This window comes from Syzygium oleosum, unplaced genomic scaffold, assembly GCF_021117445.2.
Source record: "Syzygium oleosum isolate NSW1041296 unplaced genomic scaffold, Sole_v2.1 Sole_v2.10, whole genome shotgun sequence".
Classification (NCBI taxonomy): domain Eukaryota; kingdom Viridiplantae; phylum Streptophyta; class Magnoliopsida; order Myrtales; family Myrtaceae; genus Syzygium; species Syzygium oleosum.
Genome location: NW_026607494.1, coordinates 11804775 through 11872457, shown reverse-complemented (window position 1 = coordinate 11872457; position 67683 = coordinate 11804775). Strand labels below are relative to the sequence as shown.

Here is a 67683-nt window from a genome sequence, read left to right as displayed (position 1 = left end):
TCGATAACAACTGCCGCAAAACCTAGAAATTATTAGAGGGTTGCTGACACTATAATCAACGATACATTCCGTTTTTCACAAAGTGCAAAAGGTGCAAAGCGACCGTCCTTCGACATTCAACAGACATTCTAGATAGCGGGATTTGCTTCAAAACACGGCATCGCACGTCCTCCAAAACATGGCGGGGCATACGCCGTAAGAAAACAACAGCCGGCGCGAAATTATCGCTAGTTATGTACGATATAAGAGGAATATCATGATTACAAGGGGGCAAATTATGATGAATTAAAGTCATGCTTCGTTAGGTAAAACCCTAGAAAAAGAGAGAGCTCCTTTTGGTCCATGTAATGGACTACAGAGAACTCAAAGTGGGAATATTCTTTGCTAAATTTACGGTGCACGAGTAAAAAAGCAGAGGAAAAAATGGACTGCAAAGGCAGTTGAAGTCCTGTTCCAGCAACTTTGGTCATTTTCCATGATCCCCACCAACGACATCCTCCTTCTCTCTTTTCTTGGAGGGTTTGGTCATCAGTGAATTGTGACCCGAACCTACTTTTTGGCAGAAAAGCTAGGATCGAAGTGGAATGTTTACGTGCTAACCTCGAAGCAATCGTGCTTTACGTGGGAGGCTGTCTCTTTATGTACTTTTCTGCAAGAAGGCCAATCCAAATTTGGGTTTGGGACATGATGATAGACTCAGACATGTCCTTTGATTCTCATGTACGAACTCCTCCGTGTGGCACTGGTGCTTGGCAGCGTCCGGTTAGCCTCTCTTACATGGCCCGTCGCACGTTTTGGCAATTATGAATCGCGTGCATAATGACATATAAACCGGACACGTTTTATCTTTCCATATTCAACAAAAGCCGCGGCGATCCCCACGTGAGGATGAAATACACTTTCCATGCGCGTAATGAATCGTGAAACCCTAGTTTTACTTCTACAGAAATTGACTGGTCTTTTGAAGTTGACGGGTTAGGGCTATGTGCATTCTTGTTAGGGCTATCAAAATGTGTCACACACCCGTATTTTAACCCCCTATTTATAGGATTAGGTCATAAATGGATCACTTCAAACTTAAGATATCTGCCATTATGGATTTTACAGAAAAATAAAAACCAACTGAATGTGGATATTGATGTGTTTTAAATAAACTCATTTTGAACCCATAAAAGCAATTAGACGAATTTAATTTTTTTTTTAAATCCTCTCTTCTTCGACAAAGGGAGAAAGGGCAAAGATTGCCATCGACGATGTCGCTCCGCCGTTGATGATGTCGCCCACAATCGACGGTCTTATCGGCATCATCGCTAGCAGTAGCAATGGTCTCGCCAACAACAGTCATTGATTTCTCTCTATGGTGCTTGTCGATCTCTCTCTCTCATCCAGATCGACGAAGATTGGAATGATTTGGTAAAAACAACAGCTTCACCATCAGTTTTGCAACCAAAAACACTTAACAACCTTTCAATGCCGATCCTCAAAAATCAAAACCGATCGAAGCTTCCCCACGACCAAGAATTCATCGATTAAAAACTTACGAACGAAGATATAGAGTGATCAACCAATAGAATCCTAGTGAAGCCGCTAAAGTAGTGTAGCTTGCCATCTGACTTGCAAAGTGCAATCCTACCATCGTAATTGTAGAGAAACTTCAGAGCGCACGACATCTTGCTCGAATCTACAAGGTCTCTCACCGTCTTGTTCTCCATCACGAGCTAAAACAACAATCCCCGTGTTCTAGACGGGCCGAAGGTTTTGTCTGGGGAACAAAGTAGCATTCCTGCATATGAAGAGGGTGGTGATCAGGGTGCCGCGGTGATTTAGGGTGTTGCCGACGACAGAGGAAGGGGCGGAGGTAATGCTCATTTCGTACCCGATGGAGGAAAGGGCGGGTTGCATCTCTGTTTTTTATTAATTTTTATCATCATAAATTTTCCAAATGCTTGATTTTTTTTTTTGTCAGGCTAAATGCTTGATTGATATAGTTAAAAAATGTGCATTATATGGGTGCATTTGGGTTTGATCTGGATTGAGTTGGGTATGCACCATATGAATTGCTAAGAAGATATACAGGTAAATTTGAGATGAACCCATTATGACCCACCCAAGCCCATCCCAACCCACCCCATACATTTTCCACCTCTAATTCTTGTTTCGTTTCTTCCATCTTCTAAAACTAATCAGCAAAAAAGTAATAACGAAAAGCCTAATTTGGGCTAGCCCGGCCTGGTTTGCCAAGTGACCCTCTATTGAGAGTCCAAGCTAGCTCAACTAGCTTGTGGAGCCCGGTCCTCTAATTAACCGTGGATCTTCTATATCGTTTTACTTATACAACATTTTGTTGGCCTAATTTAAAAATTCAGATTCGTATCTTAGTGCTGAAGATATATAATCTCTCGAAAAGCTTGGTTTGATTAGGTGGACTAAGTCACGAAATTCTTATGGTTCTTGCGATAATCTAACATGACCTTTTGAGTCTCGATCTTCCGTTACACGCTGTAATTAGCTTGTTGAGAACAAAGCAGAATTTCATGGTCTGAGTTGGAAAAAACAAAAAGGAAGGCAAAAAACAAAAAGCAATTGAAATATGCATGCGTAATTGCATATGATTTTATAATGAGGAACCCTTTTGGCTTTGAGCATAGACCACACTTGGAAGGAAATAAGGAGCACTAACCTGTGCCCTTTGATAATCGATGACGAATTCGATGAGGATAAATTGAGTACATAGAGAGCCTGGAACCCAATTGTTAGCGGGAAATAGACCCGTCAAACGGGTGGGTCGGATCGAAAGTGGTTTGACCCAAATCGGCCCATTTAACCCGTTTTAACCTATTTCGATACAATACAAAATATTATGACCCATACCTAACCCGATTCTTACCCAACTCACATTCGACCCAACCTATATTGTTAAAATACTTCCATATTTAACACAATCTAGGAAAACTCATATCCAAACTGAGATGAGGGCACGGACTGAGCGAATGCGAAATCGGGTGAAGGCTAGGGAAAGTGAAAGAAGAGTCATAAAGGTAGGTCGGGTCTAAGTCAATTGAGAAACCATTTAACACTCATATTATTTTGGATTTTACCATTCTAAACCCATTTACGACCCATTTACTAATATAACTAACTTACTTAACAACTCAGCCAATCAAATATGAGCTAAAAAATAGATTCATGACCCATTTTGACATGTCTAGCGGGAAAGAAAAGAATTAGGAGGACACCAACATAGTATGAACAAAGATATGACACAAAATAATGTTTTAATTTAATCAACAAGCAATTCTACCTACACTGTCCGATCAAAGACAGGTTAATTACCGCCTTTTGCTTCGATAGCAACTAGATTGAGAAATCACGAGATCTTATAAGTGCCGGTTCAACAGTAGTAGTTATCAACGTTCCACCCTCTGTTCACTAATTGATGTTAAATATGAGGGAAAATGACATAAACAATCACAGAACTTTGGCTTAATATGCTATGTGGTCCATAAACTTTTAATTTGTTCAAAGTGGTCTCTATTCTTTAACCCAATGTGCAACGTAGTCCCTAAACTTTTAATTTACATGAACTTTTAGTACATGTTCAATTTAGTCCTTGAACTATATGAAAATATTCAATGTAGTCATTTCATTAATTCAACTTCAGGGATTGTATTGAGTATTTTCATATAGTTCATGAACTATATTGAATATGGACCAAAAATTCAAAGACCACATTAAATAAATAAACAGTTCGAGGACCATATTGAACATCAGACTAAAGTTCATGGGGACTATATTGAACAAATTAAAACTTCAAGGACCACATTGAACGTTGGACCAAAGTTTATGAATTATTTGTGTCATTATCCCTACACGGACATCATCCTTTGCAAAGCAAATAGGACCTAGATCACTAAAAGTAATTTTGTCCTACATCATTTGGCTTTTTGCTTATTTTATATTGTACCTTTTACAAAATTCTAGCCATGGTCGGTTTGTCATTATTATTATTATTATTATTATTATTATTATTTTGCATCAATTGTCTTAAGCACTGATTAGCTGCTCCATCGAAGCAATCCGCATGCCACGTCGGATTTCCAATTACGAACGACACGCGAAAAGGGAGAGTTCTGGTAGAGGAACGACCGTCGTTTCATTTTGCAAAGGTATCTACGTAATTTGTCGTTTCCATGGTCCTCAATAGATCTGTCGAATCGGCGAATCGGATCATGTTTGGGCCGGGTTGGAAATGGTTCGATCCAAATAGATTCGTTTCCATACAATGTAGATCTAGGCTGCAAATGATAACTATTCTGTTTCTATTTTTTGTTCCAGAAATAAGTTTGGAACAGAAATCTGTTTGATAACGCAATTTCATTTTTCAATTTCTGGAACAAATTTAGATTTTAGAAATAGATTTGGAACAGGAATGAAAAGTAAAAATTTTCTACCTTTTTTATTTCTGGAACAAAAATGAGAAATTCTTCTCATCGCTCGCTCTCACTACTAGTCGATCGCCCACCCACTACCCATCGCCGCCCACTTGTCAGCCGCCGCCTCCCGCCGTTCTCTGTCTCTCGCCGCCGACCGCCCTCCTCCCGCCGTCGCTCGCTGTTCACTGGCCACCGTTTCCCGCCACCTGCCTCCTGCTACCCTCATGCCCCTGCCAGCCCCCTTCCGTCGCCGGTCGTCGCCCACCTCTTGCCGTTGTCCGACACCGGCTGCCTCCAGCCGCTGTCCTTCGCACTGGCCACGTTGCCGTCCGCCGCCGCTCACCGCTCGCTACCGTTGTCCACCCCTCTCCCGCCGCTGACTGTCACCCGGCTCCTGCCGCTGCCCGACGCCAGCCGCCTCCAGCCATCATCCTCCGCATTGGCCGCGTCGCCGTCCGCCGCCTCCTCCCCCCACCGTCCTGCACTCGCTGTTCACTACCACTGTACGCTGCCGCCATCCGTCCACCGTCCACTCGCCAGTCACCTGAGAAGGAGAAATTTTGTGTAGTTATCAAACAAATTTTTGTTTCATGAACAGAAATTTTGTGTCATTATCAAATGTGTTTTTTTGCTCAGAAATAGAAAAAGCTAGAAATTGATTTTTGAAATAGAATGGTTGTTATTCGCAGCCCTAGTGATCAACTGATCCACACTCAACTCAAATCCGACCTGACCCATATTGCTAAAATATTAAACAATTTAGAAAAACTTATATCCAAACTGATGTGAGAGTGCGGAGCGATTAAGCGCGATATCAGGTGAGGGCAAAAAAAAATGAAGAGAAAGGTTTGTTTTAAGTAAATTGTAAACCTATTTATGACCTATGTTTAAACCTATTTACTCAATATAACTAATCAATATAACAACTCGACCCATCATATATGGGTTAAAAAATGGGTCTCCGATTCATTTTGACAGGTCTAGTCATCAATAATTTAATATTCATTCGCCCATTTGAAGAATACATTGAAAATTGCAAAATAATAATAATATAGTAGTAGTAGCAGCAGCAGCAACAGTAGTAGTATTAAAAAAACAGTACTCTTATTGGTTACACATACTATATGTCTGATATAATGTGGGTGATAGATGGATGTCGCGATCGACCTCCGATTTTATTTTCAAAAAATAAGGGTCTCGCCTGGTACGCGCTAAATCTAAGTTCGGGACTTAACTCGAGCTTTCCCAAGCCCATACCATATCGCGACTTAGAGTGTAGGTTTTTAACCTGCAAGTGGTTTTTATCTAGGAGTCGCCACTAATCAATTTGGGGTGGGTAGATTAGACACCCAACCAAGACAATAGGAGAATTGCTTACTTTTGCGAACCAGATATTAAATGAGTTCAGAGACTTGGTTACACTAGTTGAATAACTAATGCCCCTTCGGTACCTTTTTACCCTGTTCATTTCAGAAAATATTTGTCAGGCAATTTAGATTGATTTTAGGACATTTCTCCTAACATGTGAGGTGATTAAGTGAGTGCACAATCATTACTGATTAGCAGTCAAGATAGATATGCAGTCTAGGGTTCTAACCCTAACTAAGGTGACAATATTCAAAACATGATAATTGATGCAATTATAATCTATTTAAAAACACAACATGCATATTAATATAACAACAACAGTGAATATAACATGCAAAATCCTACTACATAGTCTTACAGGCCTATCCAATTTAAGCATGATTGATAATCAGATAATTCACATAATTTAGAAAATATTCAGGAAAAACTAATTTCCAAACTTTATTTTCTTTTTTTTAGAAATAATAATAATAATAATCACGATTACAAAAAAATTTAAAATTTTGATTTTTTATTAATTTTTTAATTAAAAATAAATAATATATTAATATAATAAATCAAACCGGGTCGGGTCGGCGGACCCGGGTCAGGGTCAACCAGGGTCGTTGATGCGGGTCCTGGACCGGATCGGACTCTTCGCTCGACCCGGATCCGACTTGAATTTGCCCTTCACAGACCCGGCTGCCCCCCCTGTTTTGCCCTACCCCGTGTGGGCTTCACCGGAGGCAGCCGAGACGCCGCTCGTCTCGGCCTGGCAATGCCATGCCCCGGTGTCGCCCCAGCCAGCCCAGACCGAGGCCCAACTTCACCTGAGTCGCCGTTCGATCACCCGGTCGCCGGCTGGCGACCAAAACTAAATCTGCTTCATTGAGGCATTTCAACAAACACCTAGGGTGCGCAACCGAAACAAGGAAATTTTGACCTCTTTCGAGACTCCGGCAGGCTCCAACAACCACGGCTCACTCTCGACGACAACTATGGATCGGGAGGAGGATCGGTATGGGCCGGGATTCGTGCCAAACGGTCGGCACGAGTCCCGGCCAATCGACGCACAAAAAAAAGGACAAAACAGGGCCGTGGGAACTCACCGGTTGGGGACTCTGGCTCGGTGGACCGTCAACGGCGCAGGCTCGGTGGACCGTCGACGGCGCAGGCTCAGCGGGAAAGCTCCTATGGCTTCTTCCTTTCACCTGTAAGCCAAAGTTCCAATCTTTTTCGCTCAATCTCTCTATTTCTCTCTATATTCCTCTACTCTCTTTTTTTTTGTTCTCATTGTAGCCGAGGCTCTCCGAGCCTTCCTCTCTTCTTCTCTCGTCTTTTATGGCTAGGGACAACCTGTCTCTACTCATTAATCGCCATTAACTCACCTGCACCGGCCTACTCTGCGTCTTTGACATTTGTGGCCATTTTAGGTCGGTATAAGGGAGATGTTCTGCTCCTCTGTATCTTGCTTCCATGGCAGCGACGGAGAAGAAGAGGAAAGAGGGAGAGGGGCCAAGCTGTGCCCGGGCGTGGGGGAGAGACGGCCGGGTCGTGCATGGGCGAAAGGAGAGGCTGGCCGTCGGACGCGCGAAAGAGGGAGAGAAGGGGAGAAGGCCCCGGCGCGGGCGAGGGGAACGAGAAGAGGGGGTCGGGTCGGGTCGGCCCTGGCCCAGCCCGATCTGAATTTTATTATTATATTTATTACTTTTTAATAATAATTTTTTAATAATTTTTTTTGAAAGTTAATTAAGAAAATATGCTCTAATATGCCCTATTAATGCAAATGTGCCTAATGTCTTTATGTAATGCAATTAGATAAAAATAATATATTTTTTGTTTTAGGAATTGATTAAGAAATTAACTCTTAAATTTTGTATAATTAATTTTGGGCAAAAAATTAGAAAATAGGCGTCAACAATGGAGGAAGGAGATCAGACAAGGCAATGTTCCCTTCCACGGTGACACGACTACGAGCGTTGCATGTGATGATTCTTCATTCGTACATAAAATTCATGTTACCACAAAAGAATAAGATAATACAGACATACATTCATACACACATCTATATAATGGAGCGACGAATGGGCCCCACCAGTGAGAAGTTTGACCCTTTGACATCGTACGTTTGAATTCGTGTTGTCATCGCACTTTAGTACCAAAAGAGGTTTTCGGATCCAAAGGAACACAGAAGAAATATATTAATGATGTTCACCTCCTATTGTTTCCATTTGACTATTGTTACAATCCACAAATCAAAGTATCACAGGAACAAGCACACCCGGTTCAATCTGATGTCTAAAATCTGCTTAGTTGGTTTAATATAAAAATAAAAATAAAGGCCAATTTCCTCTGCTGGGTCCACCAGCTTAAAGAACTCTTAAAATTCCCAATTTAAGCAGTTGCAATTGGGCCCAAATTGGGGGTTGACTCCATGGCTTTCATGGCCTCGAATCTTGGCTCTTTGGCTTGGAACTTGAGAGCAGCATACAGTTTCATGTAGTCCTCGAACACAAACTTCGGGTAAGTCGCTTCACCGGCCTCCTCTACTTCTCTCCCCACGAGCGCCGGCGCCGGATAGATCACGGCGTCGCTGCCCGGGTTGTAGAACGAAGCTATGGACATCCTGTTCCCATCTGTCTGGGCCACAACCCTGTGCAGCACACTCTTGTACTTCCCATTGGTTATCACCTGCATTCGAAGTGTTGTTCGCATCTCAAATGCCGAATGCGATATTCTTGTATTAAAAGGGTGACGGTTTTGTTGTACCATGTAAGCAGTGTAACAGTTTTTGTTTTGTCGGGGTTGCAAGTGTGAGTGTATGTATGTACCTCGAGTTGGTCGCCGAGGTTGATGACGATGGAGTGGCGCATCGGGGGGACGTCGACCCACTGGCCGTCCTTGAGGAGCTGCAGGCCGCTAACCTTGTCGTCTTGGAAGAGCAGGATGATGCCGCCAGCGTCGGTGTGGGCCCGGAGCCCCTTGATCAGGTCGGGCTTCGGGCACGGCGGGTAGTTGCTGACCTTGGTGCCGAAGTTCGGCCCGTTGGACCCATAGAAGGCGTTCTTCAAGTAACCTTTCTCGAGGCCCAGGTTCTCACATAGAAGGTCCAGGATCTCCTCTGCCAGCTTCTCCAGTTTCACTGCAAACTCCTTCATGACATTCCTGCATATCAAACGGTAGAAGGTCATCATCGATGGATGCGGAGCGGAATGTAGCTTCTTCGTTTTTGCCATTCAAGTTAGTAATTCTCATCGGTACCTGTAGTCATCATCGAGATCTGGGATTTGGGAGATGTTGGAGACGGGGAGGTGCTTCAAGTGGAAGGTGCTTTCCCAGTCCAAGTCATGGACCTCCGTCTGGACATACTCGAGCCCCTTGCTCGCCACCAGCTCTCTGAACCTCTGCTCCATGCACTTCTTGTAATGTCCCTTCGTCATTCGCTCGATCGTGTCCATCAGCTCGGGTGATATCCCGTGATTCACTAGCTTCATTTGGTAACATTTTCCAAGGCAAAGCAATCCAAAATGTTAGACCCACTTTTTTCATACATAAGTAGGTTAGAGAGAGAGAGAGAGAGTCGTACCTCAAAGAAGCCCCAGTTCTCACAGGCATCTTTGATCTTGTCCATGGTGATTGCTCTCTTCTCACCGTTCAGGTTCTCCATGTTGATCACTGGGAAGCTCTCCATTATCTCTCTCTAGAAATTGTAGTAAAACTTTGCTTCTCTTTTGGTTGCTCTCTCTCTCTCTCTCTCCAAATGAAGATAAGGCACTTGCTTGCTTGCCTTGGTGTTTGGGGTGTGGGCTATTTATAGTAGTTTTTCCAAGTAGACAAGAGAGGATTTCCTTGACCACTTTCTATTTTCACATTGTTTGTATAGTGTATTGAATGGGTCATATAATTGAAAGAGGATTGAAGAAGATAAAAAATTACTAAAATTATGACCATCCGGTGGGTCCAAAAATCCTCCATGGTGGCTATTGGCTAAGGTCGGTGTGCCTTGTCCAGCCATCTCTCTTTGCTCCTTGGAGTTGGACCCACTTTGGTGGCTAAGATCCCTCTTCCTTTTCGCCTTTATTTTTTCATTCCCCTTTTGACAAAAGTTAAGAGTGACCTTCCATGAACATGCACTAACTTAGCCCCTGCATGCCATCCTCTTGGGCATTGCCGACGCGTCAAAAAAGATAGGTAAAACAAATTTTTCACAAGGGCGTGCGGTAATTAGAGCATATATAAGTCGTGGGTCTTGCGACAAGAACATGGGTTGATTTATTATCTTGGACAAGATGGTGTAAGTTGTATTGTTTCTTGAAAATGTGACTAGTTCAACAAGCCATGAGACTTAGGTAATATCATCTAAATACACAAATAAATTTGCATATTTTACCACCATAGTTAACAATTTAGTTCTATATTTTTCAATGTTGCCAATTTAGTCATATTTTTACATGAAATTTCAATATGGTCCTTCTGTAAATCGCCGACGTGTGGTTCAATCATTGCCAGCTATCTTACTTGGTATACTGCCACGTCGGTGATTTCCAACGAAAATTAGCGGGAAGGACTACGATGGAATATGGCACAAAGGCTTATAACTAAATCGGCAAAATTAGAAAGTTTATGATTAAATTGACATCAGTATAATCGGTTTATGACCGATTAGACAATTTCCCCGTTGACATTTCGCATATTTTAATCGTGGGTTATCAAGACAGATCCATCTGAATCCCAAAATAATCAACATGCTAATCCCATGGCCCGTGTGCTCTAAGCAAAGTTTTTCCATGGCATTAGCTAAATAAATGGTATTAGGTTCTTATTTAGAAGCGAGGGACTCGTGCACATTTTATAATTTGACATCGCAATTTGTATGATAAATGTTCGCTGCTATTCATTAGTTCAATGGCTAGATGGTCCACATATGATCTCACTTATCCGCATCGTCTCGCCAAAAAAAAAATTAATTAAATCCGATCCTTATGATAAGAGATAATATTATATAAGTTCAGGAACAACATAGAACAGGTTCATATAATCCAAAGACTAAATTGAATATATGTCAAAAGTTCAGGAATCGCATTAAGCAGATTACAAGTTCATGGATGACATTGAGCAAATTAAAAATTCATGGACCACATTGCATATTGAACGAAAGTTCAAATACCATTTGTCTAATTTTCCCATTAAAATACACTGATTTGACTCTTGTGGGTAATTCTCTAGATTTTAATTGTGAATTTCAAAAGTGCTTTTCTTGCCAACTTTTATGAAAAGTTATTGGGGACCATACCACAGCATGAACTCATCATGGCCGACTGTGAATATGTTCACATCGAGATATATATATAGTTTTTACAACCAATCTAATGTGCATATTATATTTTTTTATCTGTAGCTTTTTGGGGTCAAAAGCTAGAAGTTGAAATCAAGAAGCTAATATGTTTGATCGTGTCAGCATGACAACGTTTCGTAGCAATCTCTTAGATGCACCTATCCTATCTTCAAAAGTGTAAAAAACTTGTAGGCAACGTCGATAACAACTACCGCAAAAGCTAGAAATTTTTTTAGGGTTGCTGACACTATACTCAACGATACATTCCGTTCTTCACAAAGTGCAAAAGGTGCGAATCGACCGTCCTTCGACATTCAACAGACATTCTAGACAATGGTATTCGCTTCAAAACACGGCATCGCACGTCCTCCAAAACATGGCGGAGCACACACCGTAAGAAAAATAATACCGGTAGCGAAATTATCGCTAGTTATGTACGATGCAAGAGGAATCCCTGATTACAAGGGGGCAAATTCTGATGAATTAAAGTCGTGCTACGTTAGGTAAAACCCTAGAAAAAGAAAGAGCTGCTTTTGGTCCACGTAATGGACTACAAAGAACTCAAAGTGGGAATATTCTTTGCTAAATTTACGGTGCGCGAGTAAAAAAGCAGTGATAAAAATGGACTGCAAAGGCAGTTCAAGTCATGTTCCAGCAACTTTGGTCATTTTCCATAATCCCCACCAACGACATCCTCCTTCTCTCTTTCCTTGGGAGGGTTTGGTCATCTCTGAATTGTGACCCGAACCTACTTCCTTTAGCAGAAAAGCTAGATTCGAAGTGGAATGTTTACGTGCTAACCTCGAAGCAATCGTGCTTTACGTGGGAGGCTGTCTCTTTATGTACTTTTCTGCAAGAAGGCCACTCCAAACTTGGGTTTGGGACATGATGCTAGACACAGACATCTCCTTTGATCCTCATGTACGAACTCCTCCGTGTGGCACTGGTGCTTTGCAGTGTCTGACTAGCCTCTCTTACACGTCCCGTCGCGCGTTTTTGCAATCATGAATCACGTGATAACGACATATAAACCGGACACGTTTCATCTTTCCATATCCAACCAAAGCCGCGGCTATCCCTGCGTAAGGATGAAATACACTTTCCATGCACGTAATGAATCGTGAAACCAAAAAATTCCCAAACATTCAAGATGATGTTTACGACCGGAAAGTTTTGAAAAGAATTAGAGAGAGAGCATGGCGGCAATGGAATGGTGAGAGTGAGAGAGAGAGAGAGAGTGATGGTGGGATTGCATTGGAAAGTAGGGCTCGATAAGGATGAAATGCACTTTGTTTTTCTTTCTTCTGTTCTTTTCTTGGAAGTGTGTAGATGCACACATAGGTGTATACGGCACATGTAATGCCATGTTCACATGTTAGAGCACTGGATGAACGTGTGTGTCCCATTTTTGTCCTCCGAAAATTGAAATTGACACCAACTCGTGGATGTGTGCTCGTTCAACTGTTGTTGATGGTGCTTTGTTGTTTCTACACACACTTAAAATAAGGGTTTTGATATCGGTCTTATCAATATGTGATGATTTTCGTTCAAATTGGAATGCTCACCAATTTAAAGCATAAAAGGGTGTGTTTTTTATTCAAATTTGATTTACTGAATATGATCGGCCGACAAAAAACCATTTACAATAAAAAAAAACGTGCACACTTAAAGTTGGGAAAGTGAATTCCCTAACCTAAAGAGAGGAAAACATTTTTCTTGAGTATGGTCCGGTCGCTATAAACCCACTCAAACACCTTGCTCCGCAAACCGACTTTCTAAACTGGTCTCTGTAGCAGTTAATGATACGTTATCCATGACGTGGATTGACTTCGGCCCCTAAACTTAGAACTAACCTGTTAAGTCTATCTAAGTTATGATGTATTTGTAGACTATATATCCGTATGCCAAACTTTCCTACAAGCCCAAAAAACCAGAGAAATTTGGCATTACAGCACCTACGACGAAATTTCCAGGGTTTCCCTAATAAAATCGAATAGGTCTTATACAAGATCCAGCTTGTGCATCTCATGCATGCCACTAAGGATTTAGGACGAGGGCCTAGGTAACTAAATAATTATGACGCAAGCAACACCTTGTTTCTGCAGCATCGACTGTTCTTAATTTATACCAAGATTTCCATGGGTAATATCTGAATCTTCTTCTCTTTTCACGAGGCGGCATGCGATTCTATCATTAACTGCTTAATCACGCCTCTAATTAGACCATTCTCGTTTACGACGACCCCATGACGCGAGCATGCATGGGGACAAAATTGAAGGAGGCTCTACATTAAATTGCTGGGAAATTTCTCTTTGGCGAGCAAGCGGTCGAATCTATTTGTGGGGTTGAAGCAAAGCACGCCTTTCGTTGTCGCGGACCTCAATTTGCTAAGAACCGCACGCTCTTGATAGCTCCACGAGATTAACAATACCAAAATAACAATGTATTCCTGATGCGTGGATTAACGAAAGACGATCGAAATCGGTCAATTGATTCGGAAAATCGACGGCTAAATTGACGTACGTGTGCAGAAGAAGATCGCTACGACTCGCATTGGCTACATCCGCGTGAAAAAATGATTAGCGATTAGGACTCTAATCGCACGATTTTAATAGTGCTCCATACAGAACTTTGACCGTGAGAAAGTTCTTGGTCTTGCAACTTTGGGGAGTGTTTGTTTTTCCAATGGAGGGTCGTTTACGTTCGTGGGTGGGGCTGCGAAGCAGCAAATTCTCGTGATTTCGAAGACGAACGTGATTTTCTTCTCTTTTTCCCCTTGTGGTTTGTTACCAGAATTCTTGAAACGTCAATTCGGGGAAAATCGTTCCCGAAAAGCACGTTTGCTAATTCAGCGATAAACATTTTAATTGTTCCAATTTTTTTTTGGTAAGATAATTGTGCCGGTTAAGTCTTAAATATTATCGCGTTTCTTGCAATTGAATCACTCCAGGTCGATTTCGATCGGGAATCGCGACATGTGACACCGACCGTCCTATGTGGCCGAAAATCGCTAAGGTGGCACATTGTCTTATGTGGCACGCGTGCCACGGCTAATATCCACATCGACGACTTCCGACTAAAAATTAATCGGGATGAGCTTAATTGATAAAACGTGAAAAGATTTAAAACTCAACCGAGGGACTTGGATTTTTTTTTGGACGTTTTCCACAGGAAAATTGTCAAATCAGTCATAAACCTATTGTACGGCGGCCAATTCATCTAAACCTTTAATTTTGCCAATTCGGTCCTAAACCTTTCTAATTTTTGCCAATTCAGTCCTTTCGACCAATTTTGGCCGACGGCGTGACGTGGCCGCCGGCCAACGCCGACGTGGCAATTTTTATTATTTTTTTTCAATTTTTAATCTTTTTTTCTGATTTCTTCCTTTGGCCGGTCAGAACTGGCCGTGCCGGCCAGAGGAGGGGCCGGCGAGTCGACCTCGCCGGCTAGCCGAGCGAGCCGACCTCGCCGTCGCTTTGGTTCGCGACAGCGAGTCGGCCTCGCCCGCTTCGCCGCCTCGCCTCGCCAATGGCGAGCCGACCTCGCCAATGCACGGGTCACGACGGCGAGGTCGAGCCTCGCCCGGATCCGCGAGGCTCCACCTCGCCGTCGCGAACCGGGCGATAGCGAGGCTAGGCCCGGCGGCGGCGAGCCGACCTCACCGACGCGCTGAGTCACGACGGCGAGGTCGAGCCTCGCCCGGATCCGGCGAGGCTCGACATCGCCGTCGCGGGCCGAGCGACGGCGAGGTCGGCCTCGCCGATGCTGGTCACGACGGCGAGGTCGAGCCTCGCCCGATTGCGCGAGGCTCGACCTCACCGTCGCGAACCGAGGCGACGGCGAGGTCGGCCTCGCCGCGGCGCCCAGGCCTCGCCTCGCCGTCGCGACCCGGGCGTCGAGAGGTCGGCCTCGCCGGCTATTTGGGCGGGCGAGGTCGGCCTCGCCATCTTGAGCGAGGCCGGCCTCGTTAATATCTCATCGCGTAGAGAAACTCCCCTCGGCGCCGCCGGAAAAAAAATAAAAAAAAAAAAAAAAGATTAAAAATTTAAAAAAAAAAAAAAAATTCGTCGGCGTTCGATTAAAAATTAATCAGAATGAATTTAATTGATAAAACGTCGAGAGGCTACGGGTCACCAATGATGGGGCCCGGAAAGAGAAAGCAAAGCAAAGGTATGGACGACCAATGGGATTTCAGTCAAACCCGAGCTTTAGTCTTTTAGGAAGAACAGAACGGCGAGGGCGGGCCCCACTGAAGTCTAGTCATCGTGCGGATTTGAAAGGTTCCCAACAAGACGATTTAGGGTTCAAATGGTGGGGCCCGAGATGGCATGGGCAAGCGTGGGAGCATCTTCGAAGGAAAGTACGTACGTTGAAGTATTTCATTTAAGATGCGAGTTCGATTTTTTCTTTTACCTCTTCGTCCGTGCAAATTAGGTGGAGCCAAAGATGAGCGGGTGCAAGATCGAGCGAGACCGTCGCGTGATTTCAGTTAAAGATGACGCGTCATGTGCGCGAACTGTCGGGTGCACGAGATGTTCTGGTGTGATCCGACCTCGATCGATAGAAACTTCCATTTCATAAACAGCGACGGCATGTTTTCTCGAAACTAACTGCAAATGTCGCTCGTTTTCTTCTCCTTTGGAAATCTCCCGAGATTGAAATTCGAGTGAAATTCTAGTGAGTGGAGATGTATATTACCCGATACATCCAATTGCGACAGAGCTTTTGTTTTTCGCCGCAACTTATTTTCGGGACTTTTAACCGGATCGATCTAAGCCACCCAATTCGACTGCCTAATAGCGAAACCAAGTCTCTATCAAACAAGCTTTCAAGCACTGGGACCTTGGTTGTTCTTCCTATCCTTTCCAATCACAAAACATGAACCGGCAACTTCTAGGAAAGAACATGTTATGTGACGTTCTTGGAAAAGAGCATTGACAAAGCAGATGGAGAGACTGGGGAGGCCAGTGGGTAGACCAGAAAGAGCCAATCAAGATTGGAAATTTTTTTCGGGTCGAAAATCAAGAGTGGAAATTCAACGGTGGAAATTTCTCGAGGGCGAGAGCGAATTGACATGACACGTTGATTTATACCAAAAGGAAAGTATTAAAAAAAGAGAGAGAGAGAGACTTTTGATCGATAGTAATAATAATAAGTTTCGGGTACAATGAGTATGAGCCCGTCGATCACGGTTCCTAGCGGACCAGCCCCAGCCCCGTGATACCGATTGTCCGTACGACTGCGTGCCCGACTTGTCTTTGAATTGACCCGTGTATTGGTCGAATCAAGGAATTGGATTTTGCATTCACATCCAGCTTAATTGGAGATGGGGATGGATGGATGGATGGAATGAATTTGGAACACGTTCATCTTGTTCTGTCCCTCTTTGTTTTCCATTTTGTTTTGGTCTTGTGGGAAATTGACAGCATGATTTTGACGGTCCGCGATGCTGTTCAGGTCCCTTCTAAGCTAGCTAACTAGCAAGCACGTTTTAGAGGTTGTGTTAGAAGCAAGTCCGTGGAAATGAGCACCAAAGTTTGATGGGCAGGGTCGGCGTCTCGGCTTAATCTCGGAAATGGAGAGCGACGACCTTAGGAAGCGTCCGGTCCTCGGGTCGGTTAGAGGGCAACGCTGAGGATTCAACGAGGGGGAAGGAAACTGACACGACTTGACACGTTTCGACTCATCTTGAATGGATTGTTTATTCTCACGACATCGATATATTTTGGCGACGATGTGGAACTTACACGAATTAGCCAATGGGACGACGATGTTACAACACGAGTCGACAGCTCTAAGGGGATTATTATCCCTTTTTTAACAGTAAAATTTGTTCAGAGGACATATGATGATAGAAAGAGGGATCGGTGGGATTATGCAGGCATCCTTGGAACATCATGTGGGCTTGGTAATTGGCCCAATACGCTTCCAGGGCCCATAAAATTTCTTCTTTTGGTCTCACTTTGGGCCAGTCAATAATGGACCATGGGTCGTCACTCGATCGGTCTCGTTCGTGTCCGCAAGTCTAATTCACATGGAAGCCAATACCAGAGACTTGGTTGGTTCCTAGATCATGACATAAGTGGACCTGATCAATGATCGAGTTTGGACGGGTAGAGTCGGGCTAAAATTTCTTTGGTAGGCTCGTTCATGATATCGAACTCTTAGGTTAAAATCGACCAGACTCGGATTGGCCCTGATGGACCGTCCGGAAAGGGATTTTCCTCGCCTGGACATCGCTCGTTTTCCAAGCCGACGGGGGGCTTGGGCTTGGCCTTTGCCTGCCGCCCAATTATCATTTCTAATCATGAGATTGATGCAAATGCATCATTAATATTGTTAAGTCCCACCGAGTTTTAGCATGAAACCTACCAAATTTAACGATCTATACTCTAATATGTTAATCGAGATGTACACATTCAAAAATTGGGTAGACCCTGATGGACCGTCTGGAGAAGGATTTTCCTTGCCTGATATCGCTCGTTTTTGTATTTCCAGCAGACCGACGGGGGGCTTGGGCTGGCCTTCGCCTACCACCCAATTATCATCTCTAGTCACAAGGTTATTGTTATAGTTACCCTAATACGAATGCATCATTAATATGTCAAGTCCCACCGAGTTTTAACATGAAATCCACCAAATTTAACGACCTATACTCTGACATCTTAAACAAGATGCATACATTCAAAAATTGGGTCCTTCACTAATTTCATGAAGCTTTTTCTAACTAAGAGGTTGTGGTAGCAATTAAACCGATGTCTTGCTCAAGCCAATTGCCTAGTTATTTCAAGACGCTCGCCATCTTTATAATCGACAAAAGCCTTCATTGGCTAGAACAATGTTTTAAGGTGCTAGGTACTATAAAACCAACTAATGGAGAGATCAATTTCAAATGCTATGACATGCGACATGTCGTAAATAATCTGACACACGTACCATCATGTCAATTGCTAACGTGACACACGGCGGCCATTCGACAGTTTTTTCCTCTCGAGCTTGGGGTGGAAAAAAATATTCCTTCCACCACCAAAAAATTCACGGTCCTTTCTTCAACCAAGAGGGCTCCCACATATGTGCACGACCGCAATGTTTTGGCAAAGCAAGAAATAGTCGAAACCTTTGGAAGAAGAATTCTTCTCAAAATAGGTCAAGAATCTCGAGGATCGAACGGTTGCAAACGGGGCAGCACCCGCGATCGACCCACAGCTCCCGCGAGCACACCCTACAGAAGGCGTGGCCGCAGGGGATAAACGCCGCGCCCTTATTCCTGTCCATGCACACGCAGCACACCCAATCGCTCCCCCGGCCGCCGCTGCCGCCGCCGACGCTCCCCTTCTTCCTCGCCGCCGTCCCCTCGTCCCCCCTCCTCCGCCGCCGCCCCTGCTTCAGGTCCACGCCGTCCGTCTCCTCGATCAGCCTCATCAGCGTCTTCACGCCCGGCCCCGCCGCGGGCACCCCCCGCCCCAGGTTGCGCTCCGCCTCGAGCGCCGCCGCCAGGTTCATGGCCGCGAGCGGCGGCGGCGGCGCGCGCGGTCGGCGTCGCGCGCCGGGACGTCGCTCGCGTGCATGGCGGCACGATCGCGCTCGCGCTCGCGGGGTACTCGTCCGTCATTGGCGGGGACGACGGTTCAGCGATGACGGCGAGGATGGTGGGGGCCGACGGGGTCCACGTGGGAGCGCCGCAGCAGCCCATGCGCTTGAATCCCAGCCGCTGCTTCAGTGTCTTCCACATCCTGCTCCCATTCCCACCGTCCATCTCTCTCTCTCTCTCTCTCTCTCTCTCTCTCTCTCTCTCTCTCTCTCTCTCTACTGAGAAGGCAACGCTCTGGTTTTCTGTACGCAGGCCCTGCAAAGTTTGGAGCGACATTGTTAACGAACATATACAAGCGGGGGGCAAATCGCATGGCGTAATCAAGCGTAAAACCCATGCTGATACGTCGCATCAGCGCGCGTCTCTGCAGTTTTTCGTTCGCGAAGGAATCGTCTTTTCCCTTTCGTTTCGTTTGTCGGCTTGCAAACTGGGAAGAGAGAAAAGGACGAGCGAACGATGGGTGTTCCTTCTCCTTAAATGAAATGGAACAGACGTGCAAATCAGAATGCGTGCTCGTGCCTGCCGTCCGAGCACGAACGGGTTGGAACTTGGGATGGAGAACGTTTCGGGAAGATGAAAACGAAAGGACCCAAAAATGACAAGGAAGAAGTCCAGTCCCAACTGAGGACAAGGAAAGTTAGACGCGAGTGCGAGGACAGTAGGACTTACTCTCGACTAGAGATCGACCGCAGCGCCTTGTGTTTGCATGGGGATATCGAGCACTTGGGAGGTGAAATGCCGAGCTTTTGGAAGTTTTTCCTGCGAGATTATGGAAGCTATGTTGCCGAGGCAGTGAGAAGAGATTGACCAATTGCACCAGACACAGAGAAAAAGGAACGACGGAGATCGAGAACGACGCGTGTTTAATCATTTGTAGTGACCGCAACACCCTCTTTTTTCTAACTCCCGACTCATCATCGTCGGGGCAGGAGATAGATGTTAAGATGTCATTTCAAACTTTTCTTCTCAATTCGAGGGAGAAATTGCGGCAATAATCGCCAGTAGAATCTACAAGATTTACGCACGAGACCTGTCTAGTCCAATTTGAACGCTCCGGACATGCGTCGAATCGATGCGATCAAATTTTCCCTTTACCCCGAGCTACTGTCGCGCTATGAAGTATGGCTTGTTGGTTCAATGATGCATCCTGCGTGGGTGGGATCGCCTGGAAACAAAAAGGTCAAAGCATGATTCGGGCAAATGCCATGAAATCCGGCCCTCTGATTGCCCGTAATTAGCTGGGACCCTAGTGTTGAACTTCTTGACAATATGTTGTATCTGGATTTTCATTCAGGCTATTTTTGGACTCATTTGGGAGATGACGGGGAGATTGTCAATAAGGCTGTTAATATTCTATTCCTTTGTTTTTCTGTTTTTCTGTTTCAGGAAACAGATTTGGAATAGAAATCCATTTAGTAACGCAATTTCATTTTTCTATTTCTGAAATAAAATTTGATTTCAGAAACAGGTTTGGCACAGAAATAAGAAGTAAAAATTTTATACTTTTCTATTTCTGGAATAAAAATGAGAAATAAAAATTCTTCTCATCGCTCGCCCTCACTACTAGCTGGTCGCCCACCCGCCGCCCACATGCCGTCCACCGCCGTCATTCGTCTCCCACCACCGGTTGCCGTGGGCGACCGCCGCCCGCCACCGCCGCCACCACCAGCCTACCGCCACCGGCCGTTGCTCACCTCCTGCCGCTACCCGATGCCAACCGCCTCTTGCCGCCGTCCTCCGCACTAGCCGCACCGCCGTCCACCGCTTGCCATCCGTCACCATTCACAGCCACCACCCGTCATCCACTCGCTAACTGCCCGGTAAGGAGAAATTTTGTGCCGTTATCAAATAAATTTTTGTTTCGGGAACAAAAAATTTGTATCAATATTATCAAACGCGTATTTTTGCTCATAAACTCATTCATGGAATAGAAATAGAAAAATCTATTTCTGACCAGAAATTGATTTCTAAAACAAAATGATTGTCATTCACTCCTTAAAGAGCTGAGCACACTTTTCCCTCTTCGGTTTTCTTTTTCTAGTGTTTCCTTCTTTCAAGAAAGATATCATATCATAGAAAAATTGTTGTAGTTCGGAGTAGCCCACTTGTTTCTCGAGAATCGGCGGAGAAATTTTGTGTTATATATGGTAATCTTTCTGATATCCGAATTGGATCCGGAATTTCCTATTTGTCAAAAGAAAAAGTGTTTCCTTCTTTCAAGAAAGATATCATATCATAGAAAAATTGTTGTAGTTCGGAGTTTATGTAGTTGTATAATTTAAACTACGACAATGGCGAGGGGCAACACATTAGTAGATAAGCACTTTTGGCCAAAAGAGAAGCACATAAGCACTTCAGCTTCTATAGACAGGCTGATAACAGAATTGTGATTGAATGATGCCAATTCACCCGATCCGACAGCCCTTAAAGCGGAGAAAACAGGGAAATTAAGGAAGCCAAGACCTGGATGGCCATGTAGCAAAGGTGAGCATGATCAATGGTATAGAATCCATCTGGTAGAAAAATACACAGAAACGTGTACTCTTTACCATCAAACTCTCATTAACTAGATTCGAAAAGAATAGTATAATGTACAAACATCAAGTATGTCAATTTGCAAAAACTTGGATAGGTAGAATGGTTACCCAACCAGATGGCAAAAGACATTGGCTCTTTGCAAACGAATACTTACTTTCCAATTCTCAATGGACATGCTAATCATGCTAATGTCCATGCTGTATTGAAATACTTGTGCAGCTACAAGTTGTCCACTCGCTTATTCTTAGTCACGGTCAGTGTGCACTGTCTCCCAAGTTAAATATGCAGGGGATCCTTCGTCAGGCACAGATGGAGACCCATTTTCATTGCCAACTAGAAACAATACTCGATCTAAAAGGAATCATGTGTATACAGGTTAATGGAGGGTCCTCTGTTTGCAGGCACCTCAAATCAAGATCTCGCTTTGACACAATCTACATGAAGAGAAAACGATGTCACTGCTGTCTTCATACCACATGAAGCTAATAACATAAATGGACTTGCACAGAAATGGAGGAATCGGTTCCCATCAGATGAACATGGAATTGTAAATTTCTTTTTTTTTTTGCCTGACGAAAAAGAATACTTTGACCAAGCATGAGTGCAATCACAACTGAAATTCTGACACAATCATTCTGGATGAGAAGAGAACACTTACCAATGTGTCAGGAGCAAGAAAAATCATTCTCAGCATGCTGTTCTGTTTCCCTGCACGTAATGAAGCGGACAGATGGAATTTCAGCAACCGAACCAAAATTTTAGACTGCAACCCAGCAACTCTTGTGAAAGTGGGTTATCATTTGATTTCAAAATAGAGTTATCAATGTTATTATGTGTTGTATAATCATAGATTAGTAGCAAGTACCTTATTTCTTTGGAACTGTCAAAGAGAATGCCAAGGCAAAGAAGGATGAACTGGCAATATATTCCTGAGAAGTTTTACGAAGAAGTGAGCCAATGACTTCATTAGGCAAAATCAACCATGATATAAAATAAATTGCTTCTGCCCAAGAAGGGGTCACCTCATAACTGGTTTAGACCTCAATCTCACAAAAACAAGGTAAAATGTCAAGAAACACTATTATTTTAGCCCAGCTTCCACGGATTCCCCCTAGACTTTATCAGGACAATCGTAATTTACCAAGGTTGACATTGCAAGCATGTACAACAGGTCCGCAACCATGAAAGCATCACTACAATATTATGCTCCACTGATTGTATTTCACTAGTGCTCCCTCCGTTTGCATAAAATGAAGTTAGAGTTATTAATTATCTTCTTGACTTCTTGAAATTAGAAAGATATCAAAGAATTTTGTATACAGTCTAAGACGAAAACAGTCCACTAAATTTCAAGATATTTGGGCGCAAATTAACTTTATAAACATCACATGGAATGGATGGACACTTAGACATACACTGGAGTCACTTATAGCCTTCTTGCAACATCAAATGGCGATAACTACGACCGCGGAAAAATCGCTGCCACAGGTACTTGAGTGAGCTCTGGAAGCTCAACTGCATCCGCTCCTGCACAAGCCTGTGACTCAAAATGAGCACGCAGAACTCACAATTGTTTCAACTTCCTTAGTAGTGTTATGCAAGAAAATAAATCGCATACCATCTCACAAGACACCTCTGAATACCTCGTGACACAGGGCGAATGAAAGAAGGATCCCTTTGTGTATAGAGCAAGCCAACCTACACCAAGATCAAAAAAAGAGTGAAAAAGAAAAGGCCTTTTACCTTCCATAATACTTGACAGGAGGTTAAAAATATGGTACAAAACCAAAGAAAGTGTTTGGAGATATCTTTGATACTGAAGCAAGTGAACAAACAAGAAAATATTCCGAAAGAAGCATAACTCGTTATCCAGAGTGGTATGAAATTTGGGGAAGTCAGAAATAAAATGTTTTGTCAATCATTCTAAGAAAATGGCTGTGCGCTCGAAGATGGATATCTTTGGTAAAGAAAGCACAATACAAGTACCTCGATTAATGCTACAGCAGATGGATCGTCAAAGATCTCCAGGCTACAATCAGCGAAGTAATTGACCTGTACAGCCAACAAAATGCAATTTTCATTTACAAAATGAAAAAATCGCCAGGCAAACAAGAGACAAAACGAGAAAAAAAAAGATACTGTTCTAAGTGCAGAACAGAAGAGTACCCCAAATTCTGCATTGATAAGGGATTGAACAAAGTCCAATAGCTGAAGCTTTGCCCACTCCAAGCTCAGTGTAGGGTTGTCATCAGATGGAGGATGCCTCCAAGGAGCACCAAAACGGAGTTTATCTTTTGGAATTTGTCCACATCGCACATCAGTAGCAAACTTTTGAAGTATCTTTACAGCCTTATCCATGGCAGGATTCACCGTGGTAATCTAACAAGAAATATAGGATAAAGTGCTGGGACATGCAGTATACCAGAAAATAGGCAGCTTGAGCCGGTAGAGGATATACCACTCATATACCTAATTATACCTCTAGTTTACATAACTTGAAATACACTCAAAAAGTAAAGACAACCGTATAAACTACAAAGCAAAACTGTTCGATACAATTTGCCATCATTTGGTGGTAAAATGCATAGACCCTAGAATGCACATGATAACCACACCAAATCACATATATGAAGATGCTCGATAAGTTCTTCAAAAGCAGGGGAAGGTACTTGTGCTGAACAAAATTGAGAGACAATTTAATGCAGCACCACAGTCTGTTGAGAATGAGAAGACTTGAGACGTTTGTGAATATCGACTGGTAAATAGTCCCTAGTGAAGAACTTAACATTCTGACCAAAAAAAGAAAAAAAGAACTTAACATATATTGCAACAACAAAAACAAAAACTTGAATCTATATCTCATTGCTAGCTGCAAACATGAAATGCAGCTATTTATCTTAAAAACCATAGCATGGATGATCAGCAACAAGTGGCCTTTCTAGAGGAATCAGCTGATCATTTAGCAATAACCAAAACATACACCCCCACCATGGAGCTGATTAATTCAGATTGATTGCGTTTGTTTTTGCCAGTGGTAAATCAGACTGATACTCAGGTGAGCAAAAGACAAATAATAGTGTTTGCGCACATATAAATACTTATGTACACACGCAACACACATACTTTCTCCCGTACAAATAATATGGATGCAGCAACTTAACACAAGCACTAAACCTACGTAGTCAGCCGGCCAATTTTACCATCTTCACCATTTGCAATACTATTGCTTTATGCAAGTAAATATAAGTGTGTGAAAGGACAATGGAGGCCCCACTGGGACCGGAAAATTTTTGAAAAATCTGTTAAGAGGCCTGACATTTAACAAACAATTGACTAACAGCTACTATGTCTTTAGTAAGAACAATAAGGGAACTTCAATTTTCTGCAATGATCAATGGTGCTAAGTAGCTAACAAATTTCAACCAGGGGAAAATGCAAATATTTGATGAAAGGAGAAGTAAACACGTAGCTGATTTGGAAGTTACCTGCAAGTATGCTAAATATGCATCCACAATGTCTTCAAATGTGCAATTCTTGTCACTTATAACCCTGTGTTATTGTAGAAGGTACAAACCATTATGCGATGGCAATATAGAAAAAGATGGCACTGTTCAATGCACAACCAAGAAACTACATTTCATGATGGGCTTCTTCCACCATATCTTTTCTATACAGAAACATGTGCTGCCGCTAGATAGCTTTATATAAGGTGTTTATAAATTTACAGATCATGCAATAATTCTGACTAGTGTAGTTATACAGCTCTTCTGCCGGATCATGATCATTCAGCAATGTGGCCAGTTTAGAGTAAGGTGACTGGTGATTTCTGACCTCTGATCTATGCACACTGACAGAGAAGTCATCTAATGGAAAGTACAAGAACTTGTTGAGCAGGGTAACCAGCACATGCATTTCAAAGCACCTGGTAATTAATCTCAAGCTGACCACTAGATTATAAACAACTGAAGAGACTGTATTGTCTCAAAACTCCTCCTTTCTCAATATTAGTTTACATGTTCCAGTTCTCAAAGGTTTTAACGCCTCACTTTATCGTTAGGAAAAAACCCGATGTATTCCTAGAATCCACCGGTGCATTCTTTCATCAAAAACACAGTCAAGGGTTGCCAAATACAATTAGCCACGACAGCTTCTGGATATATATTCGGCACAAAATAGATTTTCACATGTCAATGGAACTGAAAGTGAATGAATTACTCGGAAATCCCTCTTATAGATGATAATCATACAATTCCTCGCACTCCTGACAGGTGAACTGATTCTTGATTTTTTTTATTTAGCAAAGACAGAGAACCAGGAAGTAAAGCTTCATTGAAGAGAAATGAGGTAGGAGCAAACAGTTAGTACAAAAGTAAATATCAATGCTTCAGCCCATGGAAGAGTACGATTTGACAACCTTCATAGAAGCAGGTAGATCTAACCCAAAAATTTCACTGCTGGATGCAGCAAGGTTGATAGCCTCTAGAATTACTGGTAAGAACCCCTAAGAGGGATTTCAAACATATGCTTTTTTCACATGGAGAACCAAGAAAAGTAGCACACAAACGGCACATTGCTTAAGTTTGAGGATGAGTAAAAAGAAAAGTGAGGCAGACATGTCAAAGAACAAACTCCAACAACTAAGAGAAAGTGCAGGGAAACTTGAACTAGATCTGCTTACAGCATAAAATAACGGATACAGCTATTAGAAAGACTGTCTCATGTACTATTCTAAAGTAAACAACAGCAGGAGCATCAAAGATTTATACTTGAGCTCTTCTAGGAAAAAAACATACCTATTATAGAAATTGCTTTGTTTGAGTGTGTAGAGCTCGAAGAGATGGCGAGGATTTGACCCGAGCACCTCAGAAATCACCAACCACTACATTTATCACAAAAAAAAAAACTGTTAAATAGTAGACCATGTCATAAGAAATTATGATGATGATATCCAACTTGTGCATGTTAGAACAAAGCGTAGTGATGTGAATTATTTAGTGACCAACTACTGTCCAAATCTGCCATTTTCATTTTGATCTCTAGAGAGTCATTATCCATCACTGTAAAACTTATCTATGAACCACATTTACCCATATAGTAATCAGATCTTCTCACCTCTGAATTGCTGAAGAAATTTGCCACCATATGCATTTTAGCTTCTTGTGGAGTCCAGCCAAAGGTCTATAAAACATAGAAACAAAACAAAGTTGAAACACTCGTAATGAAGAGATTTTTGATGTACCAACTACCCTATATGGAAAAGTGCTAGCTCTCAAACCACTTTGTGCAGTGTTATCAACTAGTGGTAAGTCTAATTCTTGATAAGATTTCTGGAAAAAGGATTAATATATATATAACACTTTCAGAGAAATTAGATTGAGTAAACTAAGCTCTAGGTCGAATATCTTCATTGTTGAAAAGATTTTAAGAACTACTTTTCCATTTTTTTTGGGGTTGTGTGAAGTGAACTTTCATGGAGCACTACTACTGTTTCATGCTTCGGCTTGCACATCTTTCATTTGAAGTTGAATCATTGCGTCAGTCACATTACTGGAGATTGCGAAAAGAATCCCTTGATAAAATCTCATATCAAGTCATTCACTTCTAGTCACAGAGAGAGAGAGAGAGAGAGAGTAATGTTTAACATCGAGTACCTCACGGGAGATGAATATGTCCGGAAACCCAAAATCCATGAAAGCTCTGTACGAGTAGTAGCTGAGGCATCACATTACGAGTCAGAATAAAGATAGATAAACAGATCGAAAAGTCAATTAAACTTGAAATAAAGTCAAAAGGAATAGAATCAAAAGGATCTTATGACAAGGATGATCAGCACCCGTCTTAATTGATGTAGAGTTCAATGAATTAACATGCCCCGTGTCATGCACTTCAGAGTATCAGAACAGCATACAAGGAGTTTCCAAAAGCCAAAATGCAAGTGCAGGATCCACTGACAGGTACAGGAATCTAAAGAATGTAGACTCGAATTACCAAAACTTTTCTGTTTCTTTTCGATTGACTGTGTTGCATATCAGGAAGTACATTTTAGAAAATCCTAAGCACTAGCAGGCAGGACTACACAAGGTCAAATCTGCCAGGGTAGCAATATTAAGTAGCTAATTGCCATGTATCCATGTGTCCTATGCAATTCGTAACTTCTATGGTTACTTGTTGTGAAGAACTTCTAATTGTTTTGCTAGCAATCACAGTATAGGTACTCAACCATGTAAATGAGGATGCTCAACCAGGAGAAAAATCAAACTGAAAATTTTAACATCAAGTGATAGGAAACTTATTATGAACTTCATTTTGACTAACATTGTAGACACTCTATTTCCAAAAAATAAATTGAAAAATACGTAAGTTAAATATGATATCATTATCAACATAGGAAGACAAAAATATGAACAACAGTCACAGAGGAACCGATTACCTATCAGAAGTGACAAGTATAACTGGCAGGCATCTCTCATTTGCACCTAAAGCAATTATTCTCCATATCAGACTGTCATGGTACATTGATGCGTTAACTGATGAATCATCAGTCAAGATAGCATGTCTTAGCACATCTATGTTGTTTATCACCAACTTGGGCTGCCAAATTTAGTGCAAGCACATTGTTAGAGCACAGCACCAATAAAAAGTTGGAATTACATGCATAGTCAAACTAAGTAGACCATGTTAATGTTATCAAACCATAACTCCACATAAACAACTATCGTAGAGGATGTGAAGGTAAGAAATAAATAAACTCCACATTCTGCACACATACCTGAAAATGATCTAGTTCAGCAGCTTGTGACAACAGTTCCAACAGCAAACACGGCCAATCAGTACAGGAATGCGCTAGAGACCTTGAAAACCCTCCAGTCCGATTCAGATGTGCAATTGCCTTACTCCTCCACCCATGCTGAAGCTTAATCACCTCCTTGGCTAACTTCAATGCAACAATGGCCTCTCGCAAATAAGAAGCCTCCTCAACCGACAAACTCCTTCCTTTCTCCTTCAATTCCAAAATACCATCAATCTCTTTGGCATTGCATTGAGTAGATAGCGCAAAAACCGCCCGACTCCACAATGCTGAACCAGCAACCTTATCCGAAACTGCAGTCTTCGAGGCATGATTGATCTCGAGAATCCGTCGAAGCGCTGTGTTTAGGCCATGCCACTTTTTCATAGTCGAGAATATCTGCTGGGAAGTAACGGTACCAAGCTTGACACCCTTTTCCACCATGGATTCGAGGCATTGTTCGAGCTGATTCCGGAGAGTCGCCAAATCGGGTGGATCACAATTCGACCAAGAACACCACGGGAATGAGCTATTGTGCTGCGGATGGTGACCCTTGATCGATTGAGCCAGGTCCACATATCCAGTGACATGAACACCTTTATTCCACTCACCGAGGAGTCCTGGCAAAAGAGAGAAACCATGAAGCATTAACCAAACACAAATCAATCCCAGTTGTCGTCATCACATTCCGATCACAGCGTAAGCCGAAGAAAGACACGACAACCAAATTGCAAAACATCGCACTCTCCGTGTCGAAATAAACCGACATTCGCCCGCCAAATGTTCGACGAAACTCCACAGAGATAAAGACACGACAACCAAATTACAAACATCGCACTCCCCATGTCGAAATGAACCGACTTTCGCCCGCCAACTGTTCGACGAAAGTCCACAGAGAGAGAGACGGAGAGCGGGAGGAGGGTAACACGTTACTTTCGAGGATGAGGGTGGTCTTGCCGACGCCTCTAGGGCCGTGGAGGATGAGAGGCTGAGGGACGCGGTGGTGCTGAGCGTGGTTGTTGAGGACCGTCTCCATCAGAGGCCTGGGAATTATCCTCCATGCCTTGTGCACCATTTCCTTCCTTCCTCCCTCCCTTCCTTCCTTCTTCTTCTTCTTCTTCTTCTTGAATCGGCGAGATCAAACCAACGCCGCACCGTCTTCTTCTCGGTTTCTTAAACCCCGACTGTTGTACGGTTCAGGTGGCGCTGAGGGTTTTTGGTTTTGGTGGCTGCGCAGATCCTGGAGCCGATGCTCGTTGGAGTTAGCCGCAGCTGCTTTCCCCGTTTCTTCCCTCCATATTTTTTTTACTGAACAGGCTTATATTGACGTGATAATTGAACGTTAGGGTCAATCATCAGTTCATGGACGCATTTGATTCGGTTAAAATTGGAAGTTAATTTTTTGGTTAACCTCGAGATAAAAAGAAAGTGAGAAGGCATCGCGACACGCATTACCGCGTTGGATATAGAATATGAGAGCCCATATACAACAGCATGAGATGCCGAGTATGAAAACTCGAGAATAATCTGTATTGCCGGACCCTAGATGAGATTGCCGATATATATCGACTGGATTGTTGATTAAACGGTCCAAGACTTGATTTGCAAACCCGGGATCATAGATTCGGTCTATCCTTGATCATGGGAAGCCTTTACTAGTCTGCAAAAAAAAAAATGGCACGAGTTTGAAAATTGACGAATGTAACTCATCTATTGTTCCATTGGGACGTAATTACGGATAACACTTGATATTTCGTGTCAACTTTAGATCTTTTTCTTAAGAGTGCAAACTATCTTATTCGAGCTTTAGATTTCTTTTTTGTCGTGTTGAATGGTAAGAGATTTCCTTATCATCACATTTGCTCTTTGCAATCTATTTAAGTACCGATACTTATCAGATAGACCATCACTAACTCGTCACTAATGTTATACACTATGAAATTAGCTTTGTATCATCAAACTATTGTAATGACAATGCGTTTCGAACTCAAGTCAAGGAATGAAAATAAAAATAAAAATTAATTTTATCCACGTTTAATGCAACTCGAATGCACGATCTACTAGAAAAGGTAGGGACAAAATAAGTTGAAGTGGCGAGATAAAAATTTATAGGAAAAATGACACAGATAGTTTTTGAATTTTCGTCAGATGTACGATGTCGTTACTAAACTTTTAATTTATTTAATGTGGTCCCTAAACTTTAATCAAATGTGCAATATCATTTCTGAATTTTTAATTTGTTTAATGTGGTCTTTGAACTTTTGATATATCTTTAATTCACTCCATGGACTATATGAAATGTCCAATGTTCATCCTTGAACATGAATTAATTGAAGAGTAACATTGGATATTTTCATATAGATTAGGGATTAGATTGAACATTTACCAAAAGTTTAGAGACCACATTGTACAAATTAAAAATTAAAATTTCATGGACGGCATTGCAAATTGGGTTAAAGCTTAGAAACCATATTGAACAAATTAAAGTTTAGGAACGACACTGTACATTGAGCCAGAGCTCATTAAACATTTGCATAATTATCCCAACCTTATATGCTAAAATTTTCTCAGGAGAAAGCACGCACGGGGATTAGCTAAATTGTCCTAGGTCAATGGCCATCCCCCTCTTACTTCCGCCATCGATTAAAACTTTCATTTATTTTCTTATTTACTAAATAAGACAGCTCTCTTGTTGCACTTCCTTACTTTCGACTTTAGGAAAATAAAAGTAGTTTTTACGGAACAAAAGGGCGACAAAAATATTGTGCTCGTCCATTCTAAATTCGATAAAAAAAAAATTACAATTTGATGGATTACTCTTACACTAATTTTAAACCCTACTAAAGAACAAACCTCAATATTTTTGGCTCCGGATTAAGATCCAAGCCACGAGAAATTTCCTAGGCAACATGTTTCTCAAAAAGGTGGAGCGGAAAAAGGCGTCGTTTTTTGTAAAATCTTTTTCTTGGCAAAAGCCGAAAAAGCCGAAAGAATAAAATTATTCCGTAGGCCTGAAAACCCGCCTCGACGTTCGTAGGATGGAAAATGAGGAAAAGCAAAAGCAACACGCGGGCCCCGCTCGCCGGACTCCCCCTCCAATTTCTACCACGGATCGAACGGCGCGGCGGATCAAACAGCGTGGTGCCGCCGCAGCGAACGGCCCTGATCCGACGTTAAGATTCGGGTCGTTTTCCGGTCCACCGCAAAGAGAGCTTCGGCAAAGCTCAGTTTCATCATTGCCGTTGAAGCCGCGCGGTTAAACAAATCCGAGGGCCCCAGTCGAGTAGCCATTGTTGACCTGGGACGATCCAATCATGAATTCACCAATAGGTGAAGTTATTCAATATGAAGCAATTATCAGTGAAAAAGAGAAATCACGTCCCCCTGTTTGGGGTCCGTCTAGTCTATCGTCGTTTTTATATTAAATAATTCTCCCTCTAAAATCTTAAAAAAGAAATACGAATTTTTTTTCTCAACCTGCCACTATTTATATGTGTTTTAAGTTTATTCCGAATATTTTGCCATTCAACAAAAGTGCAATTTCCAACCACTACAACTCCAAACATATGATCAACATTCATATGCCTATCGCGCTTAAAACAACGGCCCGCTTAAAGTGCTCACACCAACTCGACAATCAGCCTGTCAAAATGGGTCGTGAACCCATTTATTAATTCATATTTGATGGGCTTGATTGTTATGCGAGTTAGCTATATTTGATAAACGAGCCACAAATAGATTTATAATGATGAAGCTCAAAACAATATTAGTGTTAAGTGGATTCATAACTTATTTAAACCCAATTCATCTCTATGACTTTCTCACCCTTATTTGATTTTGCGTTTGCTTTTTTTATGCTCTCACCTCAATTTGGGTATAAATTTACCTAGATTTGGTTAAATACGTTAGTTTTTAAGCAATACGGGTCGGTTAAGAGTCAACTAGCCTTGCAATGCATAAGAATGGGTCAATTCAGGCTGGCGCATTTTCATCTCGACCTACCCCTTCGACGGGCCTACTCGCCGTTACTCAGCCCGCTGCGGTCGGTATTCCCAGTGTCTAAGGCCCAAATCGGGCCCACGAACCGCCCCCCAAGAAATCAGGGCGGCGCGCCACGTGGCCTAGCCCAAGCGGGCGAGATCACATCGCTCGCTCGTCGATCATTCGCGCACTCGACAGTTCCCCACTCCCTTCATGCGCTGACTGGCGACTGCTCCCCTCCCGTCTCCCCTCTCTCTCTCTCTCCTGAAACTTCTCTCTCACTCCTCCGCAGCTCCTCCCGACTTCAACCCTCCCCCTCGATCGCTTCGCTTTCCTTCGCTCCATCCTCGCGTCTGCGCGACTCCCGCTTCCTTCCTCGCTAAGCCTCCCTCCCCTCGTTAATGCATCTCCCTTCTCCATCTCGCCCCATCCCTTCCCGGTCCTAGCCCGGAGCCCCGATGGAAACGCATCCCTCCGCCGCCGCCGCCGCCTCCCCCTCCCCGCAATCCCTCCTCGACCTGATAAGCCCACTCCTCTCCCTCCTCCTCCTGTCGTCCCTCAACCCCCGGTCCTTCGCCGGGCGGTGGCAGGCCCTCCGCTCCAAGCTCACCTCCGTCCACTCCTCCCTCTCCTCGCTCTCCTCCTCCCCGCACTGGTCCGACAACCCCCTCCTCCTCACCCTCCTCCCCAGCCTCCTCGCCACCCTCCAGCGCCTCAAGTCCCTCCACGACCACTGCTCCGACCCTTCCTTCAATGGCGGCAAGCTCCACACGCAGAGCGATCTCGACATGGCCTCCACCTCCCTCTCCAGCCACCTCCACGACCTCGACCTGCTCCTCAGATCCGGCGTCCTCCACCAGTCCAACGCCATCGTCCTGTCCCAGCCCGGCCCGGGATCCGGCAAGGACGACGTCCGGTTCTTCGTCAAGGATCTCTTCACGCGCCTGCAAATCGGGGGGATCGAGTTCAAGAAGAAGGCTCTCGAGTCGCTGCTTCAGCTCCTCGCTGAAGACGAGAAGTCCGCGAGCCTCGTCGCCAAGGAAGGTAACGTCGCTTATTTGGTCCATCTGCTCGATCTGAATAACAACAATAGCTCCGTCCGCGAGCAAGCGCTCGCGGCCGTCTCGATTTTGGCCTCCGCGAACGACGAATCGAGGAAGAGCGTGTTCGAAGGAGGCGGACTGGGGCCGTTGCTAAGGATCATCGAGACAGGCTCTTCGGCGTTCAAAGAGAAGGCCGCCATTGCCGTGGAGGCCATAACCGCCGATTTGGAGAACGCGTGGGCCATTTCTGCGTACAGCGGCGTCTCTGTGCTCGTCGAGGCCTGCAGATCAAGTTCTCCGGCCGCTCAGTCGCACGCAGCGGGGGCGATTCGGAACGTCGCTTGCGTGGAGGACATAAAAGTGGCTTTGGCCGAGGAAGGCGCCGTTCCGGTGCTTGTGCAGTTACTGAGCTCGAGTTCGACGTCGGCAATAGAGAAATCAGCCGGCTCGATTGCGATTTTGGCGGAATCCGGCGAGTACTTTCGCACTCTGATATTACAGGAAAGAGGATTGCAGAAATTAATGCGTTTGATTCAGGAGTTATCGAGTCCGGATGCGTTGGAAAGCGTCTTGCGTGCGATTAGCTCGCTGTTAGCTTCGGATGCCGTGGCACGCATCTTGTCGTCTTCGACTGCATTCATTGTTCAAATCGGCGAGCTAATCAAGCACGGAAACATCAGATTACAGCAGATTTCGGCGTCGTTGTTGTCTAATTTGTCCCCAAGCGATGGCAACAAGCGAGCGATCTCGAGCTGCATGAGCTCACTGTTGAAGCTGATGGAGTCGCCGAAGCCGGTCGGGTTGCAGGACTCGGCGGCGCAGGCGCTGGTGGCGCTGCTGACCGTCCGGTCGAACCGGAAGGAGCTGGTGAGGGACGAGAAGTGCGTGACGAGGCTGGTCCAGATGCTGGATCCGGAGAACGAGCTGGTGCCGAAGAGGCTCCCGGTGGCCGTGGCGGCGGCGATCGTCGGGCCGGCCAGCCAGGGATGCCGGAAGAGGCTCGTGGCCGCCGGGGCTTACCAGCACATGCAGCGGCTGGCGGAGATGGAGGTCGCCGGAGCGAGGAGGGCGTCGCAGAGGCTCGCCGGAAACAGACTGAAGACGATCTTCAGCCGGACGTGGAGGGAATAAGCGGATTTGCCCCAACTAACCCACCCGGCCAAACGAAAGGTGAGTCGTCTTCGCCGAGGGTAAAGCGGGAAATTCGTTGTTACAGTTTCGTTCAGGGAATAATTCTCCGCAGGCGTTAGGCCAATCACGGGGCGCCATGTGGCCGCCCGCGCTCTGTGAATCTTGTATGGGATTCCGAGCTTGGCGCGTGAAATCGAAAGGGCTCTCCTTTTCTTAGCGCCTTCGTTTTTAGAAGTCCTGTGACGGTTCTGCCCCTAGGGTTAAGAGAAAGTCGGGCCTCCTTGACCCTTTGAGTGGGCGCGTATCATTTCCGCGGGGTCATGTCGTTTCTCATCAAAACGGCTCTGGTGGGGCTTGAAATGAACACGAAAAAACCTGCGAGGGTTTTTTCTTTTTAATCATCTCGTTTGCGCAAGCCTTCTCGAGAACACATTGATGGGTCAAAACATCAAACATTCCGGAGACAATGTCGACTTTTTTTGAGCCATTTTAGCAGCATAAAAAGTGCATGCTTTCAGCCTCTGCACCATATTTTACCATTCATTAGTGCTATGTTTGCCAAGATTGGGACACCAAAGAATGTGTCCACTTGATTGGCATTAAAAACGTTTACAACTTCTTTTTCATTACTAGTGATAGTTATGGTAGAAAAATAAAATGGTCGAGTGGTTCTGGTCTTAGTGTGCGGGTAGAACACCAGTTTTGAACTTTTCTTTGCGTGTACATAAATATATATAGATATGAAAGCACACATGGTCCTCATCCCGCAAATAATCCCGAAATTTGCGGGATTAGCATGTAGTCAGCAGTCGTTCTTTGGTTAGGTTTCTTCAATTTCACACTCGTGGGTTGGTGTTACATGCCGCATTCCGCCGAATCTGTGGGGTGGTTGCGCATATTTTGACCAAATGCCACCATGTGAGAGGGAGACTAACTCAGATTCTGGACGCATTTCGCTTTTTTATTTCCCTTTTTTGCGAGTTAGACACATATTCACTTTTATAAAATGACTTGTGATTCACGCCCTCTTTCTTCTGACCCCTCCGCTGTGATGATTGTCGTTGAACAGGGACTGATGCGCCTTCCTCGGATTTGTCTAACCGTCAAAGAGGGAAAAACTACCAGCCAACACACACTCACATGCTCCGAGCTGTCCGAATTCTTTTTTTCTTTCCCTTTTGCCCCCCTCTTTTCTTTTTTATCATAGAAGTATATTATTATGTCCAAAAAGAAAAAAAGAAAATCTCTTTGCCACTAATATTATATGATAGCAAAAGCATGATGGATGCGATTTTTAGGGAGTATCCTCGTTTTGCTTTCTCAGTCTTGTCTTGTTGCATAGTCGGTTAATTTAATGTGCTCATGAAGCTGTAAGAGCGAGGTTCCATTGTGATTTGTCTTATGACCCCTTCATATCTTACGTAACGGTCTTGGAGTTTTTTTCCTGGCTGATTTGTAATGAGAGGAGTTTCTTAAATTAAAGAATTGCGAGTGCTTCTTCTCGTGTGCTCCTTTTTCTTTTGTTACTTGCACTGTCTCGACTCTCTTGATGCACTGATCTCATTCATTCATCCATCGTCTGGTCGCCTTTGTCTGGTTTTTGCCTGGGCCCCTTCTCGATGGGCATGTCTGGAGGCCTTTGACTGTGACTTGACTTCTATGCAAGCGCTGAGAATGAAAGGTAGGTATGGATGGCGGTGATGAGTGACCGAGAGAACCTATGAAATGGGTCATGCCTGCCTTGGCGATACTTAAACACTATCAATAAGGAGGCACGAAACTTTTCCAAGTGATTTCGCTTTTCATGCGTCTTTTTCCCAAGTTGGTTTCTGTTTTCTTTTCTATTAATTTTCGTTTTCTTTTTTAAGTTTTGGGAATCAAGAGCAATGATGAGGCTCATAGGTGTCCATGGTTTGCGCAATGAGCTGGCTGTTTCATCACGGAGGGCGATTCCTATTACCTAATTGGGTCCCCTTCTCTCTCTCTCTCTCGGAGGGCGATTCGTATTGCCTTATTGGGTCCCCTTATCTCTCTCTCTCTCTCTCTCTCTCTGTGTCAGATTTCTAGGCACATGGAATGATTGAATTATTGCGTATCCATTACATACGCCAAGAGAAAAAGAAGTGGGAATAAGTAAAAGCACAAAAGACTGGTCAACTTTCATTTCATGCACCGATTTGGGTATTCGATTATTTTCTCTCTTTAAAATATACTAAAGTAGAGAAGGGCAGGTCTCAAGGTAGTATGGGGAGGTGGGGTTCGATTCGATATGATGTTTGTAGAATCTGAAAAGGCGAACAACGCAGACAAGAGAGGGAGGAAGCACCGGCGGAGATGGAGGTGAGAAGTCTGTGAAAAGAGACCATCAGAGAGACAGAAGCCATACGATATGGCGGGTCCCTAAACAGCGACCTCACACATAGGGCAAAGAATAGAGGAAAAAAGGGTATGACAATAGGGTATAGCGCATCCTAAACTAGATATGAGTGGTCGTTTTCTTCACTTCATTCTTCAAGATACTGCAACTGAATATGTTAAGAGGAGGGAGCTCCTTTACAGCTTGTGCATGCAGTTCCCTTGAAGCAAGCACCGAGAGAACTTGACCACATGACATGTAGTCCTTTGAAATCTTGAATCTTGTTGGGTCATGGGTACCTACCCAGATTAGGACCGACGTCGCTTATCTTATTGGGTCTTGTCTAGACTTTTTGAGGTTCATATTTCTTAGGAATATCTGTTGATGGTAACCAAACGCTCGATGAGATACAATTAGCTTTTAGTGTGAGTATCAATGTGGTTCTATTCTTAATATATCCAATGATTTATCAAACAAGTGGTGTGGCGTTATACAGGAAACCCCGGATTCATACCCCAAACCTTATTCTCATCTATTGCAAGTTTAGGCGAATGACCAAAAGCAAATAATGTATGAGCGTTCAAATGGCCATAACAAATCTCTGTTAATTGTTTTGGTTGCTGAGCATCAGGCTGTGTTCTTTGAATGAGCAATCATTGAAAAAGGAAATAACGTAATCGGTTAGACCACAACTAAGATGAGCTAAGTATCGTCCTGTGATTATATACACAAACTTGTCGGCAACGTACACGGCTACTTCATATGTTTTGCTATGATCTTGTTCTGGCGCTGCAACCACAACTGTTGCTCATACCGCAAGTTTTCTTGGTTAGTGGATCCATCAGACCTCTGTCCACTGGCCACCACTTCGAAGCTTGACGTGAATGGATCGTTCTCGATTTGTGCTGTAACTGCATTCGCATTTGGATTTTGTGCGCCGGTAGTCAGTTTTGGTGTAGCATGGAAGGTGGGAGCAACTGAGAACAGATCAGTGCCAGAATGGAAAGCCTCGCCGGAGGCTGCGGTGGATGCCAGCACTGTTGCGCTTGATGCAGCTGTGTCCTGCAGAAATGGATTATTTTGAGAACTAGGAATTGGGGCGTCGCGGAAAAGATCAATCACAGTGGTGGAGGCTGATCCTGAATCATTGGGAATCGTAGCATTCACATTTGGTTGCACTTGTCCTGCTGTCATAGCCAATTCTAGCTCCCAGCAATCTCTTGAACTATTTTTACGATTTGGTCTTGAATTGTGCTGTCCTTGCTCTTGATGTGGTACTTCTTGTGGTGGCCAGTCATCGAAAGATACAAAAGTTGCTGTTGAACTTGTTTCTTGAGGATCTGTTGATGATGAATGCGGCGAATGTGTACCCGTGTTGGTGTTCACGCTGTCCTCTTGATCCGGTTGCTTCTTGAATTGTTCAATCTTAATTTCTTGCTCGAATGTGATCGATGGGCTAGTCCCCACATCCGTCACACTTGTCACGTCCTCTGGGGACTTGCACTGCGAGCTGAACTCGGAACCCTTCTCGGAAAATCCCTCCGTGTGCTCTGAGGTCTCAGAGCATTCGTAGGAACCAAACTGCTCGGATGTTGCACTGGAATCCTTCCCGCTGCCTGGCGTCGCGGGAAGGAGCATCTGCGGAGATGACATCCTCCCACTAGCCGGGAACGAGTCCTGGTCCTTCAAGAACTCCCGCAATGTCTCGATGAGCTCATCGGATATCTTCTGCACGCTCGGGTATTCAGATGTCCGACCGACCCCCAAGTTCTTGCACAAACTGTAATAAGATGATAGTTCTTCGAATTGCTTCGAGGCCTTGATGCTTGTTTGGAAGGCACTGACACAAGTCTGGTATTGCAATTGGAAGAAGCTATCCAAGAGCAGTGCAAGGCCATCAGATATGTCTCTGTACAGATCAAAGCTCTCCTGAACAATGGCATGGAGTGAGATCTGAACCAAATTGTTGCCCTTGGCCGAGCCTGTTGGCCTTGTGGCAATGGCCCTCTCAAGCAGTCTCTGCCAATAAGTGATCCTGTCGAGCAACATTCCGGGCTTCATATCCCTAATGATTGGCTCGGTTGCTCTCCTGTTCACGAGCTGCTCGTTTTCCCTCTTCCGGTACGCCACCTGCCGTTGCAGCTTCCCCATGAGGAAGCAATCTAATCGCTCATCGAGGTAGAGTGCGAATGTCCGGACGTAGGCAGTGTAGTCCCACGGGCTCGAATTTGAGTGGTCACGGAAGCTCGACAGGTTGAGGATCTTGCCACCGCGCTTCATCGTGTGGAGCACCTCCCTGGGGAAGTAGGGGTCGCCGTCCTGGAAGATCCGGAGGACTAGCATTAGGGACTTGAGCGCGACGATCCAATTCCGGGTCTTGCCGATGCGCTTGGCGAGCAGCTGCGCGCAGGTCGCTGCGTAGACCTTGTTCGAGGCGATCAGCTTGAGGATCTCATCCACATGACGCTCCTCCATGGGGACCTCCTCATGCGAGGTGGTCTTGAGGACCGTGACTTCGAGGATGGACGCATTGGTGTTGCCGACCTTGGCGAGGCTTATGCTTGTTTGATCCTTCACGGCCCCGATCGCCTTCTTCAGCTTGCTCGGCATGGCGGGTCGATCCTCTATTGTTGTTTCAGGAATTCATGAGGACATTCTGCTTCAATTCCTATTCAAAGTCCTAAACTTTCGGGAATGAACCGCCAATGTTCCTCCGTTTCCCTCCTTAACCATCAAGGGGTTTCTTTTCTATAATTGGGCTATGGTGGTTTTGACAATTAGAGGTGTTGCTTTGGGGGAAAAATGGAAAAACAAAACAGAGCGAGTGGTTGTTAGTATTGCAGGAAAACACACAATCCTGCTTGCTTTTTGTGATGTCCCAACTTACAACTGCATGTAACTGGATTCAGTTTTGGTGTCGCCTTAATGTTCTCTAAACCGAAGTCGACACGACACGGATTCGCATCCGTTGGTGACCGAGTCAATGGAGAACTTAGAGATCCTACATAGTACCGAACGACGGTGAGGTCGCGCAGCCGCCTGGCTGCGCGCGGAGCGAACCAGTTATTTAGCAGTTGTTTTACCATAAGGATGATCACAGTCCTTATGGGAATCATATGAGCTTCACGTGAAATTGACCGACTAATTTTTTTTTTATATATATAGCTGAAATCAATGAATAATTCCCACTCCAAAATCCTAAATTTTGATCTGTTATTGTCCTAGGGGAATTGAGGGATTTGAAAAAAAAAATCTTGAAATTGTATGAGAAGGTATTTTATGTATTAGATGCGTGGGTCACACTGACTTATGAAGAATAGAGTGAAATGAAGTGAATTTTGTACGGTCGAAGTGAAATGAAGATAAAACAAATTGGATGAAATGATACTTAGTCAATAATACAACAACTGGTTACATTTCGTTGTGTTCGTCAATGTATACATAAGCCTAATTCCCTAAAAGAAATTGTCTAACTTTAGGTTTAATCTCAATCCTGCCCAAACATTTTTTATCCAAAAAAATAATTGTCAACTTTCACTCCAGTCTCAAATTTGCCCCCCCTCCTTGTTAACCCGGCCACTGCCTAAAACTCATGATGTTGATAATTTTGAACAAATCATGGGCGATTTTTGGACACAGGGTTAAGGGCGCGAATTTGGGAATATTGCGAAGGTTGGTGATTTTTTGTTAGGGAAAATGACATAGACAGTCCCTGAACTTTGACCTAATGTGCAATATGGTCCATCAACTTTTGATACACGTTCAAACTAGTCTCTATACTATATGAAAATGTTCAATGTGGCTCATGAACTTTTAATTCATTCAATATGGTCCCTGAACTTTTGGTACATGTTTAAACTAGTCTCGGACTATATGAAATGTTCAATGTTATCATTTTTTGTACATGTTTAAACTAGTTTCACCATTCCTAACATCAAACATCTTCATTCAGTCTAGGACCATATTTTCATATAATCCAATGACTAGTTTGAACATGTACCAAAAGTTTATGTACCATATTAAATGAATTAAAAGTTCATGGATCACATTGCGCTAAAGTTCAGGGACTATCTGTATCATTATCCCTTTTTTAAAGATAGAGAAGAAAAACTCACGCAATGTTTTTTTTTTTTTATCTGTTTTACTCTAACTTTCGACTTATTCTTAGACTTTTGCAGGGCGTGGAAATTGAAACTCACATTTGAAACAAACATCCCCGTTCCTAACCTCGATAATATCACCTCTCTTTTTTTCTAAATAAAAAGGATGGCCACCGGAGCAAGCTTCTCGTAACATTGAAATTGGACCTAAAATCGAGAGCATGTTGGGGTTATCAATGGATAAGATATCCGATTGACTCCCACACGTCAACACGATTGCTTCTCGAAGAAGTCTTTAAAAGAACTCCCTTTTCGAACAAAAAGAAGCACACAACAAAAAAAAAAAAACCTAGTTGCTCCGCTCGAAGTCAAGCTTCTGCGATCACAGAGAGAGAGAGAGAGAGAGAGAGAGCGAGATGTCGGCGTCCGGGGTGACCCAGCAACAGGAGGAAGACAAGAAGCCGAACGATCAGTCCGCCCACATCAACCTCAAGGTCAAGGGTCAGGTACTGTCCGTCCGTCCGTCCGTCCGTCTCTTCCGTGTTTTTCCCTGCCTTTCTTCCGACGAAGAACGGCTCGCATTTCGGTTCTCATCTCGCGGTGGCTTTTCGCCCTTCCTGCTTGATGCCCGTGCTGCATTTCCCCTGTTTGCGGAAGCAGCTTGCGCGCTCCGACCATGCGGTGTGAAAAAGGCGGGATCTTTCGCCGGAAAAAGACGATCTTTTTTGTTGGGTCCGTCCGTGGTTGTTCCTCTTGTCTCTCGGGTGTGTGATTCTGAATCGTGTGGTTTTTGCCCTCTTGGTTCAGGCTCTGTTGTCTTCGTTTCTGCCCGATCGTTTTCTTTCGAGCTGCGTGAAACTAGGGCATGCCCTTTTATCTTGAGAGGGCTTTTTAGTGCTGTGTGTATGATCACCATATGAGGAGGTTAATGACCCTTTCAAAAGTTACCTCTCGCAGCAAGTTGTTGGCCTGCTCAAAATGTGCTTGTGCCTAGCCAATTTTGCGTACAAATGTTGGGGTTTGCTATGGTCTCTCGACAAACCAATCGCCTGTCCTGAGAACGTCTGTCTATCGGAAATGTCGAACCGCACAAACTCTTTGAAAAAAAAAATTAACTGTATGATCGAGATCTTTTTTTGGTAATCCATTGTTTGCCTGTCCCCGAAGATCGGATCCTCGAGGATGGGTAGAGATGTTCATGATTAACAGTCGCCAATGGAGATGGACATGTGAAGGTTGTCTGCGGTCGTGGATGCATTAACTTAGATTAGTGGAGGTAGAGTTGCGACCTTTTGCAATACCCTCGCCCAGGAGCGGGATGCAGACACTTTACAGGAAATGCCGTGGACTTATGTTTGTATTTACTAATTGTTGCACTAAGAGAGCGGCCATGGGGATGGAGATGTCCTCCGCCTTGCCTTGATCTGTCACTGGTCGTGTTGCTAAAGTATAGTCATAATTTAGTTGAGAAATATGGCTGATCCATGAACTTTCTCTCTACCTTCCCGTCTCATGCGCATGAAAAATTTCTTCCATGTGATTATTTTTTTGTTTTTCCATTATGACCTGTCAATCAAATTGTAGTTGCTGCATTATGCGCGGTTTTGTGTGTCCCTCAATGGCATTGATCTCAAAATGTTTTTGCTTTTCTATGTCAATACTACTAATTGCTAGCTTTGTCCCTCTTGCTGTGACGAAATACACCCTATTGTGGGCACGAGGGACAATTTCTCAGTATAACTCCATGATCTGTTGATCTCCTAATTCTTACGTAGAATCTATTGTTTGCACTGTTAGTTATCATTTTAGTTTTTAAGCGTTAGTAATTGTTCATTCTTAATTTTATCCAATTGAATTTTGCAGAGGAGGCACTCCTATGGAATAGCACGCTTCCAAGATAAACCTTGGACTTTTCATTAAATGGTTTCTGTGTCCTGTAATTGTAGTTGTCTTATAAACAGAACGGAGGTTGTTTTTTTTATTTTGAGTTAGGTAGAGAAAATAAAATTAGGTTTGTTAAGGAAAAATTACTTCCTAGTGTGATATTAGTTTATCCAAAGTGAAGGCAAATACTCATATTAATCTGTGTTGTTGACTGACTGTTACCTTGTTTTCTTCAAGGATGGGAATGAAGTCTTTTTCAGGATCAAAAGGAGCACTCAACTGAAGAAGCTCATGAACGCCTATTGTGACAGACAATCTGTGGAGATGAACTCCATTGCTTTCTTGTTTGATGGCCGCCGTCTGCGAGGCGACCAGACTCCTGATGAGGTCCCTTTCTCTTTTGCATAGATACCCTGCTGAAGTGTTGAAAAATAAGCTTTAGACAGTCTCCTGAAATGCCTGAGTTCTCTCTTTTCCTATTTCAGCTAGAGATGGAGGATGGAGATGAGATCGACGCTATGTTGCACCAGACTGGCGGAGCTGGGACTTTGACTTAAGCTCCTCTTTCCGAAACTCTGCGGTCTGTAAATATGTTATGCTATGTTAAAATACCTATGGTTAACATCGCTAGTGGTGGAAAATACTATGTTGGAGACTTTGCCTTATGAGTCTTTTCTAGTAGGCATCTTTACTGGGACTTGTCACCCTAACTGCATATTAACCTGGTTTGCTATTCTGAATCTCTGATATAAATAGGAAGACTTCTATGGCTGGTGCCTTTTTCATTATTGACTGTTACGTTTGGGCGCTTCGATATTTTGCTGTTTCTCGTTACTGAAATCAGTTCAGTCCTGGTACTTGGATACTTGAAAGCCGAATTTTCCTCCCATTTGGTGTGAAGGCAGAGAAAACAAGGGACGATTCATCTACCACAAGCCGATCCATATTTATTTTCCCATGAGTCAACAATAACACGTGTCAACTTCTCTGATGGCAATGGAGATGTATATACGAACATGTTGCTACGAATGGGCCGAGAATCCTCCCCCTTCCCATCCGTCAATTGAACGAAAGCGTAGGAAGACTCATTGAGCATGCACTAGTAGTCGAAGAATGTCGCAATTTGCCTATACGAGCATAGAAGCATTGAGTTTAGATTTATGGCTAGGATCCTCAAAACCGGAAACCGTATGGTCGTATGCTCTCAGATTTCTGGCGAAACCCTATCGAGCCAGAGGTTAGAAATTGATGTATTATCAGCTCGGGGGAAATGGACGAGCCAGGGGATTAGTTCATTTCTATTCTGTCCGACACAATCCGAAAATTGTGATCGAGAACCTGCAGCAAACTAGAAAGGATGCGATGCGCCTTTCAATTAACCAGATTTGAGTTCATTTCGGTGTTTGAAACTAAAATTCCAATTTTGAGCAAAGCCACAGTAAGTGTTGCCACTGGTTGAAGGGGGAGTAAAAACTTTCAAATTATACAACTAGACCCCCGCAATCAACACAGAACGTAGGACAATATAATATACAAGCCACAACAAAAAAATTAGGGAAGAAACCGCACATGATGATGTGAGAACTTGAGCCGCATCCATAAAGGCAAAATTTATCTTTTCCCGCACTGGATTGGATACTCAACAGCTGTACGGGCTAAGTTACACTGGAAAAGGATCTAGCGCATGCATTATGTATATACAAGTTGAAACAAAAGGATGTGACAACGAATGAACAAATGGAGAAAGGTGAAGATGGATAGCCCTGTAGGTTGTAAATCTCGAGATGAGGATGAGCAACATTGAAGTGGAAATGTTGAAGAGGCAACTCCCAGTCTGCCTTCTGGTCTTAGGATGGATCCAAAGCTTCTGCAATGCCTGCTTCCTTCTTTCCCTGCTTTTCTTTGGAGTTGCTTTCCATGGAGGCTTCTTGGAGGCCTCGATTTTGGGGGTGCCAGATGCCCTCACTCGTCGCAATTCCGTACGATACGAAAATCCCTCCACTTTTGTTAATCACAAAGGTTTAATATGCGCGGCTTTTCCTCCTCCTTTCTTTCTGTTGAACATAGAAAAAGGAGGGATAAATTGTTTTTGATCACGTCAGCAGCGGCATCAGCTCTAAGCAAGATTTGTGAAAAATGAAAATCACAAGTTCCAATTAAGCAATTCTTCTCCTTCACTATGCTAGAGAAGATAGTGATAATATGAAAAAAAAAAAAAAAAAAATCCTCCCCCAGGAGACCAGATATAATCCAGAACGCAAAAGGCATTACGAAAGGCAAGCTATAGTTCAATGTCGTGATCAGCAATGCGCATAATAAAATTGTTCATATGCTCTGCGGTTTGCATAATCATACTATAAGGACAACAGAGCATTTCCTCTCCACCACTATCCAGGTACGACTTACAAGACATTACGCTAAATTAAACTATCATCGAATTTCATGATGACTTTGTCATGCAAATAATCAATTCGTGGGGATGCTCTGATGATTGCATTCCTAATCCACTAATTTATTGCATCTGAGGTTTACTTACTGGGCTTCCGCTTCTGAGTGTTGACCTGCGATGACCATGATCTGGAGAGTGTGACCCTGGAGTATGACCCAACCTTTGCACAAATCCTTGACCATGATTATAAATGCTGCATGAGATCATACAGGATGACCAAAGGTAAGAAGGCTTCAAAGTCATGAAAAAAGAAGACCATATAAGGCGACGAGGATTCCTATCTCATTGCAAAGAGTAATTGGCCAATACGAAGGAAAAAAGAAAGAAGAGCATCCTAATCTTAAGCCACGAAATAAAATGTTCCAAGGGCATCTCTGCACCAGACATTGTTAAAAAAAAAACGGAACAATGACCTGAGCTTCATGGTTGTAGCTGATTGACCCATTCTACACTTACAGGAAATAACCATGTCGCTATATAGTACTCGTCTAAGTTAATTTTCACAATCTTACTTTCACAAACCAAATGAATGCCACTAGCCAGAACGGCTGCCTCAATCTTCTGTCCTGATCTCTAGTAACATGTCTCGGGCATCAGAATTTATGGAGGAGGGTGCATGCAAGGTGCATATGGTACCATGCCAAGAACAAATCATAAAAATGTATCCACACCTGAGGCGATGCCTATTGCAGGCTGAGAAAAAGGCAACGAACCCATTCAATATACTCCTTACAGCACGGAAGACCTGACAACAAATTGACATTAAGACTTCTTGAACAACAAATCAAAATCTACCTTGCATCGTCAATTAAACAAAGCAACTGGCTATGTGACATACGTGAGAAAAAAGATCATTCCAAAGCATACGCCACATGGAAACTTCATAAGTATTCACTGCAGTACTAGCAGCGGAGGCACTCTGGAATATGATCCTAATGGTCTGCCAAACTTCAATTATAGAGCCATATACGGAAGTCCACAGAAAAGTCACCATATTCCCTAATGCAAGGACCATGCGGATGGGCAAGTACAGCGTCTCCCAGAGGACCCAAAATATGGGATACAAGATGGAAGTTCCTGCAAAGCAGGTCAAGGCCTACTATCAAGATAGTTACAACAATACCCCACCAAAAGACCAAAAGGATGCACTGTTTATGTAGTCTCGCTAAATAGAATGTGTGCAGAATCCTCAAATGAAAGCGAAAGTGTTCAGAAACTGAAAGGCAATAAATGGTCACACACATATGTTCCGTACCAATTGTCCAGATTGCTGAGAGTATAAACCACAGTGGCTGCAGTACAATGTCTGATAGGTTTTCCACTAGACTGCAAGAAGATCCAATAACAAACCAAGCAACAGAGAAGAAGCTCCCAACCACTCCAGAGCACACATTCCACAAAGGAAGAAGGCACTCAAAAAGCTCTAAAAGAGGTTCTGCAAGGGGTTGAGCTAGAAATGAAAAAAAGGACCGAGTGGTGCCGATGACCATTAGGAACCATTTTATTGCTTTCTGGCAGTTATGAAGAAAAAGCATTGTCCCCAAGTACTTGATTCGGGATACCATCTCCCAAGATTCTATCCAATCGAAAAGAGGGCCACACAAATGTGCTGCAGTTGCCTTGAGGACAGGGACATTTTTGTACAGATCATAGAATCCAATCAGAACAGTTACCACTGATATAAGCACATACAAAGTTCTAGCTAAGGGACACATCCATGGGCGATACAGGTGACAAAACCCAGGATATGACTGGAGGAATATGACCCAAGATGGAAGTCCCGACTCCAACAGTGTAAGTAACCTCACATTTGCCATTATTATGTCCCTCAATTTGAATGGAAGGTCATGATCATTAAACCTAAACAAGATCAAGACATCCTTATACTGGAAGGAGTCGATCGCATTATCAGAATCGCTAGCACAACAGCTTTCAGGATCGTCCGCTGAATCTTCACTTTCACTATGTTTTTCATCTGCTGAGAAATCAACCTCAACACCAGTGCCGGTGGATCTAATCACTCTTCTCTTCTTAGTCGGGGGAGTGCTTGGTTCACTCATTCGGCTTTCGGGGGAAACAGCAAAGGCATGAAAATTGTTGTGAACATGCTGGGGAGAGTTATTCCTAGAAGACAAATCATCAAAGCAAATTTCTTCATGCGAATCGATACTAGACTCTGAAAATTCTTCTTGAGCATCATGGAACGTCTCTCCTGGATATTCAGAACAAGAGTCAAAAACAAAGCCAATGTGTTCTGTTCTCACTAACAGAAACAATCCAGAGAGAACCAACAGTCCTAGCAGTCAGAAATGTCTTGAATCAACTTGAATTGTTCAAGCAAATTTTTGTTATTCCTGTTATACAATTTAAAATTACATGAGCAAGCGAACTAATTGCAATTAACGTACCGACAAGAAAGCAAGCCTACATTCACACACAACCAGTGTACATTGAAACCACCACGGCTAAGGCAACGGCCACACATAAACCATGCGGATGAGAAATCCGAAGACCATAATTTCTATAAACATGCGATGTAAATATCCATATTCGGTTGACTGCATCAATACCTGATGGAGAATGTTTCTTTCAAGGAAAACAAGTGACGGTAGGACTGCACCAACAACAGAATGCAAACAATTTGATATAGGAACACGTACCTATGGTACTATCCAAATACGCCTTCAGAATCTGCCGTTCCGAAAGGGTCCCTGAAAACCATGAAGACATACAGTTTGCAGCTTGAGCTATGCTATCAAACTCCCACCTTTTCATTATTTTGGCCTCTAGGGCCAGAGATGTATCGGTCTGCAAGGGGCAAGAAATGATGGAAAATTTATCTCTTAAACAACTACAAAAAAACAGAATGTGGAGGACCAGTAGCAAGTGATACCTGCAGCTCATTCAAATAATTTATGCCTCGAACATTACTCCATTCAACTTCGAAAACTATAAAGCCATGTAAAATCCCATGCAACTTGCTATCTAGAAGCAAAGAATTCCGCAATTTCTCCACCGGCATGAGAACTCTCTTCCGGGATAAATTTGCAGCGTTAATTAATTTGAACCATCTCTCAAACTTCTTGGTCTCACTGGGGTCAGACTTGCAACGAGCTTCCTTTCCCTCCTTTGTCTTCCTCCGTGCTTTGCTCTTCGCGAAAGGAGATAGCCTCGACTGCACGAAAAGCAGACGAAACCATCACGCGAGTCATTGGGGATATAAAAAATACAGGGCATACTAAAAAGCACGTAAAAAAAAAAACCAACCTTTGTAACCATCAACTGCCATATTCGGGCTGGGCGGCGCGAGCTAAAGTTTCTCAACCATGGCCGATTGTCCACCAATATGTAAAATTTCTTACTCTCGCAGGCCAAGAAGATACTGAGATCCGAAAGATAAGATTGCAGGTCCCTGCAAATGCACAGCGGGGCCCGAATTAGGGGACAAAAGACACTGATTAGCAAATCCAGCCCCACTAATTACCCTGCTTCTCAACAATTCCACCCATAGAGAGACTGAAGATTGCACCGCAGGAGGAAATTCGCATGCAAAATTCATGTTTGGACTCGAACACAAGCGAAAAACGGACACGATATACTGCCGACCTGTTCCATCCATTCACGATCCAAAATCTTAAGAATACAAAATGCGAGGCCGATTCCAATTCGATTTCGAGCTCGGCCAGAAGGAGATTCAGCCTCCAAAATGCAACGGGACTCGAAGAAACGAGAATCCTCGTCGGAGAACATACCCAATCTGCAAGCTCGTGAGCGGGAAGACGCATCGGCCGGCGTCTCCTTTCCCCATCGGACCCCGAATCGCCACCGAGCTCACCGAAACTCCCTGCAACCGCCAGTCAGACGGAAGAACACAAAAAAAAAAAAACACGAAACCTCTCGCGCGTCAATCCGTGGAAGAATCCCGCGAAACAACGCGCGCCGAGACGGGAATTCCGGCACAAACGTCCCAAAAAGAAGAAGAAGAAGAAGAAGAAGAAGAAGCCAAGGAAGACGCGAGCAACGCGTGCAATGCAACGGACAGAGAGTGACGGGACCTGGATCGGCGAAATCACATGGAGGCGGAAGAGGAGGAGGCGAGGAGGAGGAGGAGCAGGTGAAGGAGGTGACGCAATGGCCACCAAACTTCATCAACGGAGGTGACGAGCGTCGGACGTCATCGTCGCCAAATCGGACGCGGGACGGAAAGAGCGGGGAAGCACGACGGAAACCAACAGGCCAGCGAAACCCGAATGATGGCGCTTCGGAAGGCGAAGAGAAGCGACGAGACGGGTCGGGACGGGGAGGACGACGGCGACGGCGACGGCGACGGCGGCGACGGGCGAGGCGGACGGGACGGACGGCGGCGCGTACGGGCGAGCGCGGATGCGGGAAGTACGAGGGGGGAGTCGGCAAGCTTCGTCAATGGCGGTCGCCTCGCGGAGCGGAACTCGAATGGGAATCGGGATTTGGATTTTCGGATTTGTGTTTTTTTTGGCTTCGCTCGTAAGGCGCAGCAACGGCAAAAGAAAATAAAAATAAAAATAAAAGGAGGTAAGAGGGACACGTAAAGAATTTTCGATTTTTTTAGGAGAAATAAAAAAAGGAAGGAAAAAAGAAAAAGGCGACGTCATTCGATACTCGCGGGTCCGGGGCATGCACCAAACCCCAAAAATTAACGTTTTTGAGGTTCGTGGGACTAATGTGACGCGCTTCGGGTCATGTTGATAATACATTCGCTAATGAATAACAATATTTGGTTCCTTTTTTGTTTTCCGTTGTTGCCAAAAACAAACATTTAATTCATGTTTTGTCCCGAGCGCGCGCATTTTCTTTTCTGATCCTTTTTTTCCCCGTACAATCCCGTGTTTCGCTCGTTTCTGATAACCCGATCCCGATATTTACTCGGTAATTTGATCACCCTTTTATTATCTAGATGCTCTCGATCTGCGAACCAATCAGCTCGCCGACGGACGGATCGTGAACGAGTCTCCTTGACGAGTGTGGTTTTAAGATACCTGTTCGGATAATTAATTGAGAATATTTCGATTTTTTTAATTTATGAGTTACGTATAATATAACAAGAGAGAATATCATATTTCAAAAGGCCAAAAAAAAAAAAACTGTTCATTTTGCTCGGTCGATTGATTATTTAGCGAATAATGACGCGATAAAAGTCGGGAAAATAAAACGCGGCTAACGTATAAGCGAGTTTCGGGCGGCGGAAGGATCAGATACGTCCGTACATGCACGCTTTCTTCGGCGTGCCGCGGGGAGGGGGAGGGCATGGGATGGTGAATAAGCGAGGGGGAGAGGGGCAGGACGGTAAAATGACGAGGACGGGGGAGGGTCGGGAAATTTCCGGGAAAACGGTTCGGAAGCAAGAAAGCCCGTTGAAAATGACGGAATATTATTTTGGTAATATTCGGATGCCCTCGTTTTAGGGAAAAAAAAAATCACAAACAAAAAAAAAATCGCTTTTTTGGACTTTATAGATACCTGCAACCCATCATGGAGCGATGGCGATATATCCATTTTGCGCTATTTTGTTTAATTATGTAAATGAGATTTTTTTCCCACGGAACACTATAAAAGGAATACTAGTTACCCGCTTAAGCGATCGAATTCTCGGGTCCATTAAACGAATTCACTAACCCTACGGACTAACCGGACACCGGGCAAGCGGGGGAGCTCGAATAGGGAGTGCTCCAGTCGTCGGACCGTTTTCGCGCTCTTCGACGAGTGGCAAAATCGAGGCACGCGTCGCGGAGGTGATCGATGCGCGAATCTGTCAACAATCACCGAGTCAAAATTATACCAGTTTGGAATTTAATTCGATCTGTCGAATCGCCAAGCGCTTTAAAAGCTTCGTGGTCCTGAATTGCATCTTCTTCGTCATCATCATGAGCCTATAGTAGTAGCGGTGGTGGTGGCAGGAGGAGCCATATTGGATTCTAGGGGCGTGCCTCTTTTTACAAAAGGGGCAAAACAAAAGGGGGGTGGGGGAGGAAGGATCCTTCGTAGGTGTCTAGCCGTGCAGGTTGTAGCAAGGTACTGAAAAGCATCAAATTGCTCGCGGCCACATGGGCTTGGCAACTTTGGGATTTCACGTAGGAATCTCATTTTTGCAGCAATCGATTTCGATTTTTTCCTTTCATTTTTTTATTTATTTATCAATCTCTTTGTTTTAATAGTGACTTTGTTCGTTGTTTATAATAAATGGCAATGCCTGCTTGGGATAATCGGTTCCCGATCCAGTCCGGTTTCAAGGTGGAACCGGGAATTGGACCGAGAGAACCGGTTCCCAATTTTGGGAACCGCGGACCGGACTGGTTGGTTCTAGGACCGGTTCAATGGAACCGGTCACTTAGAGTTTAGTTTTTTTTTTTTTTTTGGTTAAACACTTAAGGTTTGGTTCACATTTTACTAATTTTTGTCAATGAAGTTCACTTAGGGTTTAATTCACATTTTACTAATTTTTATCAATGAATTTATGATAATGAAGTTCACTTAGAGTTTAGTTCACATTTTATTAAATTTTTTAAAGAAAAAAATAACAAATATATATATTAAATAGTCGGTCCGGTCCGGTCCGGTTCCGCTTTTAGGAATCGGGAACTGGACCGATAGTCCCAAGAACCGGACCAAACCCGTCAATCCGGTCTGGTCCGATCCGGTCCCGGTTTGGGCGGTCCAAGTTGCTCACCCCTAGTGCCTACATGGTTTTTTTTATTCCTTATTTTACTAGACAGTGCACTTGCACATACATTGTCAACATGGAATTACTTTATATTATCGTGAATTGGGCTCTTCGAAATCAATCATTTGAGTAATTATCGAGGCAGGGAGAAGATACCAAAATAATTGCCTTTCTCACTATAGTTTCTTAGAGTTGTGCTAGAATTATTTGGGTGTGCCCTTTTTATAGGCGATTATAAGTTCCTTTCATCAAACTTTGTTTTTATTTTTAAGTTTTTATTTGGCCATGCGATTTTTATTTTCATGATGATCGATCATGGTCAAACAAGAGCCATTGATCAGATAATTTATATTCGACTCGAACCGGATAGTACTGGGTTCGTAAGTTCATTTCGTTAGCTAGGCATTTTTATTAGAACCGGGCCGAAAATCAAATTGGATTTCTAAATATGACGAGGTTGAATCTATTTAAATTGATTCGTATTGAATATTAACCACACGAAAATATTGTTCGACCAAACTAGTTTATTTTGATTCGATTATAGCACCGATACCACGTTTGAGAGGGTGGGAGGGGGATGAAAACTCTTATTAAGAAAATTAGGGGGAAATTTGAATTTCGGAGTGCTAGGAAAAATCGATGCGGGGAAATTTGCCACAAAGATTTTCTATGCGCCTCACAAGTTTTAGTTCTCATTATAATTTCCCAATTGCCACTCTTTCGGACATAAAAAAAAAAAAGGGAGAATCACTCTTCGCACTGGGAAAATACTTGCCTGAACTCCGAATTGAAGTCAACTGGATCGGTGCCATTCGGGTTCCATTCCGGCGGCCGATTATGTACTCCTCAAACACGAGATCTACATAAGACTCGCATGATCGATGACCGATAAATTCGACCAAACGAGCTCGAGGCCAAACGACAAAAAATCAAGAAGAAATTCCCCCATTCCCTATTATCTTCGCATCCATAATAATCTTTCCATCCATACCACATTTTGACCTTACATTTTGGCTGCCTATAAATAAGCCATAGTACGGATGCAGCTCCTTTCATAATGGCTCCCCCCCCGTCATCAACCATAATTTTATCCTTATCCCATGAAAAGGTTCGGGCCCCACAGGAGGCCCCACGATTCACCGCGATGGATCGCGGGACCCACAGGGTTTTGTAAGCATCTGGAAGGCCACGTGGCACAATCAGCGGCGGTCCCTCCCTCCCTTTGTTCTGTCTGTCTCATCATCGGCTTGACTTGACATCGACCTTTCTAGATTTTCTTTTGACATTACTCACAAGCCCAAGTTGATTCTCTCCGTATTAGCAGAGATCATTCACATGATCGAGCCTAGTAGCCCCACACACCTTATATCTTCCATTCACATATTAGCTAATCAAAAATTGAACGAACGCCATTTAATGCCTCGAAATGTTACCAAACGCGGACCGAGTGCCGATCATGCAATATAATACAACACTTGGATGATTGCTGAATGTTACATTTAGTGACGTGCATTTCACCTAATATCATAATCGCCATTCATCTAAATGACATTGCTCATGAGCCACAGAGTGAGTTAACTTCGATCGTCACAGGGATATATTTGCGATGAAATGGCAGTATCCACATCGAACGGGTCGGATAATAAAATGGAATCTCTAAAAGGTTCATAAAGGTTAAAGGGGGAAAAAGGGGAGAAGAAAAATGGGAATATAGAAAAAGATGAGAGAACTGCAGCCACAATTTTTTCGGAGGTCCAATCACACAATGCCTTGGTTGCGCACTTTTAAAGACCTGCTCAGTTCCCGAATGACTCGTGTCTCAGCGCATGTACACAATAATGAGTCGTAACGGCACATTTCCATCAATTCACAAGCTCCGTTACTCTGAACTCTACATTGTTGAAGTAATCACGTAAGGTCGATAGCAAACACTCCGAGTCTTTTAAAACACGAGAACTTCAGTGCATTTTTACAGGTTTCCAATGGTTTGATCAAAGAACTGATAAATCATATTAGCCTTTACAAACGAATGGAGATCTTGCCTTTGAACTAGGCGCTGCCTGTCTTTATCGGAGGCCAAGACAATCTCCGGCTACCCGTGCCATCAGCAGGATGGTGCTCCCCGACCTCGCTGCTGTCATCTTCAAGATGCTCGATTCCTTGCCCTCTCCTGCTTCTGATGGCTAAGTCGTCAATACTCGACTCGTTTCTCCAGGAAGGCGGAGTAACGCAGTTGGACACTCCTAGGATTTTCTGCGAAGGGTCTCCGCTCGGTGTCGCGGGCAAAGAGGGGAAAGATTGACCCACTCTCAGCTTTTGCAGGGTGGCAAATGACTCTCTCATGGCAGACATAGCCTCAAAAAATCTGGTGCATGATGCTAAGGCCACGGGAATAGGGCGAAGCATTTCCTGTGTCGATGAGATAGAATGATCTATGAGTTCCAAAATTTTGTCAGACAAATGCTGAAAATTTTCTTCAGGACAGATTCAACATTAAATCTCCATTAAAATGGGGCTCATAATTGTGACGGAGAGACGAAATCTTCAACTTACCCCCCAAACTGTAGGAGGTTCCTTGAAGTTCTGGCTCCATTGAAAATCCGCAACAGATGCTGTCAAAGCACCATAGTCGCTGGCAGCCTTCATCAGCAATTCTGAAAATTGTTTCTGTCATTTAAACAAAAAATGCCATTAGCATCAAAGTAGAGCCTTTTTTGCCCCAACTGATAGCAATCCATAAATAACTGCAAAGACGCCATTCGACAGAAACGAGTTGCTTTCCTAATTAAAATCTTGAACAGATTAGCAGGTCAGCTGCATAACAGATTGCAATAATGTCATCAATCTAAGTTTAAATATCTCCACAAGCAGGATTAAGTTTAATCATCTTCTGTTTTCCAAAGGGATTTTTCCTCTATTTTTTCTAGCTTTCTCAGAATAACATACGTACTGAGCGATCCTCCACAGAAAAGTCCCATTTCTGACAAGGTGTTGGCACTCTAATTTTTATCAGCTATTAGCATAACTATAACTCAAAGCAGTCAGTCTATTTGTCAAAAAAATCCACATTAGATCACTCTGTGGTAACCTCTCCCTTAGAATTGTAGCAGTATGTCCTCCAGCTGGCACCTGGGACCAATCTTCATTATCATTGCTTTTGAGACCTTCTGAGTCATGCAGTTCATGCATCTTATTTTCTCAAAATCAATTCACATTGTTCTGTCCTCTGTTTCCCGTTGAGGTGTTATACCGTCCACCTCTTTACCTTTCAACGTTCTTCATTCCAATCTAATTTTTCTCTCTCTAGATTTTGGGTCATGAATCCTTGTTAATGATGTGTGAGAGCGAAAGATATACAGAATATCATGCTTGCCTTAATTAATTGTCTAACAACAGTCTGGAAAACACACTAACTAGAATTTCTTTCAGAATTGTTGCGTACGGATGCCACCACAAAACTGAAAAATGGGATGCATTTAGCACTAAAACTTTGAGTCCTTCTTTCAAGGTAGATTATTAGACTCTAATAGCGGCATTTATTAACACTTAGGCATAACGTTTGGAAGGATGACATCTAAATTGAATACTCTCCAACATACAAGTCAGCTAGCAAATGATAAGGTTTCAATAAAGACGTCCTTTACTGAAATCCACTTCAATCAGAAGCGAAATTACTAAACTGAGTTTCTAAAGAATTTTTTCCTTTTCTGTGTACGTCAAAGCTAATTAGAAGGCAGTTGTCGGAGAGTCCAATGCACTATTAGGTAGTTGCGTAAGTTCGTTAATTTTTGCGCTCCAGGCTATCATTTATCAAATATTCAGGTAAAGAAAGATGAGATAAAAAAAATTATTAAATTTTTCTTTAAGAGAGTCATATTAGAATCCCTGTTAATTGAGATCAGTGGCCTAAATTACAGGCCAACTTATCCATTTAGCCACAACAAAGGTTTCCATCTTGAGAAAACATTCCATCCATGTAAACTTCCTTTTTTGCACACAGGCAATTATTTTATGGGTAGCAAGACTGCCAAAGTAACAAGCATAGACGACTTGACTCTACACATATAGGGGAAAGATGTAGCAACTAACCTGGTATTCTGCTTCCACTGGAATACAATCAAGGGAATATGGTTGTTGAAGCCGAGCTATGATGCGATCCTAAGAGAAGAACAACAGATTTTTGGTAATAGATCAACTTAACAATGATGTCATTAAAGACTTACAAGAGCAAGGAAAGCCCTATAAAAGTTAAAACAAAATGAAAGATCTTCCGAGAGATATCAATTCTTAATTCGTAATAGTCTAACCCTGCACTGCAATATTATATCGACAAAACTTAATTTTCCATAAACCGGGTAATAAGTCACAAGAGTCGGCGTTTTGTTACACTTTGACATCCGACGACAATTAGTTCTACAGGATTCAATCACATTACTCCATGCAAGGCCCCTACTGTATAAAGAGGAAAGCATAAGAAGCAGCAATTATGGGGATTTGGAATCGTGTTGAGATTGAGAAGCCCTCGATACAAATCAAAAAGATCTCCTTTGACTTACTGACAATTTGAATGTAAATGCACCTTGAACTCCTTTTCACAAGAAAGAAAAACATACTCCCCAGAACCATCCCATTAACGCCGATGCTATTATTTCTATGTCAGAAGATATGATAAACATACTCATTTATTCATCTCATGGCACTCAGAAATATGGGACGACATTAAATTAATAACCACATTATGACTTATACAGTATGTGACGGTTAAATTCAATCATTAGGTAATATTCATGAGGTTCATGCAGGAATAGGGAGAAGGAGAAAAAATTACCTTATTTTGAATAACATCTTTCAATATTGTCGTGATCCTTGCCAAAGTCTCGATCTTCTTCTCCATCTCGCTTACATGTGTCAAGTGTGCCACGTTTTTATCGTCCTACAAATTTCAAAGTACTGTGTGTCAAATGACAACTGAGTAGAGCAGGGACTTCGAGATTAAAAGAATACAGAGATTGCAACGGCACCAGAATTATTCAATTTTTACCACACATTCAACTTAAATTCTACTAATTGATAAGCAGTCATGATACACCCACTAATTACTATACATGACTCGATCAAGAGGAGGCATTCAACAAATGCACAGCCATAATGTATTATATCATTAAGCAACAGACAGCGAAGTATTTTCACCATAATGGAGTTTAAAAGTCAATAACTACACAGCCCCTCACTGCAAAATGATAATTTCCAGAGAAGCATATTTTTGGCAATCACGTCACACGCCTTTGAAAGCTTGTGGTGAGTTTACTCTAATCCATCGTTGTTGAACATACAAAACTGGTGATGCACTTTTGTACACAGCAAAAGAAACCCAGTAAATTGAAGCAGAAGAATTCACCTTTCTACCCTGAAGTTCCACCTGCAGATCTGCAATTTTTCTTTGCACCGCAGTGAGCTCTCTTAGAACCCTTATCAAATCATCACCCTTTTCACCATTACTCAAGGTCAAGTTTTGGACTTCTTCCTGCGCAAATCACACATCGATTGAGTGATACGGCATGATAATCAAAGACAAGTTTATTCGGGAAAAATTACTACATTTGCACAATGAACCCAAGGCAACAATTTCACCAGAATACATAATACAAAAAGCGGAGCGTTCAAGTTCAAGGGGACACATCCAACTCCGCAATTAACCAAGGTCAACCGATAAGACAAGAATTTCAAGGTCGCAAGCCGAAAATTTCAGAAATGCTCACAAAAAGATATAATGATCAAAATTCTTAAGAACCAGAGGAAGAACCGCGACCTAAGAGTCCCCACAAACAGAGACCCTTGCTTCTGAATGAAGAGTTAGATTTCAGAACAATTAACAAGAAGCAATTCACTTTAAGAAGTTCTCAAATGCCATTCGCATCACCACTGTAGATCACAAATGCAGCTTGTCCGATAAGATCAGCTGATCATTTGGTAAAGACAAGCGTCGCATTGCTCTCCAAGGAAGCGGATTTCACACTCTAAGCTAGAGCTATACACGCCAGGAAAAGCAACACCGACACCAATTTGACCAGAAAAAAGAACCGATCGAGCACAACACATCGAAGAACGAGCACGGCGAAGCCCATCGATTCGAAAGGTGCAGAAAGCGAAACAGCGAGAGATACGGAGAGAGGGAGAGAGAGAGAGAGAGGAATGACCTGAGAACGAGGTGCCGACATGGAGAAGCCGAGGTCGGCAGCGATGGAGAGCGCGTCGGACATGCCGCCGATCCGCCGCAGCGGCTTCTTCCCCACCCACGTCGTCGCCGTCTCGCTCCCCATCGCCATCGCCACCACCTCCGCCAACCCTCTCTCTCTCTCTCCTCGGACGGCAATTTGAATTGAAAATCGAAGGCTGGTTTCTGGTGGGCCCGTCGACACAGAAATGGCCCAGCCCTTATTTGGGCCCATTGATATCCAATGGGCCCGGCCCACATCTAATGGAACCGCTTCGGTGGGGCTACGTTGGAAGCAGCAGCTGGCGAAGTTGGGAATTAGGGTTTTCGCTCTTGCTCCTCTATAAATCTCGCTTCGGCATCATCTGCTCCTGCATCTGCAGATCCATTCTTCGATTCAGCGACGACGACGGCGCGTCGCGAAGCGGAGGAAGAGGGGTGAGTCTCGTGTTTCCTTTCTGCGTAGCTGAAATTCGAGATCCCCGATGAGGAAGAATACCCCGAATAGATAGGAAGTGCCGTATGACACTCCAAAACGGCGAGCGCTGGGCGGCGGGGCTCACTCGCCGTCGCTCGCCCCTGTCCCCATCCGCCGATCTTCTCGGGATCGGTCGGGGCCGCGGCGGCCGGCGGCGGTCCGGTGGTGTCCCCCTCCCCCCGCTGGCCGTGGGTGATTTGAAACGGGTCTCTGAGGGTTTCTTTGCTCCTTACCTCTTGTCTTTGCTCCTTTCCTTTTGTCTTTGCTCGGAAAAGCTTGAGCTTTTTTCGAAGGTCTGAGCCACGTCGCCGGTAGCCGGAAAGGGCATTGACCGGCGATGCTATGATCGGACCGAGAGAGATCTGATTCGTTCTTTGATAGGAACCTGTGGACCTTGATGTTTGTGGTCTACGGAGCCGTTTTTGGCGATCACATTGGAGCAAAAAAGCTTGCCTTTTTATTTTTTTATTTTTTTTGGGGGTTTATTTCAACATCTTTTTTGTGAAATTTTTTCCTTTTTGGTTTATGCAAAAATTTGGAAATAGACCGATAGGACGAGAAGCCAATGAGGATTTTCTGTTTTTTTGTTGGAATTACCGGCTGAATTTGCATTGATGTCAATACACTGGCTGTTTATCTGAGGCTTCCATACAAGATGATTTTGGTTGTGCTGGGTAGACTCTCAGCTCTATAATGTAAATCCAAAAGTTTCATAAGAACAAAATTTGCTTTCTGCTTACAATTCATTTGTTTTGGACACAAAAATCAGATCGGTAGAGTATTCTTTGTGTGATATAAAAACATGTCAATCTAGTGCAAACCTCAATTTCAGAGTGATCGGACCATTGCATAAGAGTTTACTCGCTATAAACAAGGACCTTCAAAAAGTTTGGACTTGGCAAATAAGGGTGCGGATGCGAATGGTATCATTTCTTTTGTTCCCGGAGCAAATCCTGGAAAAAAAAATATTTTTTTTGCCGAGAATAAAAAGAGAAACAAGCATATTTTAGAAAAACAAGCATAGTCCATTAGCATTTTTATAACTAAATGAAAAAACTGAACAGAAATTTTTAGGGTTGAATAATTTTATTTATATCGGGAATAGAAATTTTATGCGGTTATTAATTGTGAACGTATTTTTCTGCAGTAAAATTAAAAAAATTTTGGAACAGAAATGTTATCATACGATGTTCTTAAGAAAATAGAATCCAAAATTCTATTCTATAGCTATTCCAATTGGAGCAAATTAGGCACATCAGGACTTAGAAAGTCTCTCATATGCTTTGAATGAACATGACATGTTCACCACAGAGAGCGAGCCAGCATTTTTATTACTTCTGGAATGTCGATGACAAATATATGAAATTTCGTACCATTCTACAAAATGGGCTGCAAAATAAATAAATTGGGAACTGATCCTCAGTGAGAAGAATTAGCGTTTGCAAATGTCGATCTAGTTAGCGGCCCTACAGAAAAGTCCTAAATAGAGCATGTATCCAAACATTAGATTGGGATTGGATGCATTTATGAGAAAAGAATAGCACCTACACTGAATAGCACCTACACTGACGTGGACAATTTATTCTAAGTGGGAGGGAAAAATCTGTTCAAATTGAATGGCAATGTGTAGAACTCTTCGTTCCTGTTGTCTCCTCTAAAAGTCCTGAACTTCACCCACCAGGGCATCCCCCGGTCTTTCTTCGACTTCTCGACTTCCAGCGTGTTGTCGAGGAAGACGGCAACGATCAAGCCCACTGTGGCCGGGGACGAGAATATGGTATTCAAAAATGCATTGAACTGCAGAAGAACCCAAGTCATGTAAAGTTTCTGCAACGTGAAGGGAACGGCAATGGCAGGCCATACTCATAAAAAATAAGATGAACTTTAATCAATATCATAAACCGTGTCTAGCTAGTTTCCATAAGCCTTTCGAAAAACGCAGTCAAGTATGAGCTTCCTAGCATGACCAGTCATCGGGAAGCTACTTACCCATCCGGCATTAGTGTGAACAAGGCCCTCCCGAGTGGGAGTCCAATATTCATAGAAGAATTGGGGAACGGATATCCCGAGAAAGAGCGAGAGTCCAGTAATGATGAGGTTCCTCATAGAATTCATGTTTGTGAACTGAAGGAATGACAATCCCACAGAAGCTGCAAAGAAATATGGAGAAAAGTAAACTATCAGTAATCTTGGTTGGCTGAAATGACGAACGAGCAGGCAAACACAAGTTAGCTGCATACCTACAAGGCCGAAGAGAACACAGTACAACGCAGCAAATATTGGGAAGGGTATGGATGCAAATACAGCTCCAAATTTTCCTGAAAACAATTTTCCAAAATAAACAGATTTGAAATATTGTATCAAATACTGAATCTGCAATGATCCGATATGAGAAAATCTTGCTCATGGTAGACCAATTTAGCTCTTGCAGGCTCAGGTCTCTCTTATTATAAGACTTTGCCGCGTCAAGCACAAAATAATGGCACCATATATGCAATCATTCTCTCTAAGTTTCAAGTAAGTAATACCAACCTAAGATGGAAAAGAATATCATGAAGGCAGCAGATAATTGCACAACTCTCCGACTTCCGACCCGTGTTAGTCCAAGGAGTCCCACATTCTCTCTGAAATAGATGACATAAGATCCCCGTCAAGCATATCTGATCGCCGTACAGACACAAACATAGCTCGGTGGAGCATGCGTTCTTACACAGAAACTGTAGAGCCAGTGCCAGTCCCGAAAAGACCATCTAGTAAGATTCCAATCCCCTGCCAAATGAAAACATCTCAGCAAGACATTAATAATCTAAGCATTCAAGTGGATTAAGCAGAATACCGAGAAGATCACTCTGAACCGATAAAAATGTTTTCCATCTTTGTAAATTCAAACATGTCCTGCAGGAAGGTGCTAGCAAAATTCTGGCCTTCTCTCTGTAAATAAACCTATCTCATATCTCTTTAAATTCATCAATCCACTCTTTCCAATGATTGATCTATCATACTCGATATTGCTATATAACAGGGAAAGTATACGGACTGATTTCCAGTTTACCGCCAGCTACAATCCATATTATCTTTTACATAAATTAACACTGCCACAGGGATCATGCCTCAATTTCTTCCAAGCAATTTGTTCTTGATAGTCTGACTAATCAGGAATGCAGGATTAATATTATCAGTACTGTTTGAGTTTCTTGAATTCCTATAAGCACTCTATCAGCATTGCCATCATTAAACCAGTGAACACAAGACATCACGTATGGAACCGAGTAGAAACGATATTCATAATGCTATAGTGTCACTGGTTACTGCGGCTGACAATCCAACAAAAAGATTGTGGCCGACAAATGTGTATGTAATTGCATGGGGTAACCGAGAGTACATAAACTCTCTTAACAGTAGGTCTTTCAACACCCTAATAACAGCTTCCATAGATTCTAAAATAAATTCATTAAGCGCATAAACTTTGTTGTACTGAACCTCATCTTTTTTCAAATCATATTTCACTCGTTCGCACGAAAAAGCTAGCAGGGCAGGAGGCAAGAAAGAACTGTTTTACTGTTGCTGTGTCAAACCAACTTACCTGCCAGCCAATGCCCCGACTCAATACATAAGCCGGAGGTGGAGTAGCAATTGCCAACCGAGAAGCTGCCTTGTATGCACCAGTGGACTGGACATGATCCATAATATTAATAAGCCATTCCAGAAGGACAGAAAAATCCTTAAACTAACAAACCTCATGGCAAGTCTTTCAACGTGTTTCAATCCTTGAGGCATCATTCAAAATTTATGAACTGTGATTAATGTAACTGAATCCAACTTTCATAACAAGAGTGGGACATCCTAAATCATTTTAGAGTTGCCTCATGATTCATTTCCAAGTACAATGGTTGCACACAGAAATCACTTACATACCTCAACCATCGACACAAGAACTGAAGACATCATTGCAAAAGAATGGCCAGCTGAGAAAGTTGGCGGCCCCCATTGTAGAGGGTAAGGGAACTTAAACCTGTAAGAGATCAAACATAGAGTTATTGAATCCAGTAAAAATCAGAAAATGAGGTGAAGTCGTTGAAATACCATGGCGCAGTAGATATAAGGTTCGCCCTATCTGTACGGCAACTTCGTTGAGTAATGGCGGGCCTATCTCGATAAGCCCCACTGGCGGTCAAGATAAGCGAATAGATCCAGACGATTGCAACACAGAACAGTACAGGGAATCGTTCGAAGATAGGGACATCTCTCATTACTCTTACGTGCTTTAGATACTGCAATATACAGGCAACCATACTTAACAAGGATAGAATTGACTGACATGGATAAGCTTTAGAGCAAAGGAATGTCTGAAACAACATACTTGTGACACTCCGATGACCATCAGCAGCATGGGTATCCCAATTTCCACACACTGGCCCAACTGAAAATAAGATCCTCAAAGATTAATCACCAAAATATTTTAGGAGAATCGCTTATACGATAACAAAAGAAGAATCTCCCACAGAGTTATGGAGGGCTCAAATTTTTTACTATGTATGTGGAGAATTTAAGTAGAAAAGAACGTGAAAAAAATATTGAGGCATAAGTACGATGCTTGTCATGCTATATTAATTCATCATAAATGGTACCAATGCCATGCATTTCGTAGTATTGCATTATCACTTACCAAGGGAAATCCCCTTTGAAACAAACCTAGTCCAACCAATCCCACAACGGGTGCCATACCAAGAGGACTGAAAAAGCTGAAAAGAATAGCGCATTATTTAGAATACAAGTACAAGGAAGTTGAATTTTCTTTTAGCTTTGTGGTAGCAGCCCTGTACCGTGAGAAGAGACCCCAAACTTGGCTGTAACCCAAGACAATTTGTATGCTTGAAGCCACAATGAGAGCTCCTTGGATTGCACGCATTGTTTGCAGAAATCTCTGGAAACCAGAAAGAGCGGAGGATCTTTGTCAAACCTGGTGAAAAAATGACCAACCAAAACCTTTGCCAAGGAGCAAACCATGAAGATGGGAAACACACAGCACAGTCTAATTTAACATCAAGAATTGATATGGCATCCAGAAGCCAGATAAATATCAGCTATTATCATTAGTTGATGCACCGGTAAGAATCTCTTTATCCTTTCTTCTGGCATACGATTTTACCCTAGAGATTTAAACAGAGGGTTACAACTACATAGTTGTACACCCATCAGTACCAATACCCATGCCCAAAGAATTGTATGCATTGCTTTTTAAATCAAGAAAGGTAGGAAAGAAGCGACTCGAAAAGATAGCAGTGTTAGCATGTCCAATCCAAAAACTAGCAGATAGGTGGAGGGAGACTACATGGATATAAGTCCCCCTGAAACTCCGTAAACAAGCCATGGAAAATATACTTTTTAACACTGCTCTCACGGTGGGAACTGAGCTGAGAACGGCACGTGGACTGCGGAACCTCACACACGAAATAAATCTGAGTAGAGCTCGGCTGTGATACTGATACCATGTTAGAATGTCCAACCGAAAAGCTTAAGCTAACATACTAAAGGAAACTAGATAAATATAGGGCCCGTTGATACCCCAGAGACAAGGGGACATACTTTAACAAGCAGGAACGAGTAGTTTAATTGCGGATGTAAATATTGAGCAAGAGTTCTTCTATGTCCAGAAACCAAGTTCGAACTTCATAGATTTACTCCCATTGATTTCCAATACACTAATCGCAAACTTACTTCTTGAGAATCATCGATCTTCTGCAGTCTTGAGTCGCCTATGATGTAAACAATAGGAACAACATACGCAAAGGATCCTCCAACTACTGCTGGCAACCTTGTTCCAAAAAGTGCCTGGAGAAGTGTATTAATGCCAGCAACAAAGAGCAAAGTTTGTATCACTCGTGCCTTGTCACCCTGGTTCAGTTGACCAGAATATTAGTGGTGATGCAAACCAGCCACAAGAGTAGAAAATCAATAGTAAAGCAAATGATTTTACTTAAAGGGGAAAATTGAATCTACTCACGAGTCCTCCTAGAAGACATCGTGCAAACAAGATAAAATGAACAAAAGAACCGCAGACTGGTGCAAAATTTTAAGACAAACTAAGGAAGACAAAAATTATATCTGCATACAGGAAATTCCAAACTAGAGTATCGCATATGGATCCGTAAATAGTAAATCAACTTGCTGGTGTATGCTGAGAAGGCATTATCAGGAGTAAAAAAATAAATTATAAAGGTCCGGCAGAAGCTAACAAGGAAACAGATGTCGTTCTGCGGAAATTAGCTTACATCACTCCCTCCCATCATTGGTACAAGCATTGAAGGGATCATTGCGCTGGTTCCCAGCATCAGAATGTAATTCTGAAACGCCAATAAGATAGTTTCAGCTGCAAGACAAACTTTGAAAATTAAAAAAAAAAAGTAAAAATATTAAACAATTCAAAGGGAAAACAATAAAACAGAGGAGCCCTCATTCTTTCAGCATAAGTCATTCACGAAAAGATGATAGCCAGTTACTAGGTATCAACTTTATATTGCCAAGGCAAACTATGAATTGAATGTTCTTCCATGCTCCACGCAAAGTAGGTTAAATTTGTCAGACACTCGCTTAACATCAGCATGTCCTCATGTGAGCATGTATCTTTAATGTAAAAAGCCACCGAGGCACAAATGTGCTTATTGTAAGGGACACGTTAAAATGACAAAGATTATAGATTCCGATGCTACAAAAAGAGAACATGGCAATCCGTAATTATAGTTCAGGTGAGTAATTCTAATTCCCCATTCATCACAAGCAGGTTCCTCTATTATCTCCACACAAGCCGCAAAGCACGGATAATGAGGTTACAAAAATCTACTCTCTACTCAACCCGCCACCTTTTATTGCACATTCAATGCACAGGGATACTCTGGATCACTCAAGCCACTAAGACGCGATTTTTTTTTGCTAAAAGGAATACCGAGAAATGCCGTCCAAATCTCTTTCTTGATCATCCATAACTCTAATTCATTGCATTTTTCTTAAAGCATTCCCCTGTAGCCATGGCCTCTCTGCTCGTAGAGATGCAACTGTCCACTCTAGAAAATGCACTCCCATGCAAGCGAAGAGATTGCATCAGCTGAAATGCAGGACATCCTAAAGGCGATCGAGCAACAAAATCACTTCTTGAGCAAGTAACCGCGACTCTCCAGTCTCGAACTCCTTTCTCCTCGCCCACTTTTCGACCGAAACAAAACTCTACCGCATAGAGCTTTTTAAGCCAGCAACATCGGAAGGATGAAGCAGAGAAGCTGGAAGCTAGCCATCTGAAACTCAGGCTTGGCAATATCAAGCTTTTTCAACCAAGCGATTTTCCGGCAAACTAGAGATTTGGAGAAGAGAAGGCAAATGCCGATACCGAGTAACTCCGCTCTTCGAGTTCTTCAACTCACCGTCACTCGATTCCGCTCGCTCGCGTAATCAAAGCCCCGCGCGCACACGCCACGATCATTCGAACAACCACACGACACGCAGCACGGAACAAGCTAATCCTAGCATGCACAAGAACGCCGCGTCTCCCCGAGCACAGATTTCGCCTCGAGAACCACCTCAACACACGCAAACGGAACCGCTCTCTCCCCCGCCCCCGCGCGCGCGCTCGACGGCACCGCCAGCGCTTCGACGGCGGGACCGCCATTCCGCGACACGACGCGACACGGCGATGATCGGAGGGGACAGATACGCGGAAGAGAGAGAGAGATGGGAGGGGCGGGGGGGCGTACCCCAGGGAGGGTTGGAGTCGATGCAGTACTCGAGGTCCTGCAGCTGGTCCATCGGAGGGTGGGCTATGTCCGCCATTTCTCCTCTCCTCCCAAAAGCTCCACGTCCCCGCTTCTGCACTTCTGCTTCCACGCGCGCACGCTCACATCCACACGGAAAAAGCGAAGAGCCAAAAGGAGAGATGGAGAAGAAGATGAAGGAAGAGGAGGAGGAGGAAGGAAGGAAGGAAGGGAAAAAGCAAAGCAAAGCAACCAGATAAAAAGTTGGGAAAGGAGTTTGAAAAGAAAAATATGCAAAGCGAAGCGAAGCGAAGCAAGGCTTCTCTCTCTCTCTCTCTCTCCTTGGGGGGGTGCAGTTTCTTCCGCAGATACTCTTACGCTTCTCTCTCTCTCTATAATATTTTTCTTTTTGGGGGAAATCTGCGGTTAGAGCCCGGAGGAGGGATTTGCCCCTGTCCCGCACCGATATTTACGAGATAGCCATCCGGGCCCCACTGCTGCTATGTCGCCGCAGCAGCAAAGCAGAAGAGGATTAGATTAGATTAGATTAGATTAGATTTTGATGATGTTGGATATTTTTTATTAGTTTAAGTACGCCGCACGTTAATTGATGGGGGGGGCGAGATTATTCCTTTCTTGGGACTTGGAAGGATGACATGACATGCTTCCTCCTTTTTTTTTTCTTTTTTGGTGATTAGGACAGAGGTGGAATTAATTTATTAAATTAATCTCGATGCGTGCCCCCCCGTTTGGAAGTTTCCAGATTGAGTTTTTATTTTATTTTATTTATTTGTTTATTTGGGGGTCTAACTTGGTATGAGTATGACGGTGGTAGTGTTGTCTTCGTAGAGCAGTTTGACTAGTGCTTGGGGACGAAAGTCGGGAGTTCGAAATGAACTGCGCCAAAAAAAGAAAATGCACGCGTGGGCATGTCGCCTTGGTCAATATGGAAGAACGCGCGGCTCCACCACCACCACCACCCTTGTGACCTTTTGCATTTTCTGATGGTCCATGGACCCCGTCGAGTTCGTTACCCATTATCATCATTAGCCAATGATAATAAAATAATCTCGCGTGCGTCCGAGCCAAATCGGATGCCCACTTGTCGAAACGAGGATCGCGACGAGCTTCGGGAGAGTTTATTTAGACGATAAAGAGGCTTCATTCATTGAGATATAACACGAAGCGAATAACATAAGATCCGTTCGGACGAAAAAAGAGGTCCGGGGCGGGCAAGCCATGCCTCGATAAGGGGGGTATTCTAGGACAATCCCTCGTGTCGCGCTACAGTAAAACTAGGGGAGTGATTCCATGTCGGAGGAGGGGGGGAAAAAGAAGAGACGGAGGAAAAAACCTTCTTCCGTGGACAATAATAATCGTCACCTTTAGAGTCCCATGATGTAATTTTCTGTCAAATCTCAAAATCTTCGGAGCCTCTGGCGTGCGGACCGCCGTACGCCGTCCGGGTTGGCCCGCCAAATGGGCAAAACTTTGCCCATCCTTTTCGTTTTTAAGAGAATCGATGAATCGGCAAGTTTGGAGAATCGGAGCGGGGCCCCGTTTGTCCGGGTGACTTT

At 43.4% G+C, this 67683-nt stretch overlaps 8 protein-coding genes, 3 non-coding genes and 1 pseudogene across 14 annotated transcripts; 5 read left to right on the top strand and 7 right to left on the bottom strand.

The window, feature by feature from the left end:
* Positions 1 to 7977: 7977 nt before the first annotated feature.
* Positions 7978 to 9572, bottom strand: LOC130139106 (1-aminocyclopropane-1-carboxylate oxidase 1-like). Its single transcript, XM_056315441.1, has 4 exons — positions 9367 to 9572; positions 9042 to 9268; positions 8612 to 8945; positions 7978 to 8471 (listed from the first exon to the last, which is right to left on the bottom strand). Exons 1-4 carry the CDS (start codon positions 9469 to 9471, stop codon positions 8175 to 8177), a joined length of 963 nt encoding a protein of 320 aa, XP_056171416.1. The 5' UTR covers positions 9472 to 9572; the 3' UTR covers positions 7978 to 8174.
* Positions 9573 to 18252: 8680 nt separating this feature from the next.
* LOC130139122 (uncharacterized) lies at positions 18253 to 19640 on the bottom strand (annotated as a pseudogene).
* Positions 19641 to 21250: 1610 nt separating this feature from the next.
* LOC115680001 (uncharacterized) lies at positions 21251 to 29340 on the bottom strand. 3 transcript variants are annotated; one of them, XM_056315654.1, is made up of 14 exons: positions 28965 to 29340; positions 28014 to 28651; positions 27675 to 27835; positions 26896 to 26956; positions 26357 to 26422; positions 26038 to 26123; positions 24730 to 24793; positions 23411 to 23623; positions 23231 to 23296; positions 22863 to 22942; positions 22660 to 22781; positions 22110 to 22173; positions 21903 to 21952; positions 21251 to 21678 (listed from the first exon to the last, which is right to left on the bottom strand). In XM_056315654.1, the coding sequence occupies exons 1-11, from the start codon at positions 29104 to 29106 to the stop codon at positions 22667 to 22669; spliced, it is 1692 nt and encodes a 563-aa protein (XP_056171629.1). In that variant the 5' UTR covers positions 29107 to 29340; the 3' UTR covers positions 21251 to 21678; positions 21903 to 21952; positions 22110 to 22173; positions 22660 to 22666. The 3 variants fall into 3 exon arrangements, with proteins under 3 accessions (XP_056171629.1, XP_056171630.1, XP_056171631.1); XM_056315655.1 differs by having other exon boundaries at positions 22660 to 22771; XM_056315656.1 differs by having other exon boundaries at positions 22888 to 22942.
* A 2873-nt stretch (positions 29341 to 32213) lies between these two features.
* LOC115680010 (vacuolar protein 8) lies at positions 32214 to 35712 on the top strand. Its single transcript, XM_030603759.2, has 2 exons — positions 32214 to 34225; positions 35256 to 35712. Exon 1 carries the CDS (start codon positions 32471 to 32473, stop codon positions 34184 to 34186), a length of 1716 nt encoding a protein of 571 aa, XP_030459619.2. The 5' UTR covers positions 32214 to 32470; the 3' UTR covers positions 34187 to 34225; positions 35256 to 35712.
* Positions 35713 to 37203: 1491 nt separating this feature from the next.
* On the bottom strand, positions 37204 to 39609 carry LOC115679874 (clathrin coat assembly protein AP180). The gene has a single exon (XM_030603588.2). The coding sequence runs from the start codon at positions 39150 to 39152 to the stop codon at positions 37296 to 37298; it is 1857 nt and encodes a 618-aa protein (XP_030459448.1). The 5' UTR covers positions 39153 to 39609; the 3' UTR covers positions 37204 to 37295.
* A 1385-nt stretch (positions 39610 to 40994) lies between these two features.
* Positions 40995 to 43311, top strand: LOC115679876 (small ubiquitin-related modifier 1-like). Its single transcript, XM_030603591.2, has 3 exons — positions 40995 to 41148; positions 42764 to 42913; positions 43012 to 43311. The coding sequence occupies exons 1-3, from the start codon at positions 41059 to 41061 to the stop codon at positions 43081 to 43083; spliced, it is 312 nt and encodes a 103-aa protein (XP_030459451.1). The 5' UTR covers positions 40995 to 41058; the 3' UTR covers positions 43084 to 43311.
* Positions 43312 to 44125: 814 nt separating this feature from the next.
* LOC115679873 (uncharacterized) lies at positions 44126 to 49463 on the bottom strand. The gene is made up of 10 exons (XM_030603587.2): positions 49031 to 49463; positions 48728 to 48819; positions 48243 to 48387; positions 47869 to 48150; positions 47636 to 47783; positions 46231 to 47187; positions 45814 to 46052; positions 45647 to 45720; positions 45063 to 45168; positions 44126 to 44580 (listed from the first exon to the last, which is right to left on the bottom strand). The coding sequence occupies exons 2-10, from the start codon at positions 48781 to 48783 to the stop codon at positions 44548 to 44550; spliced, it is 2040 nt and encodes a 679-aa protein (XP_030459447.2). The 5' UTR covers positions 48784 to 48819; positions 49031 to 49463; the 3' UTR covers positions 44126 to 44547.
* Positions 49464 to 53528: 4065 nt separating this feature from the next.
* Positions 53529 to 58038, bottom strand: LOC115679875 (AUGMIN subunit 2). Its single transcript, XM_030603590.2, has 6 exons — positions 57870 to 58038; positions 57071 to 57196; positions 56501 to 56605; positions 55762 to 55830; positions 54226 to 54339; positions 53529 to 54081 (listed from the first exon to the last, which is right to left on the bottom strand). Exons 1-6 carry the CDS (start codon positions 57996 to 57998, stop codon positions 53722 to 53724), a joined length of 903 nt encoding a protein of 300 aa, XP_030459450.2. The 5' UTR covers positions 57999 to 58038; the 3' UTR covers positions 53529 to 53721.
* Positions 58039 to 58366: 328 nt separating this feature from the next.
* LOC115680077 (small nucleolar RNA U49) lies at positions 58367 to 58432 on the top strand. The gene has a single exon (XR_004005590.1). It is a non-coding gene; the product is annotated as a small nucleolar RNA U49 (small nucleolar RNA).
* A 224-nt stretch (positions 58433 to 58656) lies between these two features.
* On the top strand, positions 58657 to 58801 carry LOC115680075 (small nucleolar RNA snoR2/U65). Its single transcript, XR_004005588.2, has one exon. It is a non-coding gene; the product is annotated as a small nucleolar RNA snoR2/U65 (small nucleolar RNA).
* A 122-nt stretch (positions 58802 to 58923) lies between these two features.
* LOC115680071 (small nucleolar RNA snoR77Y) lies at positions 58924 to 59013 on the top strand. Its single transcript, XR_004005585.1, has one exon. It is a non-coding gene; the product is annotated as a small nucleolar RNA snoR77Y (small nucleolar RNA).
* Positions 59014 to 59514: 501 nt separating this feature from the next.
* Positions 59515 to 66264, bottom strand: LOC115679877 (nucleobase-ascorbate transporter 1). Of its 2 annotated transcripts, none has more exons than XM_030603592.2 (14): positions 66110 to 66264; positions 64637 to 64734; positions 64083 to 64259; positions 63188 to 63288; positions 63031 to 63106; positions 62725 to 62784; positions 62448 to 62635; positions 62280 to 62376; positions 61948 to 62034; positions 61075 to 61133; positions 60897 to 60988; positions 60605 to 60682; positions 60354 to 60514; positions 59515 to 60161 (listed from the first exon to the last, which is right to left on the bottom strand). In XM_030603592.2, the coding sequence occupies exons 1-14, from the start codon at positions 66183 to 66185 to the stop codon at positions 59949 to 59951; spliced, it is 1563 nt and encodes a 520-aa protein (XP_030459452.1). In that variant the 5' UTR covers positions 66186 to 66264; the 3' UTR covers positions 59515 to 59948. The 2 variants fall into 2 exon arrangements, with proteins under 2 accessions (XP_030459452.1, XP_030459453.1); XM_030603593.2 differs by having other exon boundaries at positions 64637 to 64708; positions 66110 to 66204.
* Between the last annotated feature and the right edge of the window lie 1419 nt (positions 66265 to 67683).

Coding starts and splice junctions, on each gene's coding strand:
- LOC130139106 (XM_056315441.1), bottom strand. CDS start 9,471: ATGGAGAGCTTCCCAGTGATCAACATGGAGAACCTGAACGGTGAGAAG. Junction 8,946..9,041: donor GATCTCGATGATGACTACAG/GTACCGATGAGA, acceptor TTTGATATGCAG/GAATGTCATGAAGGAGTTTG. Junction 8,472..8,611: donor ACCTCGGCGACCAACTCGAG/GTACATACATAC, acceptor CTTCGAATGCAG/GTGATAACCAATGGGAAGTA.
- LOC115680001 (XM_056315654.1), bottom strand. CDS start 29,106: ATGGTGCACAAGGCATGGAGGATAATTCCCAGGCCTCTGATGGAGACG. Junction 26,957..27,674: donor ATACTTGTCACTTCTGATAG/GTAATCGGTTCC, acceptor GTGATGCCTCAG/CTACTACTCGTACAGAGCTT. Junction 26,124..26,356: donor ATTTCTTCAGCAATTCAGAG/GTGAGAAGATCT, acceptor TGATAAATGTAG/TGGTTGGTGATTTCTGAGGT.
- LOC115680010 (XM_030603759.2), top strand. CDS start 32,471: ATGGAAACGCATCCCTCCGCCGCCGCCGCCGCCTCCCCCTCCCCGCAA.
- LOC115679874 (XM_030603588.2), bottom strand. CDS start 39,152: ATGCCGAGCAAGCTGAAGAAGGCGATCGGGGCCGTGAAGGATCAAACA.
- LOC115679876 (XM_030603591.2), top strand. CDS start 41,059: ATGTCGGCGTCCGGGGTGACCCAGCAACAGGAGGAAGACAAGAAGCCG. Junction 41,149..42,763: donor ACCTCAAGGTCAAGGGTCAG/GTACTGTCCGTC, acceptor GTTTTCTTCAAG/GATGGGAATGAAGTCTTTTT. Junction 42,914..43,011: donor GCGACCAGACTCCTGATGAG/GTCCCTTTCTCT, acceptor TTCCTATTTCAG/CTAGAGATGGAGGATGGAGA.
- LOC115679873 (XM_030603587.2), bottom strand. CDS start 48,783: ATGGGGAAAGGAGACGCCGGCCGATGCGTCTTCCCGCTCACGAGCTTG. Junction 48,388..48,727: donor CTCACGAGCTTGCAGATTGG/GTATGTTCTCCG, acceptor GTGCATTTGCAG/GGACCTGCAATCTTATCTTT. Junction 47,188..47,635: donor GTATTTGGATAGTACCATAG/GTACGTGTTCCT, acceptor CTGAATATCCAG/GAGAGACGTTCCATGATGCT.
- LOC115679875 (XM_030603590.2), bottom strand. CDS start 57,998: ATGGCGATGGGGAGCGAGACGGCGACGACGTGGGTGGGGAAGAAGCCG. Junction 56,606..57,070: donor TGGAACTTCAGGGTAGAAAG/GTGAATTCTTCT, acceptor TGAAATTTGTAG/GACGATAAAAACGTGGCACA. Junction 54,082..54,225: donor AACCTCCTACAGTTTGGGGG/GTAAGTTGAAGA, acceptor TCATCGACACAG/GAAATGCTTCGCCCTATTCC.
- LOC115679877 (XM_030603592.2), bottom strand. CDS start 66,185: ATGGCGGACATAGCCCACCCTCCGATGGACCAGCTGCAGGACCTCGAG. Junction 63,289..64,082: donor AGATCGATGATTCTCAAGAA/GTAAGTTTGCGA, acceptor TCTGGTTTCCAG/AGATTTCTGCAAACAATGCG. Junction 61,134..61,947: donor GTCGGGGCATTGGCTGGCAG/GTAAGTTGGTTT, acceptor TTCATTTGGCAG/GGGATTGGAATCTTACTAGA.